This window comes from Mauremys reevesii, linkage group 8, assembly GCF_016161935.1.
Source record: "Mauremys reevesii isolate NIE-2019 linkage group 8, ASM1616193v1, whole genome shotgun sequence".
In the NCBI taxonomy this organism is placed as follows: Eukaryota; Metazoa; Chordata; order Testudines; family Geoemydidae; genus Mauremys; species Mauremys reevesii.
Window position 1 is genome coordinate 66195373 of NC_052630.1, and position 72089 is coordinate 66267461.

A 72089-nucleotide genomic window follows, 5' to 3' on the forward strand; every position below is an offset into this window, starting at 1 on the left:
GAAGTAAGCTGTGATGCATGGCTAGAAAGGGTTCAACAGCTTGCAGGTTGAATGACCCAAAACCTACCTTTAAAGTCATGTTAGAAAGGTATGCGAACGATAATTAGGGCCATTCATGCTAGAACTTTGAAATGCAAACCTATATTGTTAGAAGTAATACTAATTGTGTGTATCTTAGATGCTACCTATAAACAGACAGTTCCTGTCAGTCACTATAACTATTGATTCAGATGAAAAGGGAATATTAACATTTGGATGAATCTTGGGTAAAATAATGTCATTGCTTATACGTCTTTTTGAGGTTTGTAATAGACTGTCTACTGGATAAATTGCCCTATGTTAATTTGTGTAACTAATTACTGGTGGTGTTTAGAAAGCAAAAGGTTACAGCAAAAGCCTATTGTTTAACCAGGACTGTGTGGTCAAGTCAGGGGTGAAAGTAACTTACAGGACTTACCAGTACTGCTGGAGTCCTGAGGGGGCGTGGCCTCATCCGGAAGAGGCGTGGCCTCTCATGATTTAAAGGCCCTGGGGCACCAGCTGTGGCTGGGAGACCCAGGGCCTTTAAATCAACCAGGGGCTCCCAACTGAAGAGGTGTCTAGGAGCCCCCCGGGGCTCAGGGGCAAATTAAAGGGCCCGGGGCTCTGGCCGCCGGGGGGACCCCGAGCTTTGTGGGGCTGGGGCAGGGATTTAAAGGGCCCAGAGCTCCAGCCGCTGAGGGGAGCCCCGAGCCCTTTAAATCCTGGCCCTAGCCCAGCTGCCAGAGCTGCAGCCGGAATTCAAAGGGCTCTGGGCTGCCCGCAGCCCCAGGGAGCTCTGAGCCCTTTAAATCTCAGCCGCGGACGGGATTGAAAGGACTCTGGGTGGACCGGACCGGCTTACTTTCACCTCTGGGTCAAGTGGATGCTAGAACACTGTATAAAAAGATCCTTGGGACCTGATTCTGTCATCTCAGATCTGCTTAGTTTTCATCAGGGGAAGTTTGAGTCGCAAGATTGAGGTCCCAGTTAGGCTGGTACACCCTGAATATGATATTTGGACATTGGACTATAACCTATGTACTATTTCTAAAATTCTGCAACTACAACGCTCACCATTTCTGCTCTGAATCTGAATCTTAAGAATTGAACTCATGTCTGTATGTATATTGACCTTTTAACCATACTCTCTCTTTTGTTTTTTAATAAATTTTAGTTTAGTTAATAAGAATTGGCTGTAGCATGTATTTGGGTAAGATCTGGAATATTCATTAACCTGGGAGATAATGTGTCCTTTGGAACTGGTAGAACCTTTTCTTTTGTATGATGAAATAAGATTTTCAGAAATCATCATATTTTACCTAGGTACCTGGATGGAGGTCTGGGGCTGGATCACTTTAAGGGAATTGTGTTGTTTGGACTTCTGAGTAACCAGTGAGGTAACAAAGAAGCTGTTTTATGCTGGTTTGGTAAATCTATGTGTTGAAATATCCACCAACTTTGCGGGGATTGTCTGCCCCATTCTTTGCAGTTCATTCTAATTGAGTGATCATAGCTGGCCCCTACTGGGACCTCAGTCATATAAGCACTGAATGCAGGGTCATGGCAATTGAACCACAGAGTCTTAGTTCTTAGGAGAGGTTGCTAGACAGAGGGTTTGTATTCCAAGCATGTGCATAGGGACCCCTAGACTGGGATAACACCAGGGCTCTGCTCATATTCCAGAGGCTTAACACACCCCAGCAGCTGGATTCCCCTCACAGCAGTCTGGCTGCCCCTGGCAGTGACCGGTGGCTCACCAACCGGGTCTGTGACAGTTTGTAACTTAAGTTGCCTGTTTAGGTTCAGTGACTTCAGGGGGAAAGAGGAGTGGCTGCTTGTTGCAAGAGAAGGAAGGGCCTTCTACATGCATTATGGTGGCTAAGAGCCTGAACTAATTCTGCTGGGGCAGGATGGAGGGAAAGGGCACTCTGCAAAGAGGAAGTTGATGGCTGGTCAGCCCCATCGAAGGAGCTAGAAGAGAGAAAAATACAAAAGCCATTTATTCAGAAAGTCAGATGTTCCTCATGCCCTTGGGTTTTAAGCTGGTCACATATTTAGAAATTGCACACATTATAGCCACACCCTTGACAGTGGTCACTCTAGGTATATGTAACTAGCCAAAACAAACAAACAAACAAACACCAGCCAAGCCCTAAACGCCCGCAGCAGTGAGCCTCAGAGCCCAGGCCAACTGAAATGCCAGATCTGACTGACCGCTGTAGCATAGGGCTGTAAGTCAAGGATGACCAGGGCTCAGTTGGGTCCCAAGACACACAGGAAGGATGTCCTGATGGTTTTGGCACTAGCCTAGGACTTTGGGAGACATGGCTTCAAAGTCCCTCCTCCACCACAGACTTCAAATGTGGCCTTGGGCATGTCACTTAGCTTCTCGGTGCCTCAGTTTCCCATCAGTAAAATGGAGATGACAGCACTTCCCTGCCTCATGGGGTGTTGTAAGGGTAAACATACTAAAGATTGTGAGGCACTCAAATATTACAGTGATGGTGGATCTTTGCCAATTACCTTTGGTAGACAGATTTACCCTCTCCCAAGTAACATGGGGATGGGGGGCATAGAAGAGTCCATGGAGCCATCCCAACTTGCCAGCAAATGTTTTGTAAGGTTCTGTCAGAATTTTCCATTCCTGCCCTCCTGTTTTCCCATCCACTCATAGAGCTCTCTTGCGTGGGAATAAGGGATCAGGACATCCCTCAGGATTTACCCTTTTGCAATTTGGAGTTTAAATCTCTTCTCATGCTACAGAGGCAAAAATAATATGCATTGGCCATGGGGATAAACTTAGGCTGCAATATGCACATAGACTCTGAGTCACATTGAGACTTGGGTAAATGGGAGATTTATAGACACTTATGGAGTTGCCCTTGCTTCCACCAAGTCAGCATTTATCTCTGTGTATTCAGTGGTTTGTGCCCTGAAAATGTGTGAGAGAGAAACTGTGAGACATTAGGAACAGGAATTAAAGTAAGAGAGAGCCTGGGCTGCACAACTCCCCTTCCTCTGCTAAAAGCAGAGGGAAAGCTCCCCTTCCACTCCCTGGCTTGAGGAGCTCGGCTCCCCCTCAAACCCCCTCTTCGCTTGCTGAATAAATGAGGTGGCCGAATAGAAGAGGGGATAACTTCCTCTGGTTTCACATGCCGGGGAATACAGATTCTGGAGGCTTGATGCACAGTTGTTGATATTGTAATAGAACATAACTTGCCTCAAGCAAGTTACAGTTAAATGTCAGGTCCAATTATATTTTTTTGGCATAAACTCTTCCTCCTGTAACATCGTAGGATTGTAGGAAATTGCACTAGCAATTTCAACATTTTCCATGGCAAAGAGACCCCCCCGTTTATATTTTTTTTGTTTTACAGATTTTGAAAATGTTGTTGTTCATTGAAATGATATTCAGAGCACCAGGGATGCTTTTGTACATAACTACACAGATCTGAGCAGGTGCAAAATGTTGTTTACATGGTTTTGGGCCTGCTTAAGGGACATCAGTTCCTTTTATATACCTTTCTTCTCTTGCCCCCCTTCTCGTTCACATGGTACCTGCTGTGATCAGAAGATAATGTAATGCTGCATCTTCATGCAACATCAAAGCCTGACACACAAGCCACTAACAATGGGAAGCGCTGCCCCTATGTCTTTAACCTCTGATTAGCTGCTCCGATGTTCCACTACCAATACATTAGCAGGGTACTAGTCATTTTACAGGAAGCCAGTAAATAGTAAATGTTAGCATCATGGAAAATATGGGAGGTTGGTTCTGCCACCATCTTTTACAGCCGTATTTTGGTACCTTTAGCAGATATAATAAATCAAGTCTGAGAGAAGCAAGTATAAGGCACACAACAATCCGTTAGCTAGCACAGACTTGCTACCCAAATTAGCCTGGATTGTACTTGTGCATGTGGAGCTACCCACCATACCTGGCAATGGCAAGTGCCCCATTGTTTGAAAGAATCGTTATCTACAAAGAACAAACAGAAAATATCATACTTCTTTTTTTTCCCCTAAATGCTGGTTAGTGTCACTGTTAAGTGATAACTTCCCATGTTGATTTTAACCAACAAATATAAAAGCATCTCTAATTGGTACTAAAGAAATGAACTGGTTGAAAATGCAGGGTTTCTTTCTCCTTTTAGTTTAAATACAGTCTCCTCCTCCATCCCGTCCATTGGAGAGGCATGATTCAGTGGTCCAAGTGCAGGTCTGACAGCCAGAAGCTCCTAAATTCTAATCCCTGTCCTGACACTTACTCAGTCAGTGAGGTCCTGAGCAGGTCACTGGTTTTTTTTAGGCTCTACCTTATCTCCAACCTATAGCTAGAGAAGCTAATACCTACCCATAGAGCAAACAGGAGCTGAGTGAGAATTAATTAATGGGCTTGATTCAGCCCTAAGTGTTACCAGGCTGTGGGACCTTTTGAGGCAGAAAGTCCATCTGAAGGGGTTTGGGTAGCACAATGATGCCTGCAAACCCCACTCCGCAGTAGCGCAGCAAGGCTGGCAAGGCGGCATAACCAGAGGATGTGCTGATTTGACACAACCCGTCAAGCAGCCTCTTACAGAGCCCCAGCTGCATCCTGCCCCCACGTGATGAAGCCCCTGAAGAATTGTGGCAGTGCAAGCACTGCCTGTCTTCCCCATCAGATAAATTTCCCTGGGGTGCCATGGTCTCCATTGGTGCAGAAGGTGCAACTTGCATTGCTGCATTAGTACAGCTGAATCAAGTATACTGTTTGTGCAGCACTTTGAAGATGTAAAGAGCTCCATACAGTATCTGCTTATTATTAGGAACCTAATGGCTTAGACCCACTAACATCAGAGCTTATTTTTCAAATAGATAAAAGTTGCACTACACATTGACCACTACCTTTCATGCCAGACCTGCTTAATCATCTCTCTTTTATTCCTGTTCCTGGGCCCCCTCATGCATATCACGCTAGGAGTCTGTCTGATGTGTATTGGGGGATATTTAACCCATCTAAGAAGTTAGTATGACAGGATCATATTTCAGGAAAAGATTAATCTTCTCCAACTTTCTGGGTTTAAAATCTCTTGCTAGAGCCCAGCCTAGTCAAAAAAAAGAGATCTTAACACTTTTATATCATGATGTTTATCCTTTTCAAACCATTATTTAGAATTTCCACTGGCTAAAATTCATAGATAAATTGAAAACATTCATACAAGAAAATAGGCTTTAATATTTTTCAAGTGTATAAGATTCTTTCACAATACTTTGTATTAATTTAGTGCAATTAAAAAGACGAACTGAGACTGAACTCTACCAAAATGGATTTATAAATGATCAGATAGTACTTATATTTTTATTTGGACTGAAACAATCTTTGGAGTCCCATTCCTTAGCTGCAATTCTCCCAAATCTAATGCACAGATTCTCTCTTTCCCCCACCCTCCCCAGCTTTCACACACATTTTTTACACTCAGGCATCAGGATCACCTTCAGGAACTGTAGCAGCTACTATATTCTACACACTACAGGATTACAATTCCTCAGCAGTGCACCTCTCTACTTTTTTCAGGTTCTGTCTGAGTATAGAGAATATGGGTACATTTTGAAAACTAAGTGGAGAGATTTAGCTGTTGACCCCTATTGATGTCAGTGAGAACCTCACATTTATATTATGGTGCATTACTTTGTAAACATTTTACACCATTTTACACTTTAAATTTTCTAAGCACCAGATAGGATTTTAGCCATGTAATCTCCTTTGATTTACATGGATGTATTGCAGCCAAAACTCCATGTGGCCCTTTGAACACTACTCTATGCATTGGGAAAGACAGGAGGATTGTTTCTGCTGAAGTCTGCTTGCCCTAAGAAGAGGGTCTTTTGCCTCAGTAGACTGCAGGTACTTACTTCACAGCACCTAATTTCCAGATAGCACCTTTGTGAATAAGAGCAGAAAGGAAAATGAAAGGACTTGACATCCTTAAGCAGGCCCTGTAACATTGGTTGTGTAAATTAAGTGCCAACAGCCTATTAATTTCTATTTCAGGGGTAGGCAACCTGCGGTACGCGACCTGATTTTCAGTGGCACTCACACTGCCCGGCTCCTGGCCACCGGTCCGGGGTCTCTGCATTTTAATTTAATTTTAAATGAAGTTTCTTAAACATTTTAAAAACCTTATTTACTTTACATACAATTGTTTAGTTATATATTATAGACTTATAGAAAGAGATCTTCTAAAAACGTTAACATGTATTACCGGCACGCGAAACCTTAAATTAGAGTGAATAAATGAAGACTCGGCACACCACTTCTGAAAGGTTGCTGACCCCTGGTCTATTTCATTCAAGCTACACACCCACCAATTTTGTGAGAAAAGAGGAGCGGCCAGATATAGTATTTATTCCTATGCTATATTTTGTCATTACTGTGGGAGGTGGCAGTTCCCCAAGTGCAGTGGAGAGGGGCCTTCCAGACCTAACTCCTTGAAAATAGGGGCTGGAGAGACGAAAGAAAAAAAATCCCTGCACTCAAAGGACTCATTGCACTGCTTGAACAGAGGAGAGAACCAGACTTTCACTAGCCAGTATGAGACTTATACCTACTGGAAACTTTATTTAAAAAAAATTAATATTGTTTGTAAAATAACAACGAGGTCAGCTCTGTACAGGGAACACAACACAGCAGCTACAGTCCTAGCTCAAGGAGATTTTATTTAAAAAACTTCAGACAAGACTGTAAATACACCTTGCCAAGTAGAGTGGAGACGATGCAATCCTGTTAAGAGTACACCTTTCCCCTGATCTTAATGCTGAGGGTGATCCTGCCACAGGCGGTTGTGTCTGATGGCATTGCTTGGAGATTTCAACAGCTCAAATACTCTTTTTCTGTTATTCACTAAATTATGTATTGGACCAACACTCTCAGGGTAGTTCTTTTCTCAGGCTTTTTCCCATTGACTATGAGGTAGTGTCTGTGCTTTCTAGGTGTGCCTCTGTACGATCATGAAGAAGAAATGCACTCACTAAAGTAAATTTAATGTTTGTACATTTCAATTATTGTACAGATAATTAATATTTCTAACATCATCAATAAAATCTCTTATTTAATTCATCCTGGGAAATTAACATATTTTACTTTAACATGTATCCCAAATCCTGAATACAGTCATCAGATATAACAGGTTTAAAAAAAATAAAATTTACAGTTGAATCTTACCCTTAGATGCATGTTCTGAACTAATTAACCCATTTTAGTTGTTATATAGCCCAAGATACTCTGCTTCTGCCACTTATATGCTCTATTTAACTCTTTTCAGGCAGAAGACAATGTGAATATATACAAGCAAGCTCCTGCATATGTTACTATAGTGCGTCACCCATTGTCTGATGCATGTGGTGGGTGGAAAGTGATTATTGTAACCGAATAGAAAATTATTGTTCTCTGGTTTAAAAAAAAATTACACATTTTCCAATGCAGTGTGTTCCTACAAGTGACAGACTGGATCTATGTGAAACAGCAGATACATACTTAAAATTCACATTTATAAACAAAAGATTTTCAAAATTACCAAATATCTATCATTTTGTACAGTGAAATATATCGTAACACTTGTAAACAATAGATCCAGCTAAAACATTGATTTTGCTCATGTGTTCCTTCCAAATGGCATTTATAGAATCTCTCAATGAATTTAAATGTTTGGAAACCCACTGCAGCAAATATATTGGAACACAAAAAGGGGTGATTTGTATCCCCCGACACTGATCTGGTAAGTAAATGTAACTATCATTTGACAGTTCAATACAGTAGAATTTAAATGAATGAATGACATTGCAATTCTTTGAACACTTCAAGCAAAATTTGTCTGTATTTTTGCTGGGATTTTCCACCTTTAACTTGGAGAATGAGGCGTCATCTTACGTTTTTCTTGAGTAAATATATATATATTTTAATAGTAAACTTTCAGAATAATTACAATGAATTCTCCAAATACATACATACAAACATACATTTTGCATGTTATGGCTCCATAAATTCTGAATAAACTGCAAATTGCAGCTGAACAAAAACTGCTATTATTTATTTGGATTTATATAAAAGAAAAAAGCCACATTTGGTTCTACATTGGTTCTATCAAAAAAAAAATCAAGGTATTATCCAAACAATAACAGGTTGATTTTTGAAAGAACATGATGGACTGACAGCCCTGCATATGAAATCCTCCTTTTTATGCAGAACTTATCATTAACAGCTTTACAGTTATATATGAAAGTATTTAGCATTACAATTGTGTTCCATAGATTACATAAAATGTATACCCCAATTATTTGAGAAAAAATTGCTTTTTCTTTGTAATTAATTACGTGCAAACCAGGGCTCTGATCCTGGAAAGATGTACAGACGTGCAGAACATGAAGTGTGGCAGCAGTCCTGTTGAGCTGAATGGAACTACTCATGCTTAAAGTTAAGCACATAGTCTTTGCAATGTTGGGCTGCAGTCTTGCAATGATTTCAAAGGTAATTACTAAACAGTAGAAGCAGTGGCAATGCAAGATTCTCCTGACATTGGGCAAGGTTTTCAAAGCAGCCTAAGCCCTAAGGGTATGGCTACGTTGCAGTTGGGATATGCTTCCTGGTGTGGGTAGGCAGACACACACTAGCACTGCTCAAGCTAGCATCCTAAAAATAGTAGTATAGCTGGGAGTAGCACAGGCAGCAGCTCAGGCTAGCTGCCTGGGTACAAATCTATTTGGATGCCCTGTGTACGTACTTGGGCAGCTAGTCCAGGCTACCGCCTGTGTTATCTCCGGCTATACTGCTATTTCTAGCACACTAGCTCAAGCAGATCAAACAAATATCTGTCAACCGACACTGGAAAGCCCCCTCCCCATCATGGCGTAGACATATCCTAAGATATTTGGATGCTGAGTTTTCTGCATTCAGCATTCACATCTCTTACATCTCCACCCAAAAATAACTTATACAATATTTTACTGATTTCTGACAAAATAATGTGGTAAAATGGGTTCATTCTTTTAGGTCAGTTATTGGATTCATGCACTTGTGATATGAGAAATATATTTAAAATTGAAAATAATTCAACATTTTTACTATTCAGACTTAATGCTTGCAGTACCCTACATTAGCTATTATCCTACTGACCAAAATAGCACCATAACAATTTTAGCATGCTGCTAGGGTGCGGCATAAACCTGATCATTATGCAGCCCTTACAATGTCACTGAGGCCCTGTGTGGGTGCAGGATTCAGGGTCTTATGTTCTAATGCAATATTCCAAAAGAGCTCTGAAAGAGGCACTGATCTATACTGGGCCAAACTTTCATTTTTAAAATGAAATTACAATGAAATAAAATTGCATCATTTATCCTACTTCTATGATTATTATTTTTTTCCAGCGGGGGGGACCCTCACTGATCCTTTTGAAAAATGAAGGTATGCAGGAAAACACTCTTTATATAAGAAAACAATTATTTCTAGTACAATATGTAAAATATACAATATACTAAATGGTCAACCTTTTGCAATCTCAGCCCATCTCTAGTTAAAATAAAATTAATATTTGAATTTTGAACATCCCAGCCCAAAGGGCTTTGGACCTGAGGTTTTTGTTTGGCTCATTATAATGATAGTGGCTATTTACAAAAAAAATGATCTGGATTCAGGTTTTGAGAAACACCCAAAATTGGAGATTATCTAGATGCAGATATCTTGGTTGAGGCCTATCTCTCGTTTCAATCCTCACTAATGTTGACTAGAGTAGTGGTCAGGCTGGCTTCAACCTTCACAAATCTACAACTCCAAACCCCATGTACAAAAAACCTCTTTTCTCACATGGTACTAGGTAAACACATAAAGATGTTTTGTGTGGTAGATCATGGTATCAAGAAGTACAACTTTTTGTTTTAGATTTTACACAAAATCATGTACTATATTTCAGGGGTGAAATTCTGGCTGCATTGACATCAACGATAAAACTCCAGTTCACTTCAACAGAGCAGAATTTTGTCCCAGATTTCTAATTATCTGTTCAAATATCAGCCCAGGAGCTATCTTTTGGTGTGAGTGTTCAGATGAAATACCCCTGTGTTTAAGACAAATGATGAAATGCAATGCCCTAGTGAGATTTGCTGGTTGGACTTTGAAAGCTGAACTGGGGGAATGCGAAGAGGAAGCAGGAGATTCTTCCATTACTAGCCAATGGGGGAACTAGATATTTTAATCTGAAGTTAGGCTTTGGAATTGAATGTTATCCTACCATGTTGTGTCTTAGGTAATATTTCAGTATTCTGCAACTCACTAAAGTCTAGTGTAGAGATGCTGTCCATCACATTCATATAGGCATGTGCATTTCTAATTATGGTTTGTTTGTTTTTTAAGACTTGTCTCTCTTTAAGATTGCCAATAAAGCTTGTTTCCATTAAAACACTATGAACTGGATATATTGACTGTTAACTGGTGCAGTTCTTGGGCTGAAGGGGTAATTCTTAATGGATACAACTTATTCGTTAGCAGGAGGTTACTTCAGAAGACATGAGCCAACTGTTCTCCTCCTGGAAGTCTCTCTATCTCACTATCAATGTACGTTGTAATACCAATGTATAGCATCACATTTTATTTCTGGTACCCAGAATTTTCCACTTAGATACTCTGTTACATACTGAAATCTTATTGTAATCGACAAGCTGGAGCAGTGTTCCCCTCATTATACCCTTTTTTCTCAAGAGCTTTACATGCTCACCAGATGGCTGCATAAGCCTCTTGAGTTTTGCATGTTATTTCCTGCTCAAATATTTATTTGCTATGTTGATAATCCCGGACAGTGAGACTAGAACAAAGATGGGAGAGGTGTTGCTCTCATCTCATGAACCTTTTACATGGACTGGTGATCAGGGGGTTAGAATGATTCAAAAATGGTTGGGGGACAAACCTGGGGGATAGCTTACATCTTGTATAGTATTAGCTCTCCAACACGAGAAACCAACGTCTCCCTGTTGGCAAGGACAGTCCTAAAAGAGGGCTGAGGAAAAGGCTTGGGATCCATAAATGGAACTGTGGTGTCCAAGTTGATGTTGGTCATCCAGATAGGCCTCATGTCACAATAGTAATTTGTTGGCTGTGCTTGGATCTGGGTACAGGGTCTTCATCTTTGGGTACCTACAACTTACCTGATTAGCTTTAGGCACTCAAGTTCAAAACTTTTGGCCTTGGTGTCATCATGAGCTTTATGAGCAGGTAACTATAAAGTGCCCTTCTCTATAATACCTGGGTGCTCTTCACATGATTAGAACTGCTACAATAGAACACTTTCAAAAAGGGAGGATATACTCTGCATTCCCTCATAAAGGTCAAACCAACTTTCTTAAAGAAGACCATCATCAGAAAATCTGGCTCTTTAGCTTTAGTTGTATAGGCTGGTGCTTTTAGTTCTGGGGAGCCTTGGTTCAATTCCAAGTGTTAGCCATGTAAACTTTTTAACCAGAAATTATGGCTTCACATAGGATTTTCTGGTGGAAATTCTATAACGTGTGTTATGCCAGAAAACGGATTAAATGGCATAATGGTCCCTTCTGACTTTAAATTTTTTAATCAGAGGAATAGCAGCCAGGAACCTAATTGCTGAGGGACTCCAAAACCTCAAATTAGTAGAAAGTCTGAAGGAAAAAAAAAGACATCTTGCATCATGCTATAAAAAAGACTAAGGACAGGTCTACACTACTGGTTAAGTCGATCTAACCCGCTGAGTGATGCAAGTTTTGCGCTGTCCACACTAGCATTATGTCAGCAGGAGACGCTCTCCCACCGACATTGTTTACACTTCATGCTGAGGGGGAGTAATTATGCCAACAGATGAGCACTCCCCTGTTGGCATAGTGCGTCTTCACCACATGCATGCGTCTTCACAGTGCAGGTGCAATGCAGTGCAGCTGCGCCGATGCAGGACTGTAGTGTAGACTTGCCTTAAGGATACCATTTTCAAAAGTGCCTAACTTAGTAGCATAAGTCCCATTTAGGAACAAGACTCGGGCTTCTTAGCTATTTAGTTTGTTGTTGTTTGGTTTTAATTTACCCAAAATCATTAGGGACTGAGAGCTCAAGTCTGAAAGGTAACGAGTGCCTTGATTGCATTAGGACCTGAGGATATTAATCACCTCATAGAATGTACTCAGCATCTTGCAGGACTGGCCATTTCTTGAGCTACAGTGTCAGTGTCTAACTGCCCTCAGTATTATTTTGTGACCGTTTAGTAAATCCTTTTTATCTAAAATGTGTCTCTGGCTGTCCTTGATAGCACAAAAGCACTGAAGCAGGTGATCCACAGGTCAGAGACATTACCTCATATTTGTTGAGTCCATGACAAAGACATTTTGGGGAAAATTGCATTGGGGCGATAATGTCTGACAGGTTTAAAAGTAGTGTCAACTTTGGTGGAGAAATGGTCTGGAACAGCAATGGCAGATTCTTGCTAGTCAGCCTTAGGAAATTGCGAAGAATTCTTCACTCTGAAATGTAAGGATAAACAATAATGAAATAATCTTGCTAGTGATGTTAGACCACATAAGAGTTAAATATGGGCAAGATTAGTACTTAACCTCTGAACCCACAAAGGGGATGTAGGGGATGTAGGATGATCCCCTATTTCACTAGGTAGATTTTATGCATTGCTAGTTTAAATACAGGTGGAGGAAAGCAAGCTCCATGGGACCTCCGGTTCTCCCCTACCATGAAAATGGACAGAGTTTTGACTCCCAGTGCACTGGCCAGTGGAGCTGAGCCAGCATGGAGAAGTAATCTACTACTCATATGGAGCAATAGCAGATTTATTTCCCCCAGAAGAAAGGAAGGAACCACGTCTCAATATAGCCCTACATTAATAATTACTTGATACATTTGTAAATCCTCAGAAGAGTAAAACAAGATGAGACTAATTTTAATTATTATATTTCTTTTGAAAGGAAAAGTCCAATTTAAAATGGATGCAATCCTTTGGATTAGGTAACAGTATTGTTTCCTATGTTAAAGCATATTAATAATATATTGGACAGATATGTTGGTGAAACATATGGACAGATATGTTGGTGAAAATTACCATAACTCCATTGAAATCAATGCTGACCAACTCTGTCAGAGTATCTGGCTCCTACGTGGACTGTACATAATGACAGGAAGATGCTGGTGGGGACAAAAGATCCATAAATGTATATTTCTTACAGGAAAAAAAATAAGTTTTTGTTGGCTTCTCTTTTATAGTTACCAGTGTTCACTGGAAACACCATTTTAAAAATGAAACTCATATCTGACTACTTGTCCCTTCAGTATATTGTTGATTAAAACATAACAGAGTCTAAAACTTGGAGGGAGGGAGAAGAGAATCTACAACTATAATAATAAATTTTAATTCTCTCTGCTTTGATTCTTGCCTAGAGTAGGATAGTGGTCATTGGAAAAGTAGGTCAGTGAAATAATTGCAGTACTGAAAATAATACAGACTGACAGCTCTGGGGTTAAGCTGCTGTGTGTCCATAGCACTATAGCACTGGAGTTTGCATGTTAGCATATAAATGGCAGTTTGTGGTATTATGTATAAGTGTCTGGGTAAAGTTAATCTCGAATATAAATTATGACTTCTTTTCTAAACTGATTCATATAGTTGAAATTTATATTATTGTAACAAAAAAAACATATATAGTAAAAAGTATTGGGTTTTTATTGAAATAATCATAATTGCTATTTAAAATACTGTAGTTTTTTAATATACTAGCCCTTTTCTGTATGTATTTATATTCTCCAACATTACCACCGTCACTACGTGTCCAATTTCTTCATAAAAATCAACGTATCGAGCATTTCACAGCGCATTAATACTGATAATAATCACCATGATATCCGAGGGTATTCTATGAACCATTTTATGAGACAAATTCTGTGCTAAATATTAGGTATTCTCACATATATAAGGAATGTAGCATTACCATGCATTAGTGTCAACATAAAATGTGGTATGTTTTACAAACATCTAAAAAGAAACAGCTTTTCTTGCTTCAATAACATTGTACTTCACCTATATGATAAATGTATATACTGAATAGAAATTAAGTTGAAGGGCTGGGGAGGAGGAGAAGAGAATGGTTGATGAGGTTGTTGGGAACTTACTGTAACATAAATATTTCCCAAACTGCTACTTATGGTACATGATGTGCCACTGAGTGAGAGGTTGGAATCAAAGTAAATGCCTTTGCCGACATTTTGTGATCTCATGTCAAATATGCAGTGTACTAGAAAATACATTTACTGAAAGGCATGTTCTAAACCAATTAGTAAATGTACTCTTTCCCAACTCATTTACAAAGAGCAAAAGCAAAGGCAAGAAGCAGTCTATGCCTTCCAGCCAGATACATAAATCAACAGGAGAAAAATGAGTGCATGACTGCTTTATATTGGGGGTAGCCGTGTTAGTCTGTATCCACAAAAACAACACGGAGTCCAGTGGCACCTTAAAGACTAACAGGTTTATTTGGGCATAAGCTTTTGTGGGTAAAAAAACTCACTTCTTCAGATGCCACTGAAGCATCTTCAGATATATCTGAAGAAGTGGGGTTTTTACCCACAAAAGCCTATGCCCAAATAAATATGTTAGTCTTTAAGGTGCCACCAGACTCCTTGTTGGTTTTGACTGCTTTATATAATAGTATGAGAACTTATTGATGACCTGTGAATTATAGTATTTACAATTTAACACAATTTTTAAAAAAGTGTATGTAGTTTTAGAAACCACTTTATTGCATGTTGCCTTTAATTGTTCTATTTTTAGACAATCAAAAGCACCACTGTGTGTTAGAAAGCCTTTCCTCATGAATTATGCATTTGTTCTTCACTTGGCTACAATCCCTTTATGTCATATGAATCCTTGAGATACTGAAGATGTATGTATGGTATATAGAGATTTTCTCTGGCAGTATGCTGAGTCGTCTGTTCATGCTTTGTGACTTGTTTTACACAAATCAACAAATAAGTGTATATTTACAGTTCTCATCCTGAGTGACATTTTTATGCTAATAACTTTAAATAGGTTTTAGGAAACGTTGCCTCAGCCCAGATGAAAATACAGTGAATGAGTCTGGGAAGGTAGATATTAAACAAATGTAGTTATTGTAACAGTTTTAAAATACTAGGACAAACTTGCCCTTCACTTACCCTGTCGGATTCATTGGAGTTACACGGGTATAGATGAAAGTGTATTATGGCTCAGTATATTTCATTGTTTGATCAAACATTTGGGGTATGTCTAGACTAGGAAAACAGTTTTAAAAACCACATTAGCTACACCATTTTAACCAATACATTTTGAATCACTAAAATAGATGGGGTTGCCTCTGCATATCGAGATGTCGTCCATCTTATTTTCCATTTTAAAAAGCTTTTCTTTCTGATCAGCTCATGGAAGTTGTAAATAATTTCCAAGGCATAAAAACTTAAATTGCAACTGTCATCTCTCCATCTAAAAACAACAAACTCCTCCCCTTGTCCTCCCATTCCAAACTCCCCTTTAAACATTCAATTGAGAGATGAGTGTACAAATTTTTAGGTGCAAATTTTAAAAACTTCCTTCTCATAAAATTCCTCACCGTGGCATTGTTTGAATAACAAAAGATAATTTAAGTAACATCTGTGACTAATGCCCCAGAAACAAGCAGGCCTTTCTTTGACCCTGAGAGGAATATTGAACATAAAATATATTGATTTGCTTCACATTCTCACAAGAACATTTACTTCAGTTGTGAATGGATGGGACTGTCTTACTGAAAGAGGCTCTCTCTGGACTCCCTGCATCCTTTTGTCTTTATCTAATTCCATCATCTCAGATGCCACAGATTCCTTTTCACAGTTGTTTGTCATGCATGACCCTCAGTGTTTTGCCTGTGCCTTTTTCTGCCCCTGGAAAAGCTGAAGGTTTTTTTAAAAAGGTACTTTTACCACTTTCCAACAGCTCAATTCATGCTCAGTGGTTTCACTCTAGCAGGTCAAAATGGTCTGACTGTTGTTGTTTTTTAATCCTGGTAGATAAAATAATAGTTGGATAACAAAATCATGTCATTTTTTATCTTATTGCCAATGACCATAATATAATAAAAGCATCTGATGAAATAGGTTTGATTGTTAGCTGCAGTGTTTAACTATGAGGTCCTCACCATGTTTTAGGGTCTAATCCTGCAGTCTTTACTCAGACAAAATGTCCATTGAAATCAACTGATATTCTAGACTGCAGGATTTGGCTTTATTTATGTATATTGAATGTTAACTGAATACAGGTTCTCTTAGATTATTTCTTTAATGTAAATCACTGAGGGTTATGCTTGTTAGGAACTGAAATGAGTTAATGGTATCAAAGCTGACAGAAGAATTTCACTCAAGATACAGTGCATATAGTTTTCTCTTGTCAAAATATATCACTCCAGTTTGTAGCAATCACGAACACTTAGGAAAATTGGTAAATTGCTTTTCTTTTTGACACATTTGTCATTGAGTCTTTCTTTTTAATATGGTATTTATTTTAAGGTTAATGTCTAGCAATTTAATTTTTCATAGACAGACTTTTTGTTGTATGCACTTTTATATCGATAAGGAAAATCACAGTAGAAATACTTTATATCATGTATTATGTTCAGGAGAGAAACATGGTGTTACATTCCCCCCCCCCCTTCCTTACAAATGAAAGGCTAGATAATCCCCTTCATTATTAGCCCAAACTGAGGGGGTGACACATAATTAGAGAAGCACAGCTCCTTCCATGCTCTTCAAGGTGGCTGGCCTCTATCAAAAATAAATTATTGCCACTCTTTCAGATGGCTCAGCTGCCTTGGCTGGTATATTTAGTGGCTGGAGGTGGAGATAAGACCATGCCCCCATTTTCTCTATTCCATGCTCACCTGTGCAGGATGATAGTATCAGGGGTGGAGTCCCTGTCTATGTTTCCATGTCTGCAGCAGAGATCACACCAGGACAGTTTGTATGTGAATGAGAAAGGAACCTATCTCCCTTTTATGGTCCCATGGAGTCACATAGGTTGGCCCATAATCTGTGCTTAAAATAAAAAATGCAATACAGCTTTGTCCAGTATGACTGCCCTTCCCTAAAAGGTGCACTCCTGCAAGGTGCTGAGCACTTCCTAGATAGAGCTGAACATGACAACTCTCAATGGGAGCTGAGGATGCTCACTACCCTGTATTATCAGGCACTTTAAGGCTTAATCTTGCAAGGTGCTGCGCACTTTCAGCTCTCACTGACTTCAATGAGCCCTACTGAACTGTATTGCTTGGAATAATAGTACTCCCCCCCCCGCCCTTGCAGAAGTAGGATTCCAAGACTCTAAATGACATCACAGCAGTTTAGTTTCATATAAAAGTGCATTAACTTAGAAAACATTTTAAAACCATGTTACTTTTTAGATTACTCTTATTTCAAATGCATTACCCTGCTTTGCTCTTTTCTCTTAAGTAGTTTGGTGTATGTTTTAGTTAGGGTTTGGGGCTGGGGTTACTACACCTGTTTTTCTTTATCAAGCACTAAGATCTCCAGCCAATAGGAAACAAAAAGGATATCTCATTTCGCCCTCTAAGTATGAATGCGAGAAAGACCATTTTTGATGTGCTGTAGCCGTGAAGAAGTTAAGTTTGCTTTCTTGGGCTCTAAGCGATTTAAGTCCAGGGTTTTAAAACAGAGGTTAATTACATTATCTGAAGCAGTGAAACATCATCAACAGCAATTCATATAAACGTAAAAATAAAGGTTTCTATTTTTCTTAACAACGGTATATTTTATATTATATAAATAATTCACGTTTTTCTTCTGTGTTTATGAAGTGCAAAGTAGCCCTCATCCCTAAATGGGGCTGCTGGACATTATTTCAATAATATTAAAAATATTAATAATCTCAAGATTCATATGCACAGGGAGAGAAAATGCAACAGTTTCAAGTGGATTTCTTGATGCTACACACTGTGAGAAGGAAGCTCTTGTGGTTTGTTACATTCCTAGAAACAGAGAAGTGATTTATGGCATTAGGAATCCATTTTGCCCAATCTATACTTTTCTTTTTAATAAATTGAGAGTAATTAAAAATGTATCTGGTATAAGTTATTTATAACAGTTGTGCATCTAAAATTGAGAGCTACTGTATTTATAGAAATGATGATGGGGCAAAATAGGATGCTACTAGAGCTGAAAAGTTTAGAATGTACTCATGCCAAATATTGATAGGCCATGGCTGTGCTAAATGCCATCACAAAGATGTCAAGTTAAATTTTTGGTTAGATTCTTGTATCATGAAAATATCATAACTGTCCATTAAATATCAAATATAAATAACATTTTAGCTATTTCAGATAATCAGTGTGTGTAGTATTTATTTGATAATATACATTCACATCTGAGCTGTAGATTTTCTCATTTTAATTTGGTACAGCTTGTCTCCATTATTTATTTATGTATTTGGCTTTGACTTGTGCTGTGCCACGATTCTGCTCCATGCCTGGCTGGGAGGAATGACATCTGCTCTGCCCTGCACCCCTTTCTCCAGCACCCCAAAGGTCTTTCAAAGGTGTAATGGCCCCTGACAGCACTCCTCAGCCAGTTTGACTCCTCCCTTTACATAATGAGAATCATCCTCATAGAATCCATAATTAAGCCTTCAAATGGAAAATGTAACAAAGATACAATTAGGTCTAGGAGTTCTGAGGGCTGAAAACTCTGGCCCTGATCAGTGAAGCACTTAAGCCTGTGATTAAAGTTAAGCATCTGAGTCATCCTGTTGATTTCATTGATTGCACTGGGGCTACTCATGTGTTTTAAAATGAAGCAATGCTGCAGAGTCAGAGCAGGGAGGTTCATTCAGGACAACTGTTGCAAATAGCAGGTAAATTTGCTCTGTGCTTTAATTTCTCTATTTAAAGTCAATTCTTGGGGCTGAGTTGCTCCCTGGAACAGGCAGTGGTGGCTTGGCTGAGATTTTTAAAGTGGGGGATTATCTACAAACTACTTCTTTTCAGGGGCTGGGATGTTTCATGTAAATAAATGAGTTACATTAGGAGTGGGGGGGGGAAACCTAACTCAGTATCACTTACTTTTCTCCCATGGGAAACTGACCTACAAAACCCCCAAATTAGCTATCACTTATCAGGGAGTCAAAAATATAATAACTTTATTAAGCTGAATTCTTTTCCTTGTAGTAAGACTTGATTTTCAGTGTTACCTAATTCTGAGGGGTTCCCTCCCTGCCCCCACTTGAGATTAATAAAAATCTGTGTAAGATTTATTTTTGTTTCTTCAACCAAGATGCAAAATATCCCCTAATATCAGTTTCACTAACTTAATATCCTTTAAATGAAACTTTGCTTTAATTACATGCTTGTTGTTTGAATTTGGTAACATTTAAGCAATGACATTAAAATATGTAAGAAACCCAAATACAGGTGGGGAGAAATAAACCTTAGAATTGAGGAATCAAGATGAGTTTGTCAGTTTCTCCTACTACTCAGTTGTTGACCAAGGGACTTCTACCTGAGTAATCAATACTGTTGCAAGGGGAAACAAAGCCTGAGAACAAAAAATAGAGGTTAAGGGAGGTGAAGCAGTTCATGGAGAGGTGAACTGGATGACCACTCTTGATATTTTATAACACAGGGGAGTGAAACTAATAATCCTTGATGTAGTGTTTGGGGGCAGAAGTGAACCTTGGTCTCCTGCAGGGGTGAAAGGACTGCATTCCATTACTCTCCTTCCTTTCCCCATTACAATAAATTTGTGAAGCTGTCTGAAAGCAACATTAAAGAGGAATGGAAATGTTGGGCTTTTTTTCACCTACCCATGTGTAATTTTAACCATGCCAAACAGCAGAGTGGTTGCTGGTCACTTTATGACAGGCTGTTTTTGTGCCAGATATCTTGTGGACTTAATTAGCATAATTAGTGCTGGTAAGCCAGGGGAAACTTCTTTTTATTGCCTGTATCCTTATTATTGGCATTATCTGAAATGGAAATTTGGTAACTAAATAGCAACAGCATGGTGTGTGAAGGCCATGTGTATATGACCATTCCCTACCCTGGTATTTCCAGGAGCCAGGCAACATGCTACAGGAAGGCAGTGGGGACTGAACAGGGAGACAGAATAATTTTTATTGAGTGGTGTTAGCTGTTACAACTGGCTCTAGTTTGGCAGAGCAAGACCCCACCCACAGACACTGTTGAGACAATTGCTCCCCAATAGGCCACCCTCTCTGAGGAAGGCCAGCTCCAGCAGCTTATTCCTTTGGTTTGCTGGAGCACAGATCACAGGAGTCTCCATGCGTGTTTTAATAATGGGGTTGTAGCAAGGGAAAATGTACATCTGCAAAAGAGACCTTGTGGAATAAGTTGGCAAGGAAGGAGATGTCTCTTCTTCTGTCTGGTGAAAATGTACCAGTCAGCGAGACTGCAAAACTCCCCATTTTTTGCTTTAGAATTTCATATAGTGAAAACATTTTACCAAAAAACACTGAAAAGTTCCAAAAACGTTGTGCTGTACAGTACATCTATGAATGACTGAAATTAGGAACGTGAGCAACAGCCATGTGTTGTAGATGGCTTTCTTTTATTCTTTTTGGGGGAAAAAAAAATCAGGAGTGAAGGATCAATTGTCTTGGTTTGTGCTTTGGGTGGTTGTTGTGTGGAAAGCTAGGAAAAATATAGCTTTTTGAACACCAATTGATTTTATAAAGAATGAAGTAAATTTTATATTGCAGTATACCCTGTGCAAACCCATTAAGACTCAGAGTGCAAGATGGTGCAAATACATCTGTGTGAACCTTACAAGTTTGGGTTCTTCTGTCTCTTATCCTCCAGTGTTTTTAGAACCCTGTGTGTCTGGCCTTCATTATCCAGCCAGTGGTTTGCTGAGGGCAGCTGGCTAGTCCATATTCCCTACATTTTGTAATCTTTAGGAGGCAGCAAGTAGGCCAAATAAACTCCTGACGAGCAGAGGTAAATGAATATGAAACTCCAACCAAACCTCGGTGGGCACAACTTAAAACTTATGGTTTGGGTTGCCACAACCATACACAACACAGTCTGACTATCAAGATTAGAGCTGTACAGATATTGCCAAATATTCAAGGATTAAAAGAAATACATTTCAAAGCAGCAGCCTAGGATATATAGACACACATCCTGTGTTTAAATTCCTGAGCCTGCTTTAAAAATTTCAAACACAATATTTAAAAAAAAAAAACAAGTAATTGGTTAACATTGCAAACTAAGAAACAAATTATCTGTGTGGTGGTATTTATGTGACATCTATGGCTGCTTCAAAGAAAATAAACCATAACACTGCTATATAGCTCAAAAATAATTTTCCCTTCTTGAAGGGGAGAAGAGAACAGGATAATTTACAAAGTAGAATGAATATAGGTTTACAAGTCCCAAATAAATATAAATTTACAGGAGTGGTTTGACATGTACAAGGGTATGGCTCTCTTTTAATTATGAAAGATAGTATCTTCATGGCTAGCAGCATTTTCAGTTGAAATTAAGTATCCTTTATTTCTCCAAGAGGCACCAAAATAAACAACATTACACAGGAACCAAAAATATAGAGCTTTATTACGTAGTCTTGTTTGTAACAAGGAGACCAAAACCAACTAATGTAGAAACAGACATGTGAGTCACATAAAAGGAATGCTAATAACAGGCAGATCTTTCTTCATTGAATCATGTTTGCAAAAAGTAGGGACCCTGCACAGAGCTGCTGAGCAGAGCTAGGAAAATATACAGCAAGTTAATTTGCTATATCTGTCTATTTGGAAGAAAATCAGCTAAATTTAACAAACATTTTTAGCAAAAGGCCAGTGTTCCCCCTCGGAGGCTCTCTGGCAACATGCAAACAATTTTTTTTTTTAAATGTGGCCAGCTTCTTTTGTTTTAAAAGAAATTATTTTTCAGTCTACTGGAAGTAGGATAGAGCACCAGAATGAAGGCTACATGGCACTTACTGTATAGAGCATTCTGCAGCTATTATCATTTAACATTTATATTGCCATAGGGGCTAGAGGCCTCAATCAGGTTAGGCTGCATTATTCTAGACATTGTACAAACACATAATAGATGACAGTCCCTGCTCCCAAGTTAATCATTAACTAATCCTCAGCACCCCCTTGAGCTTATATAATTAACCCTGTTTCTCTCGTGGGGTAAACTGAGGGAGAGAATTTACTTGCTCAAGACCCCTGAGAAAATGCCAGAGCAGGGATTAGAGCCAGGAAATCATCTGTTAGTCCTACGCTCAGCCCACTAGATCACAGAGACTACTGAAATGATTCCATGTGAAAAGGGAAAAGACAGGCTTATAAATACTAATTTTCTGTGCGCTGAGATGTATCTGGCCACATCTTCTCTTAAAGAGAGGAGGAGGAGTAATTAGTGAAGAAGGAGGTAGGGTATGGTTCCCTGCCCCCCCCCAACTTTAAATGTTACTATATTTTTAACAAGATCATTTAAATGCTTTTTGAGAGAGAATCCCTGCTGGCTTGTACCTGTGAGCCAAGAGACTGTGGATGGCTGCCTTTTAAAAGGTTTTAAATCACACTGTAAGGAAAACATAGCAATTGGGTAGGGGGCAGCGGTGTCTTGGCTTTTTTGTCTTGATATCGCTCTCAGGATGGAACCCTTGAACTACCTAGGGGCCACAGAAGGCAGCAGAGTCTCTGTGGGCCCACTGTGTGTGTGTGGGGGGGGGGGAGGTGGCCACAGAACTAACATGCAGGTAAATCCATGTTGTGCCACAGACCTACATAGCATGTGGCCCGGCCTGAAGGTGAGGTTTTCAATGGGGGCTAAAGGGCAAAGCCACTAGGTCTGTGACTGTGTGGTTCTAACAGTCAGTGGTTGGGGCTGCTTCCCAAGAGTTGTTGGGTGGATTTTGTCCTCCCTGTTAAGAGTTGATGTAAAGCACTGCACAGACCAAACTTCATAGTCTCTTGTACAAAACCAATTTTCTCAGACTCGGTGTATGCAGGACCTAGGAAACGGGTGAATTGCACTGTAACTAACCACTTGAGAGAGAATTTGGTGTATAATTTTAAAATGCTTTCTGGAAAGCTGGTAAAGGATAAATACTTTAGGATTAAAAAAAAAGCACAAGACAAAGTCACAGTATATGTAATATTATGGGATACAGCTTGTTGTGGTTTGCGACTTCTGTTGGCTGTGTGTTGTGCACCAAAACATACAAAAAGGGTTAACAAATGTAATGGCTGGTGGTGATTCAAGTCACAGAATTGTAAAAAACAAGGGATGCTGAAACTGTAACTAAAATAGTTCAAGGAGTTGATTATAATCTATAAACCCCTTTGACTACTTGGGGAAACTATGCCTTTATGTAGTGTGGTGCCAGGACAATCTATAATAAATGGGTTGTTTTTCTGAAGAGTCCCTAGATTTGTACATCTGTGTGCTGGAGGCAGAGGGTTCTCAGTGGAAGACTATCAGATCTGGAATTTGCTTCCCTTGATGATCTGTCAAAGCCAGTCTTTTGACCTTCAAGGTACAGTGTAGGGCTCATCTATTCACTCAAGCTTTTGCCTGAGGAAAAGTGACTGGGGGAAATCAAGCCTATTCTAAGATTTGGACTCTATTTGGTTTGACATTGTCAGTAAGTGTTATGTATTGCTCTAAATTTTTACTGCATGTGCTTAGAGCCTGTTAATGAGGCACACTTTATGAACTGAAAAATACATAATAGTGGCATGTGTGTATGGAAAGGCAGGCAGTTGAGTGGTGTCAGCACAGAACAAAGAAATGTCACGTAATTCACCACAATCCACCCTAGTTCTTGTATCACTTATACAAGAAATTGACAACCAATAGCCACAGATTTCCAGAGAAGCAGGACATTTCCAACTAAATGGAAGGCTTCTGATGTTAAACATATTGCAACTGCAAATCAATTTTATCTGTATGTAAACAAGATTTGGATTAAAACTGTAAGACTAGAAGGAGCAAAGAGGTTGAATGGCTCTTTAACCATGTTTTCCTGAGTATCAAGTGTAAACTGGGTTTTGAACACAAGCAGAGGAGCACAGCCAGGACCAATGGTCTACTGAGTGTCCAGGTGACTATCAAATGTCCTTGTATATGGGGTTGCAGCAATTCTTCCAAATTTGAGAAGGTACTTGTAAGCACAGCCCTTGAGCACAGGAACAAGGATTGGCCCCTTAATGTAAGTAAGAGGGTTACTACTACTGATTATCCTCTAGCCATAGAAATCCTCATTCTACCTCCTTTCTCCAAATAGAATGAAGCTCACCTATCTTTTCTTCTTGTTACAATGCTGCTCCATTTCAACAAATGCTTCTACTATTAACACTACCTTTGTGTTGCTACCATATGGTATAGAAGGGTTTGTCAAGTGTGAGGTGCTCCCCTCTGAAGTGATCCATGGGGCTAGCAGAAAGACATGGAAGATGTATAAATTAAGAAGTCTTTGACAACATGTGGCGGAGTAGAAGAGGGACAATATTGGTTTTATTTTCTTGAAGGGGAGGGGTTCATCTTTCAAAAGTTTGGGAAATGTTCCTGTACAATATTTCCATTTGTGAACTTTCTAGGTTTAGATGCCCATATCTTATTTTTCTTACAAATAAATAATTCCTGGTTGGATTTTTTTATCAAAATTTATACTGCTGAAAAAATGGGGTTTTGCTGATAATGTTTTGCAGGAAAATGTATTTTTGATTTTTTTATATATATTTTTGATGGGAACTTTTTGTTTTAAAGTACTATTTTGTTTGGTTTTCAAAAAAGAAAACCAAAATAAAGTTCTTGATTCAAATTGAAACAAATATTCAATATGATGTTTTGAAATTTCCTGGATTATGATTTTTTTTCAAAATTTGAAAGGAATTTTTTTTACCAGCTCTATGAAAGTTTACATGTATGAAAGATTACATAGGTAGGATGGATTAGTAGAAGCAAAGGGATATCTTGACTCTATCAGAAGAGTCACTTCACTTCCTTTCTATGTTAGAGTACATTAATAGAATATAGTTACTTGTACCATAAATCCTTCGCTGTTACATGGATAAACACAACAAACTTGATTCTAAACTGCTCTGCACCTTGTGTAAGTGTAGATAACACCACTCATGTAGACAACCCTTACACCCAGGGGCGGCTCTAGGCACCAGCAAAACAAGCTGGTGCCTAGGGCGGCGAAATCTAGGGGGCGTCCCCTGTGGCCGGGGGGGGGCGGCAGGCTGGGCCGGCGGACCTGCCGCAGTCATGCTTTGCGGGAGGTCCACCGGAGCCCCGGGACGACTGGACCTGCCGCAGGCATGACTGCGGAGGGGGCGCTCGTCCCGCGGCTCGGCTGGACCTCCCGCAGGCATGACTGCGGCAGCTCAAGCGGAGCCGCCGGACCTGCAAACCGTCCGCAGCCGCGGGAGGTCCAGCCGAGCCACGCGGGACCAGCGGTCCCTCTGCAGTCATGCCCGCGGGAGGTCCGCTGCGCCCACGGCTCAGGGGCGCCTGACTGCTTGGGGCGGCCAAAAACGTAGAGCCGCCCCTGCTTACACCCGTGCACAGTGGGTGTAAAACAATACTGAATCAGAATGGCAGAATTCTACATGCTCTTCACAAAAGGGGGGGGGACATGACTATTCGATGTACAGAGTGCTGAAAAATCAGGCCCGCTATATCCTGCTTTCCTGAACCTGAAATGTGGCATGTCCTGCTGCATTAGTCTTTCTGTACTGCAGGGCACTCCCTTGTGTTTTCAGTCACCATGGCTCGTTAGGAACGTAATTTGTCTAGTCCCATGGCTGTTTGAAGCAGCTACCATTGTGTGACTGCAGGAAGTGATATGAATGCTCATTTCCATTTGACGTCCCTCAGCATGAAAGTAAAGCACTAGAGATCAGACTGCTGGCTGAGACCATCTGCGTATGGGCTTTTAGGGGGTGATGAGATTTGGGGTTAGCATTTCTTTTAATAACTTCTAGAGACTATAAAGAAAATCATCTTAAATCTTATTCAGTTTCTGAGAAAAATATGTATATTAACAAAGCTCAGATTTTAATACAAACTTTGCATCTGGCCCTTCTCTCTCTCTAAAATATTGAACCGAAGTCCCTGGATCTGAACACAACCTTGAATGTTCTGAAAGCTCAGATCTGAACCTTGCTGCTTTAGCCCATCTCTAACACACAGTATGGTGGTGGGTTTTTTTGTTTTTTTTTTTTGTTTTTTTTAAATCTGGCATGAAATTCTGTAGCCACAGTATTAAGATAGGAATTAGGAAATACAGTAAATTAGAAATAGATTAACTTAGGCTATTATAACCAAGCTCCATTTTTTTTAAATGGCTCTCCAGTTTATTTCTGCTGCAGCTGTATCAAACCTTATAATGGGATTAGGCCCTGAGTTAGAAAGCGATTTTTTTTTTCCTTAGCCATAGGTTTTTGACAGAGAATAACATTCCAGAGATTCCCTAATGAGAAGATGCATTTCTGTTAATGGCAAGGAGTAAGTACCTACAGAAACTGAGCCAGAGCTTGAGTCACACAGTAAACTCGAATACAACAGGAGTGTATAGAGAGTGGACTGTTAACAATGGGCTGATCCTAATTTTGTTCAAGTACAAACACCCTTTAGTGAAACACCCTCATGGCTAAGTATCTATTTGTATGAGTGCTCTAAAAATACCACTTTCCCACAGAGTAAGAGAAGGAATCCTATGAAAGAGCATGCAATCCATCTCTGCCACCTCAGGCATATACAAAAAGAGAAATGTTGTGATTAACAGCTGGCAAATCTCAAAAGCTTTGGAAGTTCAGTTTAAAAAAAGTTCAGCTGCTTATTGAACAATATTTCTGAACCTTTTGAACCACACTCCCCTTCATCTCATCCTTCTGATAGGCATTGGTCACTGCTTCCTCTCTCTGGTGCTTAGATTTTCAGAGGAGAAACTCTTCCGGTTCCACATAAAGTGTGCTCTGAAGAAAGCCCAACAGTCCTTCCTGACAACCAGCTTTTGCCACTTGATGGGGAAAGAGCCAGGTGATCTTTCTTGAAAAGGAGTTGCTGACACAAGAGGGTAGAGACAACTTTATGACTTCAAAGTTGGATTTGCTGCCATCAAATGTAGAGGGTCATGAGATTCTTCTTTAGATATCGTTAGAGTTGAGTTAAGCGGTGAGCAGTCATGGGACAGAGGGAAGTGAAGGGTCTCCCCCTTTACTCTCTGCCTTTTGGAATATAAACTAAGTTCAGGTTGGATTTGGGGAAGTGCATAAAGATTCAGGCCAATTACGGTTTTGACCACGCTGGTTCGGCACGTGGACTGACTGACTAGTTATCTATCCTTCCTTCTCTGTGGAATTTGCATGCGTATTACCCTAGGAGCTGAGCACTTCATAATCTTTAATGTATTTATTCTCCCAACATGCTGTGAGGTAAGGCAGTGCTAATATTTACTGGTTGTTTTTTTAATTGAAACCTTGGGGAAGGGATGGCCAGTAGCAGATAGTGTTTATAACTTGTGTTTTGCAGGATGAAAAGTATATATGCCACATGTGTGCAGCAGTGGCACTGGAACAAGGGGGTGATTTTTTTTGGGGGGGGGAAGTATAGAGAGAGGAACTGAAGGCTCTCTGAACAAAATTTGTTAGCATATGCTTCTAAGGCACCTCAGGACTATCAAATGCAAACTTCAGTTTAGCAAACCTGTCTGGGTAAGGACTGCTGTATTATCATATTGATGGACAGCTTTGCAATTGTGTTCAGTGAAAGGGCTTTGCTTAGTCAGTTGTGTTAAAAGAAAATGGATTGTTTTTCCAGTTATGTAGCAAATCTTTCAGGATACTGAATTACTAATATCTTAAATGGTTCTGCTGATCTTTCTGTATGTTTGTACAGTGCCTAACACAAGGGGGAATCCTGATCCAAGCATTTCAGTACTACTGCAATCCAAATAATGAAAAAGGAAAAGAGAGCTAGGCCATATGAGAAAGACACTGCTGCTTGGTGGCCATGTGGAACGTGTTCCAATTATTACTGTAAACAATAAACAGAAGTTATTCAGCCAACTTTGTGACAAGAGCAAACCTTCTTTCAGTATATTTATGATTATGATGAAGTCTAGAAATGAGCCACAATATAAAGTTTGGCTGCAAACTTCCCCACATCTTGGTGGTTTTGCATCTGGTGTTCCAGTACAGACCCAATTCTGATTAAACATCAAAGGAGAAGGTTTCACTATTTGTGTCTCAAACGTTACTAGATACTGGCTGGGAGAGAAACAGGATGTGTGATTACTTTTATCCCAAGGAAAGTAGACTTTTCATCCAGCTCTTAGAAGGATGCAGCCAAGTTTTGGTGAACATATTATGGTTTTCATCTCTGAAGCATGCAAACCCTGATGAATACATGAACTCCTTTAACTAATTCAGAACTTTGTGCTTCCTGGTACTTCCAGGGGGATCTGCTAGGATGACATGCAGAAACATTGAGAACAATGCACTCAGCGATTTATTTTGCTCCTGATTTAAGCAGGATTATGAGGGGAAAACATCTGAATTGAGGTTAAATTGTTCATCTTGTAAATCCCCATTGCGGGTAGTTTCAGGACACACATGCATGTGTCAGGAATGTTATTCAATCTGTTTAGTCGGGATAATAATGGGAAGATTCTCCCACACAACCTACTCACTATAAAAATCGGACTGGGCTTGGTGGCAAATTATGCCCTGAGGAAACCCGAATGATCTCCTGTATCTGTATGGCACTGCTGTAATCAAGAGCATTCATTTGTGATACTATCCTTTAGCAAGATTGGGAGAAACCACAGAGTTATACCATTTTTCCAGTGACTCTGTTTCTAGTCTGAGCAGGATTTGAAGTAATAAACCTGTTAATGGGGAAGTCGAGTTGTAAATCCCTATTATGTGGATAGTAGTTCTAGAAAATATGTACGTCTTATTGCACTTCTGATGTTGGGTCTAAATTGGCCCTTTTGGGTCCTAGTTAGCAAATATTGCTGCTAGGACCAAACAATGTCTTATTTACAGGGGAAAGTGATGGTAGACACCAAGTTTCTCAACTGACCTTTCCTTTCTTCAGCCAGCAGCCATGAGAAGTAAGGATATATAGTATGTTGTTGTAATGGGGCCTAATTATGGGGCCATAATTTACCCTAATTATGAGTTCAACTATAAGAAGTGAGTGAAAGCCATAAAATGTCACAATAACCTGTAAGAGTAAATGTTGACTGGGAAGGGGTGGGGGGTGGAGAGGAGTGTAAAAGGAAGACCGAGACTGAATTAGTACAAACAAAAAGGCCTACTGATACTACTCAATGACTGTGCTAAGATCATGCCTGGTAACATAAGAACAATGTGATCCAAAATTGGATGTGTTAGAAATTAAGCATAATAAATGGGCAAAATAATGAGGGCTATTCTGCCCATCATTCCCTTTTGATGCCCTCAAAAAGAGACTTTGGGGAGGAGCTGGCTACTATGATGCTGAATGAAAGATGGGGAAGGGGAAGGAGCAAGCTTCACCATCATGGCTGCGACTCTCACCATCTCCTAAGACCTTAGACCTTCTTCAGCCTAATCCTGAGAGATGTCCTGACCAGATTAGGCCAGAGAGAGGGGGCCAGATGGCCTACCCACCTTTAGTTCAGGCTAAATCTCAAACACCACGGATGTCAAACATTGTCTCACAGACCCTCAATGTGTCCTTTTCCTTCCGTACCTTATTTTTTCCCCCTGTCTTTCTCCTTTTTCCTTCTGTCTAATAAAAATCTGGTTTAGCCAGACAAGACTATATGTTTTTGCAATACTGCTGAGAGTCAGTGACCAGAAAGAGACAGCTAAAAGCAATGGTACAAGTTTGCCAGTTCTCAGGCATAAGCACATGGTTTTATCAGCCACTCTGTGTTTTTCCAGCAGTGAAGTTTCGAGTAAAAACACCAGAGACAGAAGCTGCATATTCTGTCTTTGCTGTTCTTTTCTCTCCTCTTTTTGTGGATGTGTGATGGGGTGTACAAACACCACACTGGGCAACAAGGGGTTAAGGAACTATGCTGGGGTCAGCTAGCCCTGCCTCATCACACCTGTAGCAAATGCTCCAACCAGAGGTAGGTGAACAGATGTCCCGATGTTATTGGGACCAGTCCGATGTTAAAGGCTTTGTCTTATATAGGCAACTATACTCCCTGCAACCAAAAAAGTGTCCCAGGTTTTCATCCTTGCTATCTAGTCACCCTAACTGGAGAAAGAGTTAACAAGCAGCCAGGGAACAGCTCATTTGGTGGCAACCCAGGGAAGAGCTTCCTGCAGAGGAGAGTGTGGGGAGGCAGAAATTTCTCCCTAAGACAACTGTCCAAAGGTCTCTCCCATCGGGAAGGGCAGACCTGCCACAGAAGTAGCTGGAGAGGGAAGCGTTCTCCTCTCCCCCCTCATATGAACTCTGGACTTTGATAATTATTTTTTGTTTGGACTATCCCAGCTGTTGGGCTGAGCTGGCCCAGAAGGGTGGGCCATACCACGGGCAAAGGCAGTTGCCACCTGAGTAAGAAAGATATTAGGCCACATGCTGCCACCAAAAGATGCCTTGTGGTGAGCAGGCACCCTTCACACCACCTTAATCTGGACAGTGACTTTGGTACAATCCTGGGAGTGGTGGGGGAGATAGGAAGTGGGCCAGGGAGAGCAGCCTTAAGCAGCCTCACCTGTCAGATCACTGATTGCCCTCAAAGGACTCTGGGTCAGAGCCCATTAGAATGGGAGGGCCTGGGGTCCCCTAACAACAACCCCTCTGAAGGTCAAGGGCCTTAGCTTTGACCACTAGGCAACACTATCCAACCAACCCCCGACTGAGGACCGTCACAGGCTGTTTGTTTTGTCTTAAAGGAGGCAATAATAATTTCTAGCCCTTCTCAACTAACCTTTCTCTGTTTAGCACTGTTTAATGTTGGACAGTGACCAGTCATGTTAACACCTCTACCTCCCTGGGCCTATATTCTCCATCTAAATTAATACAAGAATCACAATATCACCTATATCCCTCTAATTCAAACACTAAACAAATAAAGTTATAAACAAATACAGAAAACTCTTGGAAAGGTCTTTGGGTTTGTTTACTGCAATATACAGGAATTTTATGCATAAAACATAATGTAGCTCTCCCATTTATATTTTCCTAGGTTTATTGGGCCTGATCACCACCCTCTCTCCAGTGTATATATTCGTGAAACTCCTTTTGAAGTTGCTGGGAGTTACACACACTCCTCAGAGGATGATTAGGTCAGGGGTGCAATTTCAGATTTTGGGGTTTGGGGGGGGCAATTTTAACCATGATTCCAGGGGCTACTTAGGCACTTGAAAACTCTTATTTATTGACAGAAGCACTGTATCTAATTCCTATATAAAAGAGAGAATTAAATATTAGACCCACTCAGCTCTAGTACTAACATGTTCTGACATGTTGTGGCAAGTCACTTAAGGGACACTGGTTAGGTTTAAAATTTTAATGTATATTCTTACATTGTTATTAACTTTGTGGAGAGAGACTCCCCCCATCAAGACTACTGGGTTCTATCTCTGTTCTGGAAGGGGAATGGGATCTAGTGGGTTACAGAGTGTGGAGGGGGGGGGAAGGGGGTCAGATACATCTGGGTTCTAGATAAGAACATCACAATGGCCATACTGGGTAAGATCAATGGTACATCTAGCCCAGTATTCTGTCTTCCAACAGTGGCAATACCTTCAGAGGGAATGAACAGAACAGGTAATCCTCAAGTGATTCATCCCCTGTTGTCCATTTCCAGCTTCTGGCAAACAGAGGCTAGGGCTACACAGAACATGGTGTTACTTCCCCCTGCCCATCCTGACTAATAGCCTTTGATGGACCTATTCTCCATGAACTATCTAGTTCTTTTTTTGAAGGCTGTTATAGTTTTGGTCTTCACAACATCCCCTGGCAAAGAGTTCCACAGGTTGACTGAAGAAATACTTTCTTTTGTTTGTTTTTTAAATCTGCTTCCTGTGTTTTGAGAAGGAGTAAATAATGTTTCTTTATTTACTTTCTCCACATCATTCATGATTTTATAGACCTCCATCATATCCCTCTTAGCCATCTCTTTTCCAAGCTGAAAAGTCCCAGTCTTTTTAATCTCTCCTCCTACAGAAGCAGTTCCAGACCACTAATTATTTCTGTTGCCCTCCTCTATACCTTTTCCAAATCCAATATATCTGTTTTTGAGATAGGGTGACCAGATCTGCATCCAGTATTCAATATGAAGGTGTACCATGGATTTATATAGAGGAAATAAGTTACTTTCTGTCTTATCTATCCCTTTCCTAATGATTCCCAATATTCTGTTCGGTTTTTTTGATTGCCACTGCATATTGAATGGATGTTTTCAGAGAACTATCAACAATGACACCAAGATCTCTCTCTCTCTCTCGACAGGTAACAGCTAATTTAGACCCCATCATTTTGTATGTAAAATTGGAATTATATTTTGCCATGTGCATTACTTTGCATTTATCAACATTGAATTTCATCTGCCATTTTGTTGCCCTGTCACCCAGTTTTGTGAGATCCCTTTGTAACTCTTCACAGTCTGCTTTGGAGTTAACTATCTTGAGTAACTTTGTATCATCTGCAAATTTTGCCACCTCACTGTTTACCCCTTTTTCCAGATCATTTATGAATACATTGAACAGCACTGATCCCAGTACTGACCCCTGGGGGACACCACTATTTACCTCTCTCCATTCTGAAAACTGACCATTTATTCCTACCCTTTGTTTTCTATCTTTTAACTGGAGAGCCTGGCAACGCTTTTAGGATCAAATGATCCTTAATTTAATGACAAGCCTTTTGTTATCTTAATCACCCTGCCTCTGTTTATAAACAAACTCCCTGTCCCAAGGGCAGAAGTTGGGAGCAGCACAGAACTCATCACACATCACACTCAAGCTGCGCTGCAGTTAAGAGCTGTGTCTGGGACTAGAACGTGGGCTTTGAGTAGCCCTCCGATATGAAACTTGGAGGGGAGAGAGAGCTCCTTCTGTCCCCCACAAATGGCACCCCTGGATTGGGCCCACTGATTTATGCTTTGTCATTTAGATTTTATTTACGTTATTGGAATTTTATCGTCACTTGGCCATAACGCCTTGATTCCTATCAAAAGTAGGTTGTGTGCTGAGTTTGACTCAGGCTTTCCAAAGGAAGCATATGGTTTGAGGTCTGAACCAGTACAAGCTCTATAATTAGACATGTCTGCAGTGCAGGGTGTTACCCGTAGTCAAAAAGAGGACTGACATACAGGTTTCTGCAGACTAGCCGTGAATTTACACTCCACGTTTATACAGGAAAAAAAGAATTTGCCCCATGCCCATATTTGTTTTCAAATGAAAATGCATTCTCTTTCTGTACTACTCCAGCCCTATAAACTGAAACACAGACACAAGTCTTTATTAGAGCTGTTGTGCAGAGAATTGAATCCTAGCCAATAAGCCCCTCAATGCTCTCTTAAAAGCAACTCAGACCCAGTCTTACGTTTACCCATTAGACTTATATTGGGATCATGCAGGCCTAAAAACAAGAGGGAGGAAAAATCATTCTGAGGTTAGGACCTTCAGTGAACCCATAAAAGAAGAGAGAGTTCCTGGCCTTGGGAGAGGCTTCTGCAATAGACCCTTGTTGAGAGAGATTGAGTAGCATGGGATCAAGGGAGTGTGAGAGCTGAGGCTAAGTAGGAAGCAACTAAAGTATACCGGATGACAGGGGCAGGGGAAAAGAGACGAAGAGTGAAAACTGAGAATTCTCCAAAGAGATGTCTCTGATGAGCTAATGTTGCTGCTGAAGAAATGTATGAGCTACGAAAGAAATGCATTCTCCTAATAATGGCTGTATTGGTAGCTTAGCAATTCACTTGAGTTCTGCCTATTTGCTGCACATCAGGGAGTTTCTCCGTGCAGTTCCTAACACTGCAGCAACAAGAGGATTCTGATGGGAGACTGTACAGTATTCTCTCCCACAGGAACAAGCTACAGTGCAGCTGACCTAGTCAGAGTTCGGAGCAGACTCTCTCTGCCAGATACTGCTGCAAATGTTCTTAAGTTATACTCCTGTGTATTCTGGGGATTGCCCATTTGCAGCATCATAAAATGTTCCTAGACTGCACAGAATTTGTCTAGTTCTGGGTAAGGACTGGTTTGGATCAAAAACCAACTTGAATTTTTGCCCAAAACCCAAGTCAAACCTTTTTGATTTAGGGGAAAAATAGATAGTGTTTGTTTTTTTTTTAGCTTTTATTGTTTAGTTTTCAACTGAGATCCAGAGTAAAAGCACTGAAGTCCATGCAAGTGGCTGCTTTTTGCTATTGTTCCAGACCAAAAAGGAACAGAAGGCACTCATAGAAATTGTGTGAGAGAGCCTGTTCTCATGAGATATTCAACATAAGTTAGGCTCCAGGCCAAGATTTTCAAAAATAGGAACCCAGAGTTAAGATCCTAAATTCTACATTTAGGCACTTAAAATCACTGTTCATATCTTCAAAAGTATTGAGCACCCAATAGCTCCCACTGTGGTCAACAAATTTGAAAATGATGCCACTTAATTTGGTCTCCAAATATGGATTTAGAAGGCTAAGTTTAGGCTCTCGATTTAAAAAATCTTAATCAAGAAGTTCAGATAAGTTTCTAACCTTTTGGGGGTGTTTATCCTTCCTGAACATCCAAGCCATCTGAAGTTCTGGGGCTTCCAGGGAAACCAGGAATACATACGTATTTTTAATGATATGTGAGTGGCCAAAGGACTCACCAGAGAAAATTATCTGAGACATGGATCTTCAAAGTTGTCTGAGGAGGAGGAGGGGCATTGACTTATCAGAAGTAACCCTGAACCTCGAAAGGTACTCAAGACTAGAGGTTGTACAAAGGACTGAGATAGATAAAGGGCTCGAGGGGGGGGGGGAACCTCTTCATTTAACTAATAATTATTTGTGTTCTGAACAATTCACAATCATGTGGATTCCTCCTATCTCTGACATTGTAAATAGTTGCATTTCTCAGGCTTGATTTGGGTTTGCGTACTATTAATATATCCTCTGACTTGCATTCGTTTATAGAATAGCTTTTCCTTCAAACTACTGTTAAGGAGGACTTGCTGAGAACTTGATTAAATTCACCAATTTGTTGAAATTTGATAAATGCTCTGGGGTACACTTTCATTGGGGTGAATGAAGGAGTGGCTACAGAATGCCAAGAATGCTATTGTTAATCAGAGTCACATCCCTCAATGCCCGCTCCCCCACCCCCCAGGCTCCCTGCTGAAAAGTCATCTCTTATTTCTATCTGTGCATGCAAAAATCAAAAGCAATAGAAAATATTTTTTTACTCTAGATATGTTTTTAATTTGTGACTTTAAAGTTAAGTGCTTCTAAAGTTGCCAGACAATAGCACTATAAACATTTTAATTGCATAATGTGAAAAATATATTTGCTAAATCATTGGGTAGCTGAAAAAATACAGCAATTTAGTGATGAATAAAAACCCTCTGTAATTTTAATATTTTATGTCCTTACTGACTTTTAACCAAGCAGGGTAAAAGCCTTTTGACATGACCTCTCTTGCCATTCTTTATTATTTGAACACTGTTATTTATCTGGGATTCAGATATATTTATGTACACACATGCTGGGGGAGGGAAATGTATGAGCAAATTCCATGGATCTTCTGCATGACTTGAGCTGCATAATTGTATATTTAGTTCTAAAAATGGATGACTTACACAGGGGAGCACTAGCCTGCAGACAAGTTTTCAAGTGCACATTTCTGTGAAATATTCAAATCTAGATATGAGTTTCTAGAGTTGGAATGATGTGCTCACTTATTTGGCAAGCTCTGGAAATGCCATGTTCCATGCAACAGAAGACTTCATGTGGTATGCAGATGGTGGTAATAAAACAGATATAGCTTAGTGACTTGTATCATTGACCAAACACCAATACAATGTAGACTGCTGTCTGATACCAGTTGTCCACTTAGTGACCGTTTCAATTACAAATGGCAATGTTCAAAAAGTTCAGTGGTTCAGCTTGGATAAGTATCCTTCCATCAAAGTACAAGTGCTTATCAGAATCTTTATGTTCGGACAATGAGGGTTGAAATCTCAGAACAACAAAAATTTCTCTAGAGATTTCTAGTACTCTCAGGCTTTGGACTGTGTGGAAATTCTGTGAGAGAACAGACTTGTCATATATAATTCAATACTACTTATCTTAGTTGAAACTGGGTAGAAGAAGACTATATTGTGCATATACAGGGCTTTCTGATTCATAGATCTCAAAGCATTTTTCAAAGGCCAGGAAAGTTTTATTACACAGATGGGGTAATTGAAACACAGAGGTTTATGACCTGATTTTTCTGAGCTCCTAAGCAGTTGCAATTGCCAATGATGTAATTTTATTCTCAGGTCTGCCAGATTTCCTAAGTAACCTTAGGCAAGTAACATAACTTCTCCAGAGGAGCAGAAAACAGGGGAAATAGAGAGTTTAGAGAGGGAGTGTGAGAAGCTTTTATTCTATGTTCAATTCTGTGCTCAGTACTACGATGGAACAGTAGTCATGATTTGCAATGGATCTTTCAAGTTTGCTTTCCTGCCTGAAGCCACAAAGGACTTCCACTTTCTGAAGTGCAAGTTGGTAGTTGTGCTGGAGAAAAGATCTGTGGGTTTGCAAGGACACATTGACGCAGTGACTATCAGAAAGGCTAAGGAGTACTTGTACAACCAGATTCAGGAATATCACTATTGCAGATTCAAGAAAGAAAAGAAATGGCCACCAAGGAACCAGAGTGTGTGGAAATTAGAGAGGAGGCAATCTGTAATCACCAGGGAGGGAAGGAAAAGCCGCATTTTACACAGCTGAAGGCAGATGAGTATATGATCCCCAGAAAGAAGAGGACCAAAAGGGATTCCATATAGCCAGAAGTATCCAATCATTATCAAGTTCCTAGTGAGGAAACTGCCGAAAATGACTCTGAAAATCGAGCTGGCTGAATAGAATAGGAAACTGTACCTGACATACATGAGTTTTTAAAAATTATAGATGACTATTTCCTAACTCAAAAAGGGTTACATTCAACATGGGGGAATTCTACAATAGACCACATCTTGACAGATAAAGAGAAACTGATCACAGAACTAAAAGTTAGTGATTATGGGATGCAAGTGATCATTATTTGTTTACATTTGCTATGTGTAAACAGAACAAAATCCCAGCCAAACATTTATATACTTGGAGCTTTGAAATGACCAATTTCATAAACAATTATGAGCCAAATCACCTGGGAGAAATAACTTAAACTGAAAAATATGACCAGTATCTGGGAACTATTTAACATACACTTTACTAGATGCCCCAAAGCCACAATCTCACTATGATGAGGTGTTCATGCCCCCCCCCGCCCGCAATGTGGTTAATTGAGGCCAGATGGGCCAATTAACCTAATAGCCTTAATTCTCCAAGCTTGTAGCCTGAGAGGAAAGCCCTAATTAGGAGAGGTTCACCTGTGCAGGGACAGGTGAGGCTTTTAACAAAGCCAGGGACCTGCTAGCAGGAAGGGGCTAGAGGAAAGTAGTCTGCAGTCACTTCTTGGGTGAGTGGCAGTTGTGAGGCTGGCCCATGTGGAGAAGGGGGGAGAGCAAGACAGTAAGGCCCAGAAGGGAACACACCTTGGCTGCTGACTAGAGGCTCCCTGAGCTGGAACCCAAAGTAGAGGGTGATCCTGGGTTCCCCCACCAGCCACTTGGGAAGTGGCACCAGTTGGGCATTGAATGGGAAGACTGCCTGAGCTGCTCATTGGAGAAGAGGCTTTGATACCCAAGAAGGGGGAAACACACATAGTGACCTGGCTGGAGGGCCAAGTCATGAAGGAGCACCCGCAATCACACACGCACAGAGACAGTGCAGCAATAGGGTGTGCAGCAAGCAGTGGAAAGGGCCTCCACCCTCAAAGGAACTAATCCCAAGAGAAGCCAAGAGGCGGTAGCACGCCACTTGCAGTGAGTGAACCCTGTGACACACACAGGTGAGAGAAAAAAGGCTATGCTGCTTAAAAAAACCAATACAAATAAGGGGAAAGGGAGAGTTGATAACAATGAGTATACGTTAGAAATCACAGAAAATTGATAAGGCAGATTACTCCTGTACTTACGGCCTGCAGCATTAAGGACAATGAGAAGGCTTTTATAAAGTATAGCAGAAACAAAAGGAACCCTAATAATGGTATTGATCCAATTACTAAACAGAAATAGTAGAATTGTCAAAAATGCAGAAGAAGCACAAGTGCTTGATAAATACTTCTGTATTGGAGTGGGGCGGGGGGGAACAGATAGTATTTCCATCATATGAAAGGATTACAATTTCTCTTGCAACAGTAACTAAGGAGAATATTAAATAGCAGCTGCTAATGTCAGACATCTTTAAATCAGCAGATCCAGATAACTTGCATCCAAGAGCTTTAAAAGAACCGGTAGAAGGAACTCTCTGGGTCAATAATGTGGTGGTGGTGGTGTGGGGGGGGGTTGGGTTTTTTTTTTTTTTTTTAAAATCAGTCTTGGGATACTAGAAAAACTAAAGTTGTGCCAATATTCTAATAGGGTAAACAGAATGACCAAGTAATTATAGACCTGTCAGCCTTACTTTGATCAAAATAATGGAATGGCTGATATGAGAATTGATTGATCAAGAATTAGATGATAATACAAACAATGTCAACTGGTATGGGCTCATGCAAAATCAGTCTCACTTGATATTTTTTATGAGATTACAAATTTGGTTAACAAAAGGGAATAGCATTCTGTGTAGACTTTTGTAAGGCATTTCACTTGGTACCATACAACATTTTGATTAAGAAACTAGAACAGTGCAAAATCAATATGGCACACAATTAAATAAACTTAAAAACTGGCTATTTGATAGGTTTCAAAATGTAATTGTAAATGAGGAATCATCATCAAGTGAGTCTGTTTCCAATAGAGTTCTGTAGGGATTGGTTCTTGGTCCTATGCTATTTTTTTTTTTTTATCAATGATCTGGAAGGAAACTTACAACTTAAGCCATGGTCACATGACAAGTTGTGGAAGACAATACGTCTATAGAAGTGTCATGGAATAGAATCTAGTTCTGATTCACTGTTATGTTCTCATTCCACTAGATTATAGTTGTGTTCCAGGAAATGCAGAATGTTATTAAAAAATGCTAGCCATTTCTTTTGAATCTGAGTTTTGCATGCTATTTTATTTAAAACAATTCTTTTGTTACTAGATTAATGCACATCTTAGAAAGTATTACATCGGTCTACACTGTTCTCTGAAATATGGCAAAGATGTTGGTAGACTTGAGAAGAGAAAGTATAGGTGTCTCCAGTACCAACTTCAATCAAAGCAGGATGCTCATTAGTCCATGACAGTGTTTCCCAAACTTGGGATGCCGCTTGTGTAGGGAAAGCCCCTGGCGGGTCGGGCCAGTTTGTTTACCAGCCGCATCTACAGGTCCAGCTGATCGCGACTCCCACTGGCCGTTGTTCGCCGCTCCAGGCCAATGGGAGCCGCAGGAAGCGGCAGCCAGTACGTCCCTTGCTCCCAGTGTTTGAGCAGGTACCTTTTAGTTATTCAAGAAACATTCCTTACAATGAACACAGACAAAGGATAGTAAAGGTTAATATATGGCACAGTCAGTGCAGTTGCAGTGTTTCAGGGAATAATGGTTCAAGTTCCCAAGGAGCTAAATGTCATCTGTTTTCCTGGTAAGTGGGAGAGATACAGAGGAACACTCGAACCATCAAACCAAGAGGTTCTGAAAACATTGTTGTGGGTTTTAAAAATGAAAGAGCTTTCTTCCAGAATTAAGCTGCATATTTTGGCAACAGTACAAATTCAGAAGAGAGATAGTCATTGAAAATGAAAGCATGCACTATTGAGATTTGATTTCCCCCTCCCAAAAGGTTTCAGAGCTGAGGTGTCTTTAACGGGTTTCAACTACAACAACTATTATTCAAAATGTATCAACATTAATAAGATAACTGCCGCTGAAATAAGTTTAGGCCTCATGGGAGAATGTTGCATTTGACAAAGCAAAACTGAGTAGCTAGTGTATTGAAGCATTTTAATCCAAAGCTTCCCATACTGTTAGTATGTGATGCCTCTCTGAGAAGGGGTGAGGGTTATTTCATATGTACAAATTTATCAAAGACTGAGAGTCAGTTTGTTTAAGGTATGAACAGTTTTTTTTTCTCCAAACCAAATCCAAGTAATCAAGTTAAAAAAAATAAGTATGAGGTGTTATGGGGACAGTTAAATGTAATGAGTATTTTTAAATATTCATCAGGAAGAATTCAGCAAAGATTGCTATATCTGGTATTTCACCCAATGCTCTGTTCAGACACGCAAGGGTTTTGTGTGTGATGGCGGGGGGTGGGGGGGGACAACAATGCACTACACACTTTTTGGTGCCATTTAGGTCTACACCACAGTCAACCACTCAGAAGTCTCTAGCAGAGTTATTTCTTAATCATCAGTCATGAGTTTTGATTTAAGTAGATCTGATTTAACAAAAGAAAAGGATGGAAAAACAGTGCAGGGTTACCAATAAAGAAAGAGATAGGTAGAGGGTTTTTTCCTGAAAGTATTGGAGCCAGTGATGTACCTGATAGAGGAAGAACAAGAGATAACAACAAAGATTGGCTGTTATGAGATAAAAGCTCAGAAGGAGCAAAAGGCAGTGAAACCGAAGCTGATGCCAATGTAATACCCAGAAAGAGTATGTGATGCTTTTTATTGGCCTGAAAAAGTAAATGGAAATGTTACTGAAGAAGGTGAATTTCAAAATAATAGATGAGGAGGCAGAGGAAGGTACAGAGAGCCTTTCCTTTCTCCCCCAACCATTATGGAACTATAGTCCTCCCAACAGAATAATCATAGAGAGGAGATGAACATTATTGAGTGTGTAGCTATTGACATGTAGGTTGTACTGCACCTTTTAGTGTTATCTGTCCTGCTGCTCTGCTGTTAGGAGTGCTGCAAATGAGTTTGAAATGGAGAATCTTAGAGTGATGTGTCTCTCTCATGTACTTTCTCTCATGGATGCATTTCTTCTTTCTTCCCTTGCTGTTTTCCTTTAGGCTCAGATAAAACCATCCAACCTGAAAGTAATTTTTTATTTTTTATTTATGAAGTGCATGACTAAACCTACCCTGATGCATAAGCCAGGGGTGGCTTTAGTTTAGAGAAAGGACCAAGGTTCAAAACAGTTCTTAAGTTAGACAAAACAGTTCAGATCTAGATGATGAACATAACCTTCATTTTGGCGCTGTGGGGTTTCTCATCTAGAAACAGGCTGTTTTCTTGAAGACTTAGAATTTCTTTCCCTTTAAATGTCTGCATTGCCTAGTTCTTTGTTTAGAAATCCTCGGGCTAACAAAACTCATATTTATTTTCTGACTCAGTTCAGTCTCTGGTGTAGCTGTGGCAGACAACTCTCTGACCTTACTTGAAATATTTAACTGAAACCTTCCATCCATGCATAATTTCATTTTATGACCTGCCTTATATAAAGCAGATTTAGGAAACCCTGCAATTCTAACTATTTTTATGAATTGTCACATTTTCTTTAGACAGATGTGGCACAATCACCCAACAAACCAACATCTAGAGATAACTTAATGACTTCTGTTTAGTCTTTCCCAGCTCTAGCTTGCCATACATCGTGAACTGTCTGTTTTCTAAACTGTAATTAACACTGAATTTTGACTACAAATACGTGTAGAATTTTACTGAATAACTTCTTTGCTGCGAATTAAAAATGTATTTCTAAAAATTCATTAGGCTATGAACATATTTTTAAAAGCATATATCCTGGATATTCTTAGTAAAAATGAAAATGCATTGGATGATATTTTAAAACAAATCTTGATGGTGCTTGGAGAAGCCTGTAACCAATGTACTGTAATGTCCCACCTAGTGGCAGTGATCCAGCATTGCCTATTATTAGCACTAGAAACTATGTAGTGAATACACTAGCAAATGCTAATCAATATAGTCAGAACTAGAAGCCTGTGAGAGTGCTCTAATATAGATCTGTGGTCGTTCTCTCCAAAGGTTTGCCTTGTATTGTGCCCAATGGTTTCAACAGGAGTTATGAGCCCAATTCATAGAATCATAGAAGATTAGGGTTGGAAGAGAACCTCAGGAGGTCATAGTCCAACCCCCTTGGAGAATATCAAAGAGTATGTATTGTATGTATTTATTTATTTTTGCTAATTAATGTCTGTGGGAGCAAATTTGGGTGAAAGATGTGGATATGTCTTTACATTTTCCACAGATGCAGAAGGAGCCTAGCCATTACACCCCTTACCCCCCCGGCTCCGAGGGTGCAGCATATACTACCTTCCAGCACCTGCCAGGTCTGCTTCCAGGTGCAATAGAAGGAAGTCATGCTATTAGGCAATGCCCTGTGTCTTTGGGGATTTTGGCCCAGAGAAGTTCCTGAGGGTACATCTTCACTACCCGCCGGATCGGCAGGTAGCAATCGATTTCTCGGAGTTTGATATATCGCGTCTCATCTAGATGCAATATATCGAACCCCGAACGTGCTCCCGTCGACTCCGCTACCGCCACTCACTCCGGTGGAGTTCCGGAGTCGACGGGGGAGCCGCGGATGTCGATCCCGCGCCGTGAGGACGGGTAAGTAATTCGAGCTAAGGTACTTCGACTTCAGCTACGCTATTCACGTAGCTGAAGTTGCGTACCTTAGATCGACACCCCGCCCCCCCCCAGTGTAGACCAGGCCTGAGTTAAGGAGAGCACAAGAACAGTAGTTTTGTTTGCAAATTTTGCATAAATTGTGAGCTACTAAAAACAGGGTCTATAATTAAAATTGTCTTATCAGTCATGTACCAGCACCCCATTGTCCTGCATGCTATGGAAACACAGACTGAAAAGATGGTCCCTACCTATCTATCTCAGTATAAGATAAGAGACAACAGATGAATACAGCCTGGGGAGTACAAGGAAACAATGGCATAATTAATTCCTCTTGTTTTAATGTCATTGCGCAGCAAACTGGGAGCCAGAATTTCATCCCATATATGTTTGGCATATGTATAGATCTAAGTATATAATCCACATACAGCGGTCAGTTTGTAATAATGCTTCATATGCAGCTAGGTGTGGCACTATGACAAGTGTATTCTGTGTTATTAATTGGCTATGTCTACAGTATCTGTCTCCATCCAGGACTCGGGAATAAAAGATACACTCAGTTTGTGTCCCCATTTGAAAACCCATCTGAAAGTATAAAATTATGTTCCTCTTTGCTCTCAATTTTAAGGCGCCTCAAAAAGGATTTGGTATAAAATAGAGGATTAGACAGAAATAATGTTCTTAGTTTCAAAGCAGGAGAATGCAACTGACATCACTGCACCACTTTGCTCATCAGAATGGAGATACTGACTATATGTGACATCTGAGTTCTTGTTGCAGTAACACTTTAAAAAGATTAAGCTGAACTGGAAGAAAATACCTATACAAACATTTCAGGCTAAACTAGATTAAAATTTACCTACAATCAGGAAGCACAAGCTATTACCACTTAAAAGCAGTTGTTTAAGATGAGGCAAAGTATATCTTCCGTGCACAAAGATTGGCAAAAGCTACAAGCACAAACATTTAAAAACTTCTAGCAAGTTTGAAACACCTTCCAAATTCTGCTATCTGTTCCTTTCCTGTGACATGCTTGGCCAAATCCTGGCCTGACTGGATTGCAAAGCCACTGGTTTTAATAGGCTTGTGTGAGGGGTAAATAACAGAGTCTGGCTTATTCTGTAACTGTTGCACATATTTAACATAGTTAGACAGTAGAACCTCAGTTACGAACACATCAGGAATGGAGGTTGTTCATAACTCTGAACAAAATGTTATGGCTGTTCTTTCAATTGTAAACTTTTGAACATTGATTTAATACAGCTTTGAAACTTTCTATTCTGAAGAAAAATGCTGCTTTCCCTCTTTTTTTTGTTTTTAGTAGTTTAACACTGCGCTGTGCTGTATTTGCTGCTTTTTATTTATTTATTTTTGTCGCTGCTGCTGCCTGATCGTGTACTTCAAGTTCCAAATGAGGTGCACAGTTGACCGGTCAGTTTGTTACTCTGGTGCTCATAACTCTGAGCTTCCACTGTACTACAGATCATACTGTAGTTGTGTTCACACTGATTTAAGTTTTTCCCCAAAAACAGACAATCTACTCCTCCCCTCTTTTGAGAGAGAGAGGGCAGTTCATACTATACTGTGACACTCAATGTCAAGAGTTTGCATTTAAATGCTAATGCCAAGACATTTTAGGACATAAATTGCTCTTTAAAATAATTGTATTTAAGTGCTGGCATGAATGTCTATTATCCAGTGGAATAATAAAACTGAAGCTACAGTATATATTTCTGCATTATATATTGGTATTTGAAAGGAATTTAGAAATTCACAAGAATCTGGTGGTCTTTTTTTCCATTCCTGACAGGCCTAACAGACAGCTCTGTTCTGAAGCGTGAGAGAATTCTGAGGCCTGATCATCTTTTACTGCTCTGTACTTATAGCTGCTATATAAAATGAGAGGAATATATGTTCAGGCTTGGGCAGAAATTCATGTTTTTGAAATGTACAAGATAAGTCCTATTCCATTAGAAGGCTGATTCGTAAATGCTCTGGCAATATAAACCTGTGCTGTCCTGCGTGCAATGTTTTAAACTTTATACAATTTTGTTTGCTTTCATTGGTATCCGTTGTGGGCAGCAGCTACACCTACAAATGAGACATTCAGGCAGATAAGATGTCATTGTTATGCTCAGCATCTAGATTGGAACTGTATCAAAACTAACCCTGAGCATATCTCAAAGAGCTAGCTGTTTATACATTCAGATAAACACAATCTGTAACACTTTGGAATAGATTTGTCTGGTGATTACAAGTGATGATTCATCTTGCACATGGAATTCTAGAAATGACCAAAGTACAGATAGGTCACAATGATCACACCAATTTCCTTAAAGTCTAGGGAGCATTCAGATATGGGATTTTGGTTTATCGTGCTAGTGAAAGGAGGGGCCCACTGTGTAGTTTGGTTCCATCCCCAGACTTTCTCAGAGTTTGTGTGTGTTGCTTTCTTAATGACCTCTTTAAATATTAGATGCTCTTACTTTATAATATTGTGGATCTTGTGTTGAGAATTTCTTTTGGATGAAGGTCCTCCAGAGAACATGTGCCCTCTGACTCCAGTTCTACTGATCATGATACAGAGAACACTCAAACTATTTTAAATTGGTCTCCACTGTACATGCGCCAAACCTTCTATACCTCATAGATAGAAGTTCTCACAATTTAAGTATTCCAACAACTGCAAATCTACCTGAGTAACATATGTTCAGAACACAATTTATTTACATTTCTTTTGAATTTTGAAATGTCCGCTGCAAACCTTATTCTAGGTTCCTCTGCAACAACGAGGTCCGTGTCTTCTAATTTATTTGAAAGACAGTCGCTGTATTTCTGTCTTGCTCTCTTTGGTTTTTGCCCAGTGACTGAGTGCAAATTCAAATGCAAAAGCTATGTTAATGTATGTCCTTATTCTGTCCAGCCATCAGCCTCCGCACAGGTTACTCCTACCAGATCTAAAGTCTCAGTAGAGGAGGGTACAGAGATGCCATGGGTGGCAGTGCATACCATAATAAGCAGCTCAGACACCCAGACCAAAAGCCTGTCCCAGAACACCCCTTCACAGTTGAGACACTCTCTCCTCAGGGCAGCCCAGAACCATAAGCCACTGTATTAACCCTCTGCCTCAGCAAGGGTGAGTTTTGTTGGATGTTAGAATGGGTGTCGGCTCCCTGCCTCACCAGTAAACTCCTAGAGACTCTGCCAGACTAAACCTGCCTTGCAGGTAACATTCAGTGAACCTGAGTTCTGCAGAGATGTGGCTGCAATGTCCAGTCCATCTTGCTAGACATTGTGTTTTGCCTCCAAAGAGTCAGAACACACACCTGGCTGATAGTTTAGCTGAAGACTGATACTTCATTTCAATATAACAGCCCTGAGATACATAAGAATGGCCCTACTGGTCAGACCAGTGGTCCATCTGGCCCAATATTCTGTCTTCCAGCAGTGGCTGGTGCCAGATGTTTCAGAGGGAATGAACAGAACAGGGCAATTTTATAGCATGACCCATCCCTTGTCATCCAGTCCCAAGTTCTGGCCGTCAGAGGTTTGAGACACCCAGAGTTGGGGGTTGCATCTCAACTATCCTGGCTGATATCCATTGATAGACCTATCCTCTGTGAACTTTTTTTCACCCAGTTATACTCTTGGCCTTCTTAATATCCCCTGATAATGAGTTCCATAGGTTGAGTGTGTTATGTGAAGTATTACTTCCTTAGGCAGCAGACTCTTTTTTTAAATCATTGTGAAGATGTAAATAGCATTTCCCTATTTACATTCACCACACCATTCAAGATTTTATAGACTCTATCATGTCTCCCCTTTTGTCTTTTTTTTTCTAAAGCTGAACAATCCCAGTCTTTTTTTTAAATCTCTTCTCATATGGAAGCTGTTCCAAACCCCTAATCATTGATGCCCATCTCTGTCCTCTTTCCAACTCTAATATTTTATTTTTTTTACATGGGGCGACCAGAACTGCAAACAGTATTCAAGGTGTATGTGTTCCCTGGATGTATATAGTGGCATTGTGATATTTTCTTATCTAGCCCTTTCCTAATGCTTCCTGAAATTCTCTTCGCTTTTTTGACTGCTGCACATTGAGCAGATGTCATCAGAGATCTATCCACAATGACTCCAAGAGCTCTTTCTTGAGTGGTAACAGCTAGTTTAGACCCCATCATTTAAATTTGCTTGGGATTATATTTTCCTATATGCATACTTTTCACTTATCAACACTGAATTTCACCTGCCATTTTGTTGCCCAGCCACCCAGTTTTGTGAGATCTTTGTAACTCTTCACTCTCCGCTTGGATTTAACTATCTTGAGTAATTTTTTACAGTGGCAAAGTTTGCAGATGACACTGTTTACTCCTTTTTCCAGATCATTGATGAATATGTTAAACAGCACTCATGCCAGTACACATTCTTAGGGGACCCTGCTATTTACCACTTTCCATTTTGAAAAATGACCATATAGTCCTACCCTTTGTTTTCTATCTTTTAACCAATTACTGATCCATTAAAGGGACCTCCCCTCTTATCCCATGATGTTTTACTTAAGAGTCTTTGGTGTGAGACCTTGTCAAAGGTTTTCTGAAAGTCTGAGTAAGTTATACCAACTGGATCACCCTTATCCACCTGTTTGTTGACACCCTGAAAGAATTCTAACCGATCGATAAAGCATGATCTCTTAGAAAAACCCTGTTGACTCTTCCCCAGCATATCATGTTCATTCATATTTGATGATTCTGTCCTTTTACAATAGTTTCAACCATCTTGTCTGATACTGAAGTTAGGCTTACCAGCCTATAAGTGCCAGGATTGCCCCTGGTGCCTTTTTTTAAAAAATTGGCATCACATTAGCTATTCTCCAGTCACCTGGTACAGAGGCTGATTTAAGCAATAGATTATGTATCATAGTTAGTTCTGTAATTTCATATTTGAATTCCTTCAGAACTCTTGGGTAATACCATCTATTCCTGGTGACTACTGTTTAACAGCTTGTTCCCAAACCATCTCTATTGACACATCAATCTGGGACAGTTCCTCAGATTTCTCACCTAAAAAGAACTGGTCAGACATTGCCCTCTCTTCAGTGCAGAGAATGTGAGCTACTGATGCAAAGAATTCATTTAGCTTTTGTGCAATGGCCTTGTCTTCCTTGAATGCTCCTTTGGCACGTTGATTGTACAGTGGTCCTACTGATGATTTGTCAGTCTTCCTGCTTCTGATGTACTTAAAAAAATATATGCTGTTAATTTTTGTGTCTTTTTTGCTAGTTTCTCTTCAAATTCTTTTTTTGGCCTGCCTGATTACACTTTGAACTCTGCAAGTCAAATGTAATTCTCCTCTTACTGTTTTTGTTTTGTTTTTAGTTTTGAGTATATAATTTTCATGCAGCTTGCAGGCCTTTCACTCTTGTGACTGGTCCTTTCCAATTTCCATTTAACTAGTGTCCTCCTTTCGTGTAGTTCCTCTTTTTGAAGTTTAATGGTACTGTGATGGGTTTCTTTGGTATTTTTCCCTCTGCAAGAATGTTAAATTTAATTACATTCCAGTTGCTATTACTAAGCAGGAAACTATATTCACCTCTTGGATCAGATCCTGTGCTCCACTTGGCCTGAAACAAAAATGGCCTTTCCCCTTGTGGGTTCCAGAACTAGCTGCTCCAAGAAGCAGTCATTAATGGTATCTACACATTTTTATCTCTACATCCTGTCCCGAGATGACACACATTCAGTCAATATGGGGACAGTTGAAATCCCCTATAATTACGGGGTTGTCTGTTTTCATAGCCTTTCTAGTCTCCCTGAGCATTTCACAGTCACCCTCACCATACTGGTCAGGTGGTCCATAGTATATTCCAAATGCTATATTCTTATTGAAGCATGGAATTTTTTTTTCCATGGATATTCTATGGTACAGCTTTATTCATTTAAGATTTTTTACTATATGACCCTATGCTTTCTCTTACATACATGGCCACTTCCCCACTAGCAGGACCTAATCTGTCATTCCTGTATATTTTGGTATTACCATGTCCCACCAAGTTTCTATGATACCTATTAGATCAGTATCCTTATATAATACCAGACACCTAACTCCCATCTAGTAAACCTTAGATTTACCATAAACTATTCTGTTTGTTTAAATAATTTGATTGGGGAGGTAGGTGCTTAACCACTTCTGAAAATCCAAGTAGGCACCTGAATACCCTTTTTAAAAAAAAAAAAAACTGTCCCTATGTGACTTTGGAGCCTCCATCCCGTTTCTGAAAATTTTATCCTAAACCTTTTTTCTAAAAAAGAAGTTAAAATTGCAAAACAAAACTGGTCAAAAGTTTTCACTTCTTGTTTTTTCTTTTTCCTGTTTTCATCAGCTTCATAAGTTTTCTGACTGGCCCCATTATGGAACAATTCAATGCTCTTATCAACTCTGTTTAACAACTAGCACACTTCATGGCAGTTTTTTCTACCCCCCTCCAGATCATTTTGGTTGCTCAAGTCACACATAAAGTGCAGATGCTACTCAGCCAGCATAGAGCCAGTTCCTATTCTACCCTCCTGCAATCCCCAGCAGAGGGGGCAGAGCAAATTTGCAATGGGTAGGGGCAGGGAGGAAGCCTGGCCAAAGCACACCATGCTCTGGTTATCCTCCATTGGTTCACAGTGCCTTGTGAATTATTGGCAGCTGGTTTATTTATTGAGTGGACCCAAACTGCTTGTCCTCATGCCTGGGGCTGGGGCCAAACAGGGAATCTGAGAGCACCGCATCTTGGCTGCACTCAGTGGGAGCTAGGAACAGCAAAGAATCTAACCTCTAATGGACTTGCAAAGCTTACAGACCAAATAAAATATGCAGGTTTGTTTTCAGGGTCTCTAACACCCTCCCCTTGTATAACTGAAAGCTGATTGTGTTGACATTAGTAAGCAATGGTAATTTCACATTTTTCATTACTTTCTTCAGAATGACAGTCAAATATTCCAGCAGATGCTTACAAATCTGCCATCTTGTTGTGCACTGGGGGCTGGATCCAAAGCCCACTGAAATCAGTGGAAAGATTTCCATTGACTTAAGTGGGATTTGGATCCCATCCTTAGAGAAATTCTCAGAGAACTGCGTGACATTGTCATCTACCTATGCAAAATTAAAGAAGAAAGTGCCATCTCAATGTGATTCTACTGTTTACATGCTGGAAAGGCTGTCAGACCAGTTACAAAAGTCTTATATTATGCACAGGCAAGAAAGAAGGCATTGTTCCATTTTCTACAGTACAGAAATATATAAGGCTAGATCCTTGGGCCCACTACTGGGGTGCAACCAGCCACAATGCTTTCTCTACCATCTACCTGCAGCTTTCCCTTTTGTCCTGGGGATCCATGACACCCAGCATAAAAGGCATTCCTGGGCAAAAGGTAATATATGGCCCCAGAGTTCCCTTGTGCTCTAGTATCCCTGACTGCTGGAGCAACCCCTTGGGTCTGTTTCATTTACAGAGCTCCTGCCAACCCCATGATCCCAGGGAGGAAGTATAATGATGGCTTAATGCCTCTTAGTCTCCTCCTTCTGCCCACACTGAATGCAGGTTACTCAGACCAGACATGCAGCCCATAGAAACATGTGAATCCTTCCAAATTCAATCCAAAACGTCTTGGTCAAATGTTTGTGATAAAACAGATTCTGATGTGTGTTTCATTGTAAAACCATGTGCAAGTGTGCTGGTTCCTATGGGACTTGCTGGGTTATTGTCACCAAAAGTGGGGCTAGTGGCCCTGTTAGACAACACCATGTGGCTTATTCCATGTGCCCTTGCAATGAAGCCAGGACAAATTGCTGCACAAACAATTACTCTGATTCTGCAAAGGAATCTATCCACCTGGAGTGTTAGGCTTGCAAAGTCCGACTAACCTCAAGTTGTTAAAATTGTCAGAGGTCATTTTGTGTGACCATATGGTGAATCAAGGGTGATTCTACGTGCCCCCAAAGTAAGGATCTAATATATCAGAGTTAGATGTTGCAACTTTAGGAAGTGGCCAGTAAGAGTTTGTATTAAAAGCCAGTTGAGTACTGCTACCTTCTAAAAGAAATCATATAGGTTAATTTATGGTATACAGTTGTTATACAAAATAGGACTGCAAAAGAGTTTATCCTGGCTGATGTTGATACAATAAATACCAGAGGAATTACTCATGACTGTGGCACTATTTTAATGAGTTGAGAGAGAACGCATTTGAAGTTACTGTAAAACAGGCTAAGAGTCAAACAATTCCTATTAGTCAGCCTGCTGAGAGACTATAAACCTTTAGATGAGGTTGAAAAGAGTAATGCTGCTTTTGCTGAGAAGTTGGTGGCCGTTATTTTTAATGAACATGACAACGATGATAAATGCCTAAGAGGGAGCCCTCCAATGATATTTTTACTACCTTAATCCAAAGTTTAAGAATAACATGCAGCTTTATGTCCTATTGATGCTTATCTGGACATTATATACAGAGTTCCTCATAGAACTGACTGTACTTCTAATGAAAAACCAACCATTTCTTTCTTTAGCTCCGCCTCCGGCAATTCCTATATTACTGCACCATAAGACTAAACCTCTTCCACATGAATAATGGAGCTGAGCTAAATTTCAGATAACCAATTCAGTTTTAGAGTTTGGTGCTTTGGGATAACCATTTACAATTTCACAGGGGGAGAAATCACTCATCTTACTGTAGAACATGCATTACGGTGTCCCTTTTGGATATGCTCGATTTCAAAGTAACCAAAATTCAAGTATGTGAAATATGCATAAGCAAAATGAAAAAGAAAATGCAAAATGTTACCCCAATCAAAAATCTTCCCCTTTTCTTACCTCCAGTTTATTAATAGCCTCTTCCTTTAGTAGACACTTGCTTACATAACAAAAAAAGTGTTTTTGAACCTCTCTTGTAGTACTTCACTGGAGGATAGTCTTGCCGCATGCCCTTTTCTGAAACGCATAATACTTAATAACATGCCTTGACTATAAATACTGTCAAATATTTAAGCTATCTTCCTACCAGTGTTTATTTGGAATCCACTTTCAGTACAACTGAGAGAGCTTATGACTGGAATTGCAGAATGAGAGAACTTCTTAAAGGGGAAAATGTGGAGAATTCAGATCTAGAAGATGCATATGTCAATGTAGCTTGTGATACAATGAATTAGTGATGAGTAAAGCAACATCAGTGGAAGATAAGAGACTATATCATAGTGAAGAGGATTCCTCTGTAAATAAATCCCATGAAACGTTTGCACCACTTAGCAGCCCAGACGTCGACTGACTTGAAACACAGGCACAGTAACAAATTATTGACTAATTAAAAGAGAATCTCTAAAAGTACAGTACTTTTTCCCCCCATTGGATTAAGTACCTGTCAGTGGAGTGGATATTTATCTACATCAGGAGGAGACAGGGAATGCAGTGGGATGCCTGCAGCTGCCAAACTGGGAGAACAGGAAGGGCTGAGAGAAACATAATGAAACAAACTGAAGAAAAGGAAGTTAGACTGGAAATTAGGGCTCAATTATGCAAGGCACTGGGCACTCTGGCCCAAATTTAGCAAGGTATGTCCATTGATGTCTCTGGTTTAGTCACATGCTTAAAAATGCTTAAGTATCCTGCTAAACTGGGGATGAAGTCAAAAGGGAATAGTTCTTTGCTTAAGCGCGTAGCTGGATTGGTGCTATTGTGCTCAGCACCTTGAAGGTTTGAACCCAGAGGTTCTTTAGAAAAACTGTAAAAGAACAAAACTAAGAACCAACATCCCCCCGCCCCCCAAAGGGGATAGAATAGTTCTATGTATAAATAACAATAGAATTCAGGCAACAATAACGGAGAGCATAAGGAGGGAAATGGGCACACTTGGATGTGGATGTTATAAGCCATATTGTCTGCTCAACTGAGAATGTCTGAGAGCAAAGAATTCTGAATTCTAATTCTTTCTTTGCTAGTGACTTTATTTGTGGCCTCAAGAAAGTCACCCTGCATCTGTCTCCACATCTCCATCTGTAAAATATGGAAGATAATATTTACCTGTCATATATGAATGTTAGAGAGACAAAGTGAGTGAGGTAGTATCTTTTATTGGACCAAATTCTGTCTGGTGAGGGAGACAAGCTTTCGAGCTTAAACGGAGTTCTTCTTCAGGTATAGGAAAGTTATAAGGATTGCATCAGGTTTGTACAGCACTTTTAAAATATGAAGTACTATGAAAGTATAATTGCTAAGAGTGATGACTCAGCCTTTGCCACCCATTTCCCTTAGAATCAAGTCCAAAAGAAATTATTTTATATAGTAACATGTCTTTGGCTACATCAATTTATTTGAACCATCTATTTGGATTTGTAAAACATGCTGATCAAAATATTTTTAATCCATTAGAACGGGTCAAAAATTTTCAAATAACATTTCCTGAAAAAAAGATTTCATGGAAAATGAAACTCTTCCTGAGAAAATGTCATTTACAATTTTTCCATTTTTATAGGAAGATTCCAAACAAAAAGTGTTGCTTTTATTGCTTTTCTTGGTTGGTTATCATGATCTGAAATGAAACAAAAAAATGGAATATGAAATTCAACTAAATTAAAAACACCATTGAAACAAAACAAACTGCAATTTAAAACTAATACTTTCAGTTCAAATTGCATTTTTCACTTCATTTTTGGTTTACAAAAGCAAAAGATTAAAACTAACTGTTCATTTTCAAATTTCCCACAAAAATGAAAAATTGCTAATGAGAATTTTTCATTCAAAATTTTTCATGAGGGTAATAACAGTTTTTCAACCAGCTCTATCGTCCACATGAAATATTTACTAAACAGTAATTAAAGAGCAATTTACAGATTAGCTTAGTGTACATAAGGCTCCAACTTTCCCAAACTTAGAGATAAAAGAGCCTCAACTCAACATCCCCACAGGGAAAACACCCTTTTAAATAGATGGCATGTTAAAAGCCCTCCGGGTCCAACAAATTCAGGCTCCCCTGGATCAACCGGGGACAGTCCAGAGCTGAACATCTATCACTGACATTACTCTGTCACCTGCTCCCTTCTGTTTGTATCTTCCAGAGAAGAAAGAACTTGGGGATGTAACATAGATCTATATTTTAAAGGGGAAAGGAATGGATCTGTTCCAAGAAGTGTACTACTCCTTTCCTATAAACTCTCCACCTGTAAACTCCCAGTCAAGGTCTGTGAGCTCCATGTGTGGAAGGCATGCAAGCTCAGGCCCTATATGGGCCTTAAAAACCCAAATGACCACACTGGATGATTAAGGAGTTAGAGGAGAAAATATGAATGAAAATGAGGGTGAGCATATGGAGCTCAAAGTATCAGGAGGAAATTGTTTAAAGGAATAATAAATGGAGAAGATTGTGGGGCGCAAAAGAGAGAGAGCACAATATGTGTGGGGGGTGTGTGTGTGTGAATAATTGCTTTCTACAAGTATGTGAACCTTCTGGCTTTAAGATTGGTTACATTTCTCAGGTTATGGCACCTTAGGGCTAGATTGTCCGTGGCCCTTGAATGGTTGTGGGAGAGGAGAGTGAGACATTGCCTGCTGTTGTTTCCTCTAGAAGAGTTCAGCTCCATATCTTCCCCCCCTACTGCAGTCTGTGAGTAAATGACACAGTCTAGCTCCAAATTCTTTTTACTCCCAAGTGTACCCTTGATTTTTATTTTAATAACCCTCTTCTTAATGTTAGACACTGAAAGTTGCTTTCCTACTAAAGAGGCCTTGCTTGCCAGACAAGTTTTCCCAAGTTTTCTCTATTTGACATGGTCTGAATGCTAATAATTGACTTCAGATCTTCATAAAAAAGGTTCAGTGCAATGCTGGGGTGAAACATTGAAGCTTATGCTGTCTGTCTGAAACTTGATTCTTGCACTGTATTATGATTAAGGTTAAGATTTTGTCATGGTTATTTTTGGTTAAAGTCATAGACAGGTTGTGGGCAATAAACAAAAATTCATGGAAGCCCATGACCTGTCAGTGACTTTTACTACAAATAATGGGGAGGGGGAAGTGTGCTGACTGAAGCCCAAGCATGGGAAAGAGAGCCTGAGCCCCATTGTGGGGAGGGGGTTGACAGCTCTGGGGGCCTCCCACCCTGGGGCTGAAGTGGAAAATGTCATGGCAGTCTCTGAAAGTCCCAGAATCGGTGACTTCCGTGACCTCAGTGACATAATCTTATCCTTAATTATGGCTGATGATGAAGTCTGTGGACAGCCTGCTTGATACAAACTTCAACCAAATAACTGCAATGCCTTGAAAAGAGATGGAAGAGCATCAAATATATAGGTGGTATCTGTATGCTCAACAAATGGAAGTGCAAAATTAGAGACACGGGCCAACATTTTTACAGTTTATGACCTAATGCATGTGAATCAAACTATAGGCACCCAAGTGTGAAAATTTTGGCCTAGAGTAATTTTTTGGCTTTCCTGATTTTAAGCCCAGTGATCTTTTTCTTTATATTACTATTAAATATTAAAATGTGCTAGTGGTGGTGGTCACTTTGGGCTCCATTTATTTCAGTGGCACTAAATGTGTAGCAAAATCTAGCAGGCCCATAAATCTTTGGTGTGGCATAAGGTGCTGACTATGGCCTTGATCCTGCAAAGACTTAACATCTGTGTTTAATTTTTACACTGTATTTTCCATGACTTTAATGTAATTACTCAGAATACATAAAATTTAAACGTGCATAAGTGTGTATTCTAACATGGCTGTAAATCTTTTTTCATCTTTTTTTTTAAATTATGGTGAGATAAATGTCAGAGGGAACTACCTATGATGACTGCCTCACTTCCCTACTTGGCAAGGGGATTACATGGCATCAAACAAGTTACAGAACCTTCAAACATCATTCAGCTAAACTACATTTAAAAGATTAAAAGCATGACTTAAATATTGCTGAAAATGCTCACTGAGACTAGACAGGAAAAAAAGGGCAAAGAGGACCAAAATACTTTTCCATGTAGTACACAGTGAGAGGAGATGCAATCTACACAACCATCACTTACTTCCAAGATGGTCCCCATATGACCATAGTTGACTGTTGCTGTTTAATATATTAAAGGGTCAGTTGAAAGAAGAAAAGCATGCTGGGCAAAGGTGTATATGTAATGAATGAGCTTGCTGCTGAAATACACTGTTGTGGGCTTGCTGTTAGAGAAAACAGATGAATGGTTATGCAAGGATAGCTAAGGAAATTGAAGGTGAAAATTACTGAAAGCAATTAACTCCTACTATGGTCTGGTCTTGAAAGAGGGAATTGTGCATATACAGCAAGAGGAGACCGGATTTCTTAAGTGAGTGTGAGAATTTGCTTTTGAGCTGCTTTAAAACAAAATCATGCCTAAAAGAGCAAATAAAGTAAATTCTAAATTTTTTGTAAAAATTCTATACAACTTTTTGCCAGTGTAATGTGTTTCAGGTAATAAATCTTAGTGACATGGTACTAATATGATAGGGGAGTTTAACTACACTGGACACAATAAAGTATTGTCATGTAGTTCATATTAGGGTAGCCTAATATGATTTTAAAAATGAGGTCCTTACTTCCCAGTGAAATAAGACCAGTGTCTTACAATTTTGCACTGTATTACCCATGAAGACACTCATCCTGCAACTTTTTCTGCATAAAAGGAAATGTAGGCCTAGTCTGGATTCTCAAAGGAATCTAAGGGAGTTAAAAGTGCAATGGTAGTTAGGCACTTCACTCCTTTAGGCATCTTTGAATATCCCAGCCCATGTATATTATCTAAGAACTCGAGACCACGTGGTCACTTACAATTAAACAAAACAAAACGTACTATGTTCTCGCACGATCCCTTTCTCATGCCCTTGGTTCCCCCAGCTTATTTCCATATTCTTCTCCTCCCACATGGTTAAATAGCATTCATGGATTTCAGGGGAAGCAGCTGTGGAAAAATGATAGCTCACACTACAGTGATCCTAATTCAAAACGTTCCCAATACTCTAAGGAATAGCAGTAGCCCTGTCTGCCTCTTGGTCTGCAATTTCCCACTCCTACTGACTTGTGCAGCTGGAAGAATGGGAGAACAAATTCCAGCGTGGTGTGAGGGCCTGATTTTCATTTCCACTAGGCCACTTTATACTGCTCTAATCATGTAAAGAACCCTTCCCACTTGAAGGCCCCTTTACAGAACTGCTGTAGTGTGAGCTGGCCTTAATGGAAATGAGTCAGGCTCCGAGGGTTTATTGTGTAAGTCTGAATGTATATGGTGTGTGTGTGTGTGTGTGTGTGTGTGTACAGAATATGCAGAGATACCTTAAGAGGTTCTGTCTAGGATTTCTGGTGACATAACAAACCACAAGAAAGCATCCTGATGTCCACAAAGTGGAAGTATTTATGCACGTTTGTTGCTGCTTATTTTCATATTACTATTAAATTGCCTTTTGGCTCCTGCTTTGCAGTTATTCTCTCATGTAGAGACACTCAAACTGCTGCAGTTTCAATAGTTATATAACTGATCTCTCTAAATGTTCAAAAATGCATTTTTCATTGTTTTGCTGTCAGGTCAGTGGAATATGACTTTCTGGTGTCAGATTTTTTTTATTTTTATGATTGACAGGAATTTTTATATTTGCACAGTACTTTTGTTGAGACACACCATATTGTTTCTCTTCCTCATTATATAACTCGATATGCCCCAAACAATTCTAAATATTAATATCTACTTTAAAAAGGGAGATATTTTTAAACTCAAACACATTTCTCCTTTTACAATCAGTCTCTGAGTGAGAAACTACTTTACTCATTTATTTCAAAGCAGAGTCACAGAGTTTAAGGCCAGAAGGAACCAGCAGATCATCTAGCAGTGAAAGTGATTCGATTATTATTTAACCTTGGAGTTGTCTACTACATTCTAATTCTCTCATTAGACACACTTAGCTCTAACCGCTCCATTGTGTTTTGAAAATTTTATCCTATACATGTACGTGATTTCAAATTGTGCCATCGGGTCTCTGCTATAGGCTCAGGATTTCAAATTGTGCCATCGGGTCTCTGCTATAGGCTCAGGATAAGGAAATGCTAGTTCTATATGCTGCACAGAAAGAAATGGACACTGTTTTTAAACAAAGGCGAGATTGCCTTCTTCCACAGATAAATCTCCCATCTCTCAAGTTTTTACCTTGCAGAGTTTTGGTCAGCTGTTCCCATTAGTGAGAGAGGACAACAGATTTTGGAAACTGCATACCCTCCCAAGCCTCTAGGATTCACAGGGAGGTACAGCCACTTCATGGTAAGACAGGAGCTGCTCTGTGGGGATAGCTCCTGGCTCTGCTGGTATCTTTTTCTCTCCTTCCCTAGCAAGACAATTACAGCTAGATATGCACTGCTATTTGCTGGGTCCCTCTGCGGTTGAGCAGTAGTAGGGAGGAAATGTGACCTTGATCTGGATTTTGTGTATCAAGGAGGGGACAAAACTGCAAGGAGTGGCATATCTTCTGCATCATGCTTACCCCTGATGACCTTGGCACTCCATCCAAGTGTGACAAGGGGGAAGACAGAGCTGTAGAGGTGGCAGTACCCTCTTTCTATGGGGAAAGAAATCAACTTGCATGGGGCCCATCTGTGCACGGATCCAATTGGAACAATCTGGTCTATTACTATTATATAGTCATCTCAAAAGCATCCTATTATCAAGGGTATGAGCAGAATACTGCACCCATCCCACCCCCAGCCAGGAAAATCCTTGCAAATCATTCTTTCATTCCAGTGGAGTTTGCTTCCTTGGCCACTATCCTAAATAAAATCTGAAATTGCAATATTGTGCAGGAAATGAGGGAGCAGTAAACCATTCCTGAGTTGACCTTGGCTTCTCTGGAGTTGTTCACTTAAGCCAGGACTTCATTATGTTCTTTGATTTATTTTATTAATATTCTTAGCTAAATATTGGCTGACCTGATTTGGATCAAGTAAGACCTAACTCAAACCTTTGCCAAAATTCAGAATAGACTTGAATCAACTTAGGTCTGAGGGCGGCACTTTTTAGAGCTATCCTTCACTTTTGAGTGCATCTGAACTTCTTGGCTGTAGCTGTCATGAGCAGTGGAAATGCTAACATAAAATGAGAGAGGGTACCTTTCATGAGACTTCCAGCAGAGTTTTTTGTAAATATGAGAGGTTGAGATACAATAGTTTGGATAAGGTTCAAATCAGCCTCTCAATGCTTGAGTGCTTATCCAAGTCAAACTCCAACCCCAAAAACTTTTGAGATTTACATATCACTAATCTTGGATTTCATTTTACAACTGCACATGAAACATAAAGGACAAGAATTAGCTCTGTAAACTCAGTTTAGTTACATACCAAAATACTTAGAATTTCTGGTGTACATTTACTTGATTGGAAAAGAAACTAGAAATCTGGGGCCAGATTCTCATCTAGTATAAGCTGGCATAGTTCCAAGGACTTCAGTGAAATTGGTGGAGCTACGCTGACTTGCACCAACTGAGAAGCTGGTTTCAAATTAATGACTCTGCTTCTGTTTTCAGGAACCAGTATGTCCAACAACATAGTCAGCTAGAGCTTAACTTTTCTATCTCCTCATTTGTCAAGCATGGTTTTGTTTTACAGGGATTTGTTCTTGTGGTCCAATCCGGCAGAGCTGCCTAGATGCCATTATATCACTTTAGGGTGATTGGGGTAAAATTTCCAAAAGTACCTATATTGCACTTTCAAAAATTACTTAGGAGCCTAAATCTCATTGGAAGTTAGTGAGACTTAGGCTCCAAAGTACTTACGGGCCAGTTCATTGAAGTTACTTAGGTGCTAAATATGTAGATTCAGTGAGATTGTCAACAATACCTATTGATTCAGTGGGAAGACTAATCTGTTTAAGAACTTTTAAATATCCCACCAAGTGCTTATCTGCCTCTTTAGGCACCTAAATACCCTTGAAAAATGAAAATCTTGGACTTGAGTCTCAAGTCATTCAGGTACTTACTGAGAAGAATACAGGCCTGTAACTAGAGCTGATCCGGAGAATAGAAGGATGTGCTGTCTTCCGGGTGCTAAGATACGGGATGTGGACCTGAGGCTGAAAAGGATCCTAACGGGAGCGGGAAAGAATCTGCTGATTGTCTTTCATGTGGGAATAAATGATGCAGCTAGATTCTAGCTGAAACATATCAAAGGAGACTATGCCAGGCTGGGGAATACGCTTAAGGAAATCGAGGCTCAGGTGATCTTCAGTGGGATTCTGCCTGTTCCTAGAGAAGGGCAACAAAGGTGTGACAAGATTGACGATCAACAGATGGCTCAGGCAGTGGTGCTATGAGGAGGGCATTGGGATGTATGGCCACTGGGAAGCATTCATGGACAGAGAACTGTTCTCTCGGGATGGACTTCACCTGAGTAAGGAGGGAAATAGATGTCTAGGATGGAGGCTGGCACAACCGATTAAGAGAGCTTTAAACTAGGAATTTGGGGGAGATGTCCAGGTAATGTCCACACCGGAATTTAACATTGAGAGGGAAGAAAACAAAGTAAGACAGGATACAGCTGTGGGTATGAGAACGGACATAAGGAAGAAGGATAGTGTAGATACCAGTCTAATAGGTGATACTGGTGGTAGAATGTCTGTGCCTAATCGAGTAAAGAATGTGAGTGAAGCCAAACAGCAAAAATTAAGATGTTTGTACACTAATGCGAGGAGCCTAGGTAACAAAATAGAGGAACTAGAGCTACTGGTGCAGGAAGTGAAACCAGATATTATAGGGATAACAGAAACATGGTGGAATAGTAGTCATGACTGGAGTACAGATATTGAAGGCTATGTGCTGTTTAGGAAAGACAGAAATAAAGGCAAAGGTGGTGGAGTAGCATTGAATATCAATGATGAGGTAAACTAAAAAGAAATAAGAAGTGATGGAATGGATAAGACAGTCAGTCTGGGCAAAAATCACATTGGGAAAGAAAGCTACTAGAGCCTTCCCAGAGATAGTGCTTGGGGTGTGCTACAGACCGCTGGGATCCAATTTGGATATGGCTGGAGACCTCTCTTTAATGGTTTTTAATGACATAAACACTAATGGGAATTGTGTGATCAAGGGAGATTTTAACTTCCTAGATATAGACTGGAGGACAAGTGCTAGTCATAAAAATAGGGCTCAGATTTTCCTGGATGCGATAGCTGATGGATTCCTTCACCAAGTAGTTGAAGAACCAACAAGAGGGGATGCCATTTTAGATTTTGTTTTGGTGAGTAGTGAGTACCTCATAAAAGAAATGATTGTAGGTGACAACCTTGGTTCGAGTGATCATGAGCTAATTCAGTTCAAACTAGATGGAAGGAAAAACAAAAATAGATCAGGGACTAGGGTTTTTTATTTCAAAAGGGCTAACTTTAAAGAATTAAGGAAAATAGTTAGGGAAGTGGATTGGACTGAAGAACTTGTGGATCTAAAGGCAGAGGAGGCCTGGAATTACTTCAAGTCAAAGTTGCAGAAACTATCAAAAGCCTGCATCCCAAGAAAGAGGAAAAAATTCATAGGAAGGAGTTGTAGACCAAGCTGGATGAGCAAGCATCTCAGAGAGGTGCTTAAGAAAAAGCAAAAAGCCTACAAGGAGTGGAAGATGGGAGGGATTAGCAAAGAAAACTACGAAGAAAACTGCATCCGACGAAGTGGGTATTCACCCACGAAAGCTCATGCTCCAAAACGTCTGTTAGTCTATAAGGTGTCACAGGACTCTTTGCTGCTTTTAAAGAAAACTACCTTATTGAGGTCAGAACATGTAGGGATAAAGTGAGAGAGGCCAAAATCCATGTAGTGTTGGACCTTGCAAAGGGAATTAAAACCAATAGTAAAAGGTTCTATAGCCATATAAATAAGAAGAAAACAAAGAAAGAAGAAGTGGGACTGCTAAACACTGAGGATGGAGTGGATGTTAAGGATAATCTAGGCATGGCCCAATATCTAAACAAATACTTTGCCTCCGTCTTTAATGAGGAGCTTAGGGATAATGGTAGGATGACAAATGGGAATGAGGATATGGAGGTAGATATTACCACATCCGAGGTAGAAGCCAAACTCGAACAGCTTAATGGGACTAAATCGGGGGGCCCAGATAATCTTCATCCAAAAATATTAAAGGAAATGGCACATGAAATTGCAAGCCTATTAGCAAGAATTTTTAATGAATTAGTAAACTCAGGGGTTGTACTGTACGACTGGAGAATTGCTAACGTAGTTCCTATTTTAAAGAAAAGTGGAAAAAAATGTGATCCGAGTGACTATAGGCCTGTTTGTTTGACATCTGTAGTATGTAAGGTCTTGGAAACATTTTTGAAGGAGAAAGCAATTAAGGACATTAAGATAAATGGTAATTGGGACAAAATACAACATGGTTTTACAAAAGATAGATCATACCAAACTAACCTGATCATCTTCTTTGAGAAGATAACAAATTTTTTAGATAAAGGAAATGCAGTGGATCTAATTTACCTCGATTTCAGTAAGGCATTTGATACGGTTCCACATGGGGAATTATTAGCTAAATTGGAAAAGATGACACAAAGCTAGGAAGTATTGCTAATACAGAGAAGGACCGAGATATCATACAGGAAGATCTGGATGACCTTGTAATATGGAGTAATAGTAATAGGATGAAATTTAATAGTGAAAAGTGCAAGGTCATGCATTTAGGGATTAATAACAAGAATTTTGGTTATAAATTGGGGACTGTGATGAGGCAAGGCCAGATGGCTACAGTAAAGTAGTAAGGAACAGGTATGTTAGCCCTAGGCTATCCAAATCCCTAGTTCCATGGTAACCAAATGGCAGTTGCTCCAGGTTAATCAAGACACCTGGGGCCAATTAAGATCTTTCTAGAAGGCAGTGGAGATTGGCTTCAGGTGTCCCTATCAAGGGCTGGCTGGAACTAGTTAAGCCTCCCAGTTAGTCAGTGAGATTCGCGTGTGAGGAGCTGGAAGCAAGAGGTGCAAGGAGCTGAGAGTGAGAGGGTGCACTGCTGGAGGATTGAGGAGTACAAGCATTATCAGACACCAGGAGGAAGGTCCTGTGGTGAGGATAAAGAAGGTGTTTGTAGGAGGCCATGGGGAAGTAGCCCAGGGAGTTGTAGCTGTCATGCAGCTGTTACAGGAGGCACTATAGACAGCTGCGATCCACAGGGCCCTGGGCTGGAACCCGGAGTAGAGGGCGGGCCTGGGTTCCCCCCAAACCTCCCAACTCCTGATCTGACACAGGAGGAGTTGACCCAGACTGTGGGTTCCACCAGAGGGGAAGATCACTGAGGTGAGCAAATCCGCCAATAAGCGCAGGACCCACCAAGTTAGAGGAGGAACTTTGTCACAGGACACATCAGTTGGAAGTAACAGAGGAGAAGGACCTCGGAGTATTGATTGATCACAGGATGACTATGAGCCGCCAATGTGATGTGGCCGTTAAAAAAGCTAATGCGGTCTTGGGATGCATCAGGTGAGGTATTTCCAGTAAAGATAAGGAGGTGTTAATACTGTTATACAAGGCACTGGTGAGACCTCATCTGGAATGTTGTGTGCAGTTCTGGTCTCCCATGTTTAAGAAGGATGAATTCAAACTGGAACAGGTTCAGAGACAGGCTACTAGGATGATCCGAGGAATGGAAAACCTGTCTTACGAAAGGAGACTTGAAGACGTTGGCTTGTTTAGCCTAAGCAAAAGAAGGTTGAGGGGGGATATGATTGTTCTTTATAAATATATCAGAGGGATAAATATCAGAGAGGGAGAGGAATTATTTAAGCTTAGTACCAATGTGGACACAAGAACAAATGGATATAAACTGGACACTAGGAAGTTTAGACTTGAAATTAGACAAAAGTTTCTAACCATTAGAGGAGTGAAATTCTGGAACAGCCTTCTAAGTGGAGTAGTGGAGGCAAAAGACTAAGCTTGATAAGCTTATGGAGGGGATGGTGTGATTTTTGGCAATTAATTGATCTTTTTGATTATTAGCAGGTAAATATGCCCAATGGTCTGTGATGGGATGTTAGATGGGGCGGGATCTGAGTTACTATAGAGCATTCTCTCCTAACAAATTAAATATTTTGCTCTGAGGAAGAGACAGCAGAGACTTATCAAATTCATCTTCCACCTGCCCTCTCCCATTATTGGGGGAAGTTATGGTGTTTGAGAAAGTATTTAAAGAGAAAGTATTCTAGGGAATATATTCTGAACTGAAGCGTCCAAATGAATTGTTTCTCCCCCACTAATCCTCTTGCTCTACTTTGATTTTCTTCTTTTTCTCTGTACTCTCCACCGCTGTGCTAGTGGATGGCTCTTCAGCCAAAGCTGCTTCTTCCTCAGCTCTCTGTTTTTTTTCCTTTTTTCTTTTTCTTGACCTCTACATCTGCCTCTTCTTTAATTTCTACTTTGATCTTCTTTGCTTTTACTGTAACCTGCGTCTCCTCTTCTTCCACCTCTTCAATTTTATTTATTTATTTTTTTTTTTTTGGGAACAGCAGGGAGTGTAGTCACCAGAGGGGTCATATACCTTCACTTCACTCCTGTGCTGATATTTGTCTGCTCTGGCCAAGGCCTTTCCTCTGCCACTTATTCTTCTTATCCCTTTTTCTTCCAAGTGTCTCAGTCTAGTCTCTACTTTAATCTGTTCTCAGCTCCCATTTCAGCACTGGAGTCTTCTCCAAGGGCATCATAACGAATAGTCAATGCAGTTTTGGCTGCTAACATTCGAGAGATCTTTCCTTTGTTTTTTTGCAGCAGTTTGTCCCACAAGGGAAGCATGATAAATCAGGCCAAACTTGGGTGCGTCCCGTTTAGTCTTCAGGGCTCTAAAAAGTGCTTTTTCAGCACCCAAAATCTGAACAGTGGAAGCTGGATGTTTAGCCAGATTCAAAAGGGAACCTGCATGAGCAATAAGCCTCACTCCAACTAATTCCCCGACCATAACAGTGAGGTTAGGTGCAATGGCCATCATTCTGTTCTTGAGATAGTCATACAGCTGTGTTTGATACTGTGAGATCTCAATCACCTGGTCACAGAGATGCAGTATATTGTTTGTCTTCTTCTGATACTTCTGTCCCCATGGAGATCTCTGCAGCAGCCTTCACATCCTCCTCAATCTCCTCTGGCAGGACTTCCGAGAGGTCGGAGGTAGAATGGCTCTGCAGTAACTTCCGAGAGGTCGGATGGCTGGTGAGCCTTACCCACGTACTCAAGGTTTAACTGATTGCCATATTTGGGGCCGAGAAGGAATTTTCCTCCAGGGAAGGTTGGCAGAGGCCCTGGAGGTTTTTTGCCTTCCTCTGCAGCGTGGGGCACGGGTCACTTTCTGGAGGATTCTCTGCACCTTGAGGTCTTTAAACCATGATTTGAGGACTTCAATAACTCAGGCATAGGTTAGGGGGTTGTTATAGGAGTCGGTGGGTGAGATTCTGTGGCCTGTGTTGTGCAGGAGGTCAGCGTAGATGATCATAATGGTCCCTTCTGACCTTAAAGTCTGTGAGTCTATGAAGATGTTACCCCAAATGATTACCATCACTGTCACCTACCACTTCTCCATTTCATTGGCTTTATAAAATGCAGGTCCTTTCTCTCATTCCTATCATTCACAAATCTGTATTTTAGAAAGAAACATTAGTTCAAGCATGAATGAATTATTTTATTGTTGTTGGGAGTCCCCATTACATTTTCTCTGTCTGTTAGCTGCTACTATGATTTTTATGGCCTTGTTTCACTAATATTTGTACTCTTGGGGGAGGAAAAAAAAGATGTAGCACAGTTGATTTCTAATCTGTAGTTCCTAATGCTTTTAATTCAGTGCTTCCAAGCTTCATTAGCATTCCCCTCCAATGACTGTTTTGCCAAGAGATATTAGACAGTTAGCTTTCCAGGTCAATGCTTTGTTTTGAAATGATATCTGATAATGTTACCTATTTTTCTCCAAGCTGTGCTGACTTTTTTATTTATTATTTTGGTTTTTAATGTTTAAATAAGTCACTAAACTCTTGTCATCTGTGAATTGCACTGTTGCCAAAGCCTCATGGAATTTCTCAGTTTATTACCCATGTGGGAACCTATAACTCATCTATGAATGCACTGTGATTTGTTTTGTTCTGTTCATTGGGGTTTCACATTTCTTTTAGCACAGACCCTGGTTCTCTATGCTCTTTTGCATTCTATGTTTAGTCTAGGACTGTTCCTATTCCTCGCTTGCTGGCAGCTATGCCGGAAAAAATTGTTGGTTTTATTGTGCCTATGCCAGACTATATGTAGAAGTTAGGATGATACTGTAGTCACTTTGTTGTTTTTTAACACATATTTATGAGCTTCTTGATCAAATCTTTAATTTATTCCCATTCAGATACAGTAAACTTGGCTACCTCTCAATGTACAAAAGATATTTTAGGCACAACAGAATGTACAACTGCTACGTTCACTAACTGTTATAGTGTACTTTATATGACTGCCAAACTATATGTGCGATTACTATCATCCTTAAGTCTCATCTTTGTTTGCTTATCCCATTGATACTGAGACATAAGAATGGAGGAACTCAGAAGTTTAAAAAAAAAAAAAGGTCCATTACTTTCCATTCATAGATGGATTCATTTTGAGGATCTTGGTGGTGTTTTTTGTTTTGTTTTTTTTAATTGTGCAAGTCAAAATGATGCCAATTTGGATTTCAACTCAAACCTATAGTTATACTACTCTCTCGATCTATATTAATACCTGTAAAAGTCACTTTAAATATATAGATCACTCCTATTTTAAATTCTGCCACAGAATAGAAATCACAGATATCCATATCACAGGTTTAGGAGAATACCAGCCATTCAGGGTAATATATTCCAAAAAGAACCTGACTTAACAAAGTCAAAAATTTGTTCTACAGCAACTTATATCAACAGACTTAATGTATCTTAACTGGAATGAGAGAATTGTTCTAATACACATTGGCAGAGGCTGCTGCTCCTTATCAAACCCATGTTAACTCAAGCCAACAATATTCAAGTGAAGCTTCTTAAGCCTCCTTGCTAGACCCTGAGCCAAAATTCCTATAGCAATGATAGATCTATAAGTACTTGTAAACAATGTACTGCTTTGCCTCACAGGCCTCTATTCAAAATGGTACTTAAGCATGTACTTTAAGCTACGCACTTGCTTATCTAAATGGCTTTGTACTCTTCGAAACTAAGGCACTTTTCCATTGCCACAGCACTAGTGTAAATGAGAATCAGGTTCATTGACTTCAACAACCTGGCTGAATTGGGGTCACAGTTAAAAGTTGATTATGATTCTTTATTTTAATCTTAGAAATAAATCTTAAATAGTATCATGATATCGTTATAGTTAATAAATTCCACTATAACCATTTTGGCTTGATGTCTGTCCTGCCATAATACAATCAATACCCTTAGCTGCATCTGAATTAGATTAGGATTGGCTTTGGCATATATTATTTTCTGTTGTCAGAGAGATGTTTTGGTTTGTCAGATAAACTACCCCATTATCTGAATTTATCCCATCTCGGGTAATAAATGTTGTACCTATTTTGCTGAAAAGGCACAAGAGTTGATGCTAGCAATTGGAGATCAATGAGCTTTATTTCAGATCCAGGTAAACTGGTTGAAACCATCATGAGAGAGAGAGAGTTATAAAATATCCAAAGAAAAACATGAAAGAGAAACCAGACCAACTTCTGTAAAAGAAAAAACTCCCTCTCATTCTACTGGAATTTGTTGATCATGTAAACATAATCATGAATAAAAGAGAACCAGCAGATTTAATCTATTTGAACTTTTAAAATGCCTTTGACAAAATATTTCAAAAGAGGCAGTTAAGAAAACTAATCAAAGGAAGAGGAGTAAACTGCTGTCATGGATTAGAACCTGGTTAAGACAGCCTAAAAGTAGGGAAAAATTGATAAACATTCAACAAGGCAAAAGATTAAACGTAGAGTATCCATAATGGGGCCCATTGTTTAATAGATTCTGGAAATGAGGGAGAACAGTTTTGAATTAAAATTTGCATATGTCACAAGTTATTCAGGTTAGCCAAGACCAGAGGAAACTCTGAGAAACTCTTGAGATAATTAATATAGCATAGGTACTTGGGCAGCACAGATGGAACTAAATGCTGACAAATACATATTGGAAATAATAATTGGGTTAAAATATGAATCTCTCAGTTTCTCTTGCTGTTTTTCTCATTTTTAAAGGTTCTGCTTCCAAGAAGTCTATGGCAAATGCCCATTGGTTTCAGTTGGAGAGGGCTTGAGCTCACTGTTTGAAATGAGTCGAATCCTATAGCTCATTTAGGAAATGTATGCATATAGCAAACTTTACTGTCACATTTTCTTTAATTCTTCTGAAGAATTCTTACCATCACTCCCTGAAATATTACTGGCCATATCCCAAAGGCCTTGCCCAAGTTTCAATAATACAAACAGCTATTGAGTTTAATGGGATTTCTCCCTTTGTGAGAATTCCAGGCCTATAATTATTATATTTTATTATATCTAGTTCCATCTGACATGGATAGTTCTCTCTTGCTGTTCATTATATAACACTAGCTAAGCCCTCTCCAACTATGGCATGTGTCCGTCAAGCCAAGAAATACCAAGTGAAGCACCAAAGAGTCAGAGGTAGGGGTGTGTGTGTGTGTGTGTGTACCAGCCCTAAACTGTCTGGCAGATATGCCAGCTGTATGATTTAGTGTGGCTTGGGAGCTCACCCAGTAGCAGGGCCGGCTCCAGGCACCAGTTTATCAAGCAGGTGCTTCGGGCAGCCACTCCTGAGCGGGGCAGCACTTTCAGGTATTCGGCGGCAATTTGGCAGAGGGTCCCTCACTCACTCACTCACTTTTTTTTTTTTTTTTGGCTGCTTGGGGCCTCAAAACCCCTGGAGCCAGCTCTGCCCAGTAGCAAGAGAACAAGAAAACCATGTTGTGCTCCTTTTAGTTCTGTTCTCAGGTGGTGGTGGTTTATTTATCTCTGATGTGGTGGCAATGGTTCTGAATGCTGATGGCCTGACCCTGGGCAATAATTTTTGGGTTATACATTTGAATACCATCCACTCAGCCATTGTTTTTGGTTGCCAGATTGGGCATGTGACTCAGTTACACCAGAATATGTAGATGCTCCGATAGGCCAGGTATTCTAATATGTCTCTCTACTGAATGAGAATGAAAATAGATCCAGCCGCTGTGGACAAGCTCCTTGGCAGATGTTATCTCCACACTTAAATTTACTAATACAGAAAGTTAGTTAGGTACACTGATTGGTCAAATTTTCATTTGAGTATATATTATCCACTATGTGCAATCCTTACTAGACATTTCAAGAGAGCAACCAACAGTAGTTTCCAAAATGACACAGATTCAATTACGAAGTTTCAGGAGGAAATTCAGATGTGACGCATAAGGCTATGTAAATTGCATTACTTAGATGCCCTTCTGCTATTCCCCCACAGAGTATCTTACATCCACTCTACCAATTTATTAAAAAGGACTCTATTTTGATCTAGCTTGAATACCAAAGAGATGGAAGAAGATGTAAACTAATGTAGCCCCAACTAAATTTTGATTCATCCATGGTAGGGTAACCAGACAGCAGATGTGAAAAATCAGGACGGGGGTGGGGGGTAATAGGAGCCTATATAAGAGAAAGACCCCAAAATTGGTACCATTCCTATAAAATGAGGACAACTGGTCACCCTAATCCATGATAGCCTCCATCTTGCACCTTTTTGGACTTTCTTCTCACTTATAATGCAAATTAGACCAGATTTGACTCCCTTATGTTGGGTAAACTGAGTGTAATAGTTCCAGAATCTTTAGAGATGATCTACGAGATTGTATCTGATCATACTTACCATTAGTTTTATGATTACATTAACTCTGCACAGAAGCAGATGCTCATTGATATTTCTCTCACACCTTAAAGTGCACCTTTTTAAAAATAAAATGTAATAGTGAGATTTTTCTAGAAATTTCTTTTCAAATTAGCTTCTCTTTCATAAACCTATTCATTTCAATGACTTAACCTGCCTTTTTGAGAGGGAAAGTTTGTGGCACTTTTTACAATCTTCACTGTTCCTTAATAGTCTGTTACATTTTATATTAACTGTTCAGCTTATTGCACAGTGTTTTTATAGTTAATTTTGAATGCATTGAATTAAGATGTTCCTCCTTGCTAGTAGATCTCACTAGAGATGAGTTTACCAGTTCAGCTAAAATAATGGGCTTGAAACTTGAACTGTATCATTTTTTGAGATTTAAAGAAATTCAAAGAATTTTTTTTCCTATTTACTTTTTTATTTCCATGTGTCTCTGCATTTGTTGATTATAGCTACAACTGGAAGTGAAAAGTACCAGAAACTGCACATGAGTTTGATCTTGCAAGTTTTTCAGCCTAGTTTTCTATATCCAGTAGGCTTACATAAGCATTGAAGCTTTTGGTTACTTATCCAGATTAAAAATGCAGAGGTTTCCTATTGCTAATAGAGATAAGCCTTAAACAAAACCTGGATCTGAACAACCCTGAAGTGTGGGATGTTTGAAATCAATATAAAAATTCTGGCACATTGATAAATGTCTAATCATTAGTAATCATGTTATTTTGCTGAACTACTCGGAATCTAATGCCAGTCAATTGTTGTTAGTGTATAAAATGGCTAGAATTATTGCTTCTTAATTTTTACACCACATTATACCAAACCCCAAAAGATAATGAAGTAGAATACCTTAAGTTTTTAAAAAGGAGCTTTTGTTCTCCTAAAGTTACAAAATAATGAAGTAAATAGGCCTGAGATTGGGTAAAGTCTGCTGCTGAATCTGTCGTCTGCTGCAGTCGCTATTGCTACTAGGATGACTAGTTTTGAGCAATTACTCAGGCTTTTTCATTAACATTTAATCTAATGGGCTGTTTTCTTAAAGGGTTGCTGTTAACCCAACTTGTATTTAAAAATAAATAAAAATCCTAACTTGATATTCCAGATTAAGAGGGATTTAATTTTTTTTCAGTTTGAATAAAGTATTTTTTCACTTCTTTTTTTTATGTTTTGTGTATTTCAAAAAGCTTGGCTAATGACCTTAGAGACTGGTCAGCTTCACTTTGTCCCTAATCAATTTCATTTTCTGGTTCATGTGCATCAGCATAATGCTGCTGTTTAGGTTCTCAGCACTAGGTACTGTAGGAGAATGTTTATATTAAAGGAAGAAAAATTATTTTCATTGCATTTTATATTTCACATCCAATTGTGTAAAAACTACATTTTTAACCCCCTTGTAGCTTTGGGGCCCCAGACTAGCTGACAGTGTCCCTTTAACAATGGTGGAAGTTTCACAGACCTCCAGCTCGGCTCTCTTACAGTTTATTCTCAATATAAATAGCCCATCTGGAAATGCTTGATTCATGTTTCTCACATAATTGCTTTCTCATGTCACTTCTCCTTTCTTTTACTGTCCAATGTAGCCTTCTATGGCCCTATTTTCAGGGACAGCAACAACAACCACAAAAGCTTCAGGTATTGGGGCTAGATGAAGTCTTGCTGTCTCTGAGGAAAACCAGTGGCAGCAGTATGAAGTTCCCATAATCTGCTGCAATTCGGTCACTGAAGATCAGCAGCATTATGAGGAGACAGGCCTGACCGTGTGCAAAACTTTAGTTGAAAGCCAGAAACAAATGAAAATATATGTAATACTAACTACATGAAAAAGCTAATTATGGTCCTGATTTAGGAAAACATCCCTATTCAGAAAGCCCATTGAAATGGGTCCTTAACTTTAAGCATGTGCTTAAGGTTAATTGAACTCTATTGCACTTAAGCTCATGCTTAGAATTAAACGTCTGTTTAAATGCTGTTTTTGTAAATCAGGGCTTATTACAGCATTTTCCACTATATGGTTGCAAATTCAATTTACTAGACTCTAGCAAGCTACTACAGTTCAAAGTATTATCTATTCTATATTTAAAATTAATATTTGCTTAAAATTGCCTTCATGCTTTGTCTCTTTCTTGTATATCTCTGAGACACATTAAAAGTTGTTTTGCCATATTGGCACTATGCCACATGCAAGATATAAGCTCTTCTGCTGCAAGGTGTAAGCTAAAAAACAAGAGCTGTGTCCATTTCAGCTTCTGCTTGGCTTCTACTCTATTAGAGGGAAAAGACTAGAACAAATATAAAAGGACAAATATACATAGGGAGAAAATAGATTTTCAATCATTTAAAAAGTACAG

The 72089-nt window shown here is 39.7% G+C and overlaps 2 long non-coding RNA genes and 1 pseudogene across 2 annotated transcripts; 1 reads left to right on the forward strand and 2 right to left on the reverse strand.

Annotated features, from left to right (window-relative positions):
• Positions 1 to 10625: 10625 nt before the first annotated feature.
• Positions 10626 to 17063, reverse strand: LOC120370629. The gene is made up of 4 exons (XR_005583850.1): positions 16954 to 17063; positions 15221 to 15316; positions 13116 to 13198; positions 10626 to 12528 (listed from the first exon to the last, which is right to left on the reverse strand). It is a non-coding gene; the product is annotated as an uncharacterized LOC120370629 (long non-coding RNA).
• A 1844-nt stretch (positions 17064 to 18907) lies between these two features.
• Positions 18908 to 29580, forward strand: LOC120369647. The gene is made up of 3 exons (XR_005583296.1): positions 18908 to 18938; positions 26968 to 27108; positions 27967 to 29580. It is a non-coding gene; the product is annotated as an uncharacterized LOC120369647 (long non-coding RNA).
• Positions 29581 to 64094: 34514 nt separating this feature from the next.
• Positions 64095 to 72089, reverse strand: part of LOC120371016 — a 13074-nt pseudogene continuing 5079 nt past the window's right edge.